The sequence below is a fragment of the Equus przewalskii genome, chromosome 16 (assembly GCF_037783145.1).
Source record: "Equus przewalskii isolate Varuska chromosome 16, EquPr2, whole genome shotgun sequence".
Classification (NCBI taxonomy): domain Eukaryota; kingdom Metazoa; phylum Chordata; class Mammalia; order Perissodactyla; family Equidae; genus Equus; species Equus przewalskii.
This window is the reverse complement of record NC_091846.1, coordinates 22,898,235-22,970,323: the sequence shown is the minus strand read 5'-3', so window position 1 is coordinate 22,970,323 and position 72,089 is coordinate 22,898,235. Positions and strand designations below refer to the sequence as shown.

General features: G+C 39.7%; 2 protein-coding genes and 1 long non-coding RNA gene across 5 annotated transcripts; 1 reads left to right on the top strand and 2 right to left on the bottom strand.

The window, feature by feature from the left end:
* Nucleotides 1–14,102: 14,102 nt before the first annotated feature.
* NUDT15 (nudix hydrolase 15) lies at nucleotides 14,103–26,892 on the top strand. The gene is made up of 3 exons (XM_008517769.2): nucleotides 14,103–14,323; nucleotides 18,094–18,290; nucleotides 22,960–26,892. The coding sequence occupies exons 1-3, from the start codon at nucleotides 14,166–14,168 to the stop codon at nucleotides 23,100–23,102; spliced, it is 498 nt and encodes a 165-aa protein (XP_008515991.1). The 5' UTR covers nucleotides 14,103–14,165; the 3' UTR covers nucleotides 23,103–26,892.
* Nucleotides 26,893–33,284: 6,392 nt separating this feature from the next.
* MED4 (mediator complex subunit 4) lies at nucleotides 33,285–52,835 on the bottom strand. Of its 2 annotated transcripts, none has more exons than XM_008517768.2 (7): nucleotides 52,619–52,835; nucleotides 46,744–46,810; nucleotides 41,618–41,788; nucleotides 39,076–39,133; nucleotides 37,464–37,550; nucleotides 35,843–35,974; nucleotides 33,285–33,988 (listed from the first exon to the last, which is right to left on the bottom strand). In XM_008517768.2, the coding sequence occupies exons 1-7, from the start codon at nucleotides 52,741–52,743 to the stop codon at nucleotides 33,816–33,818; spliced, it is 813 nt and encodes a 270-aa protein (XP_008515990.1). In that variant the 5' UTR covers nucleotides 52,744–52,835; the 3' UTR covers nucleotides 33,285–33,815. The 2 variants fall into 2 exon arrangements, with proteins under 2 accessions (XP_008515990.1, XP_070434376.1); XM_070578275.1 differs by having other exon boundaries at nucleotides 50,619–52,779.
* Nucleotides 52,836–53,052: 217 nt separating this feature from the next.
* Nucleotides 53,053–70,185, bottom strand: LOC139076342 (uncharacterized). 2 transcript variants are annotated; one of them, XR_011527844.1, is made up of 3 exons: nucleotides 70,050–70,185; nucleotides 68,225–68,293; nucleotides 53,053–53,218 (listed from the first exon to the last, which is right to left on the bottom strand). It is a non-coding gene; the product is annotated as an uncharacterized lncRNA (long non-coding RNA). The 2 variants fall into 2 exon arrangements; XR_011527845.1 differs by lacking the exon at nucleotides 53,053–53,218 and adding an exon at nucleotides 54,104–54,233.
* Between the last annotated feature and the right edge of the window lie 1,904 nt (nucleotides 70,186–72,089).

The following is a 72,089-nucleotide window of genomic DNA, read 5'->3' as shown; positions in this document are numbered from 1 at the left end:
TGTGACTTGCTGTAGCTGATGAGACATAACAAATACGGTAACAGAGACTTGAAAAGTGCTTGTGCATTGGGGCTTGCCCTTTTGCTGCTTTTGGAACCAAGCTGCCCTCAGAACAAGTCCAGGCTACCTTTCTGGATGATCAGTAACATGTGGCCCATTGTCTTTTTGTTCCAACCAACAGCCTGACAACCACCAGACGAGGCCATCCTAAATCATCCAGTCACTGGACAAACTGCCATCCGAAAACAGATACATGAGAGAGCCCAGCAAAGACCAGCTGAGATGGCCATCCAGCTGAGACTAAGAACCTTAAGCTAAACGAATAGATGCTATTTCAAGTTTTGGGGTGGTCTGTTATGCAGCAAAAGCTAAGTAATATGCAGAAAGAGAGGACCAGAAAGGAATTTGAATGCAAGCCTGTCTGTCTCCAAAGCCCTTTTTCTTCCTACTAAGCTATACTTTCTCTCTAGGATGGAAAAAGGACCTTGAAAATCATGTCCTCCATTCATTCATGCAACATGCATTTAACAAATATTTACTGAGTGACTAGCCTAGCATATCTCAGACACTATGCTATGTTTACCTTCACTGTATTGAACAAGAAGGAAATAGCCTCTGCCATCTAAGAGTTTACAGTATTATGGCTAGAGAGGAAGGAATATGTAATAAATGAACAAAGAATATATTATTTTTAATCGTGATCAGAGATATAAAGAAAACCAACATAATTATGTAGTAGAAATGTGTAGGATGAGAGGAAAAGAGGGGATTAGGGCAAGAGCCTAAGCTTATGTAGACTTGTTCAGGGGAGCAGGGAAGGCCTCTCTAAGGAGGTTGTGCTCATTAGGTTCCCCTGGAAGCAGATATTGAGATAGTTAGGAGTGCAAAAGGTTTATTGAAGAATAATGCTTATTAAGAAAAATTAAAGGAGAAATATTGGGCAGGAGGACCATCAAAATATAAGCTGACCAGAAAGAAACCACAAAGACTGATAGCCCAATAGGGAGCTCTGGAGCAAAGGTTGGCTGTTAGATGAAAATCGCTTGGGTGAAAATCGCTTGTACCACTGACTCTAACAATGACCACAGACATTGGCTGGGGAACGCCATGAAAAGGGTGTGATGTCAGTCCAAACACTGAGGGGACTAATAGGTAAACACACTCCTCACAACTGGGCAGTGAATCCTTTCTTTCTTTAATGTATTAAAATACATATATAACATTAAACAGCATTTTTTAGTGTACGGTTCAATGGCATTAAGTACATTCACACTGTTATTCAACTATCACCACCATCCATTTCTAGAATTTTTATCTCCTCCAACTTAAATTCTGTCCTTATTAAACGCTAACTTTGAAGTCTTCCCTCCTGTCAGCCCCTAAAACTACCATTCTATCTTCTGTTTCTATGAATTTGACTATTCTAGGTTTCTCATATGAGTGGAATCATGCAGTATCTGTCCTTTTGTGACTGGCTGATTTCACTTAGCATAATGACCTCAAGGTCCATCCATGTTGTAGCATGTGTCAAAATTTTATCCTTTTTAAGGTTGAACGGTATTCCACTGTATGTATATGCCATATTTTGTTTATCTATTCATCCATTCATGTGCAACCCACGGACACTTAGGTTGCTTCCACATTTTGGCTATTGTGAATAATGCTGTTATGAACGTGTGTGTACAACTACTTATATGAGTCCCTGTTTGTAAGTCTTTGTTTACACACCCAGAAGTGAAATTGCTGGATCATATGATAAGTCTTTGCTTAATTTTTTGAGGAACCACCATACTGTTTTCCATAGCAGCTGCACCATTTTACATTCCCAGCAACAGTGTACAACGGTTCCAATTTTTCCACATCCTCTCCAACACTTGTTATTTTCTGGTTTTGTTTTTTTATAATAGCCATCCTAATGAGTCTGAAGTGGTATCTCATTGTGGTTTTGATTTGTATTTCCATAATGATTAGCGATATTCACCATCTTTTTGTGTATTTATTGGGTATTTGCATATTTTCTTTGGAGAAATGTCTGATTCCTTTGCCTATTTTCTAATTAGTTTAGTTGTTATTTTTGTTGTTGAATTGTAGGAGTACTTTATATATATTGATTATTAATCCCTTATCAGATATATGATTTGCAAATATTTCTCACAGTCCGTGGGTCACCCTTTCACTCTGTTGATAGTGTCCTTTGAGGCACAAAAGATTTGCTTTTGATGAAATTCAATTTGTCTATGGTTTCTTTTGCTGCCTGTGCTTTTGGTGTCGTATCCAAAACATCACTGCCAAATCCAATGTGAGGAAGCTTTTCACCTATGTTTCCTTCTAAGAGTTTTATAGTTTTAGCTCTTATGTTTAGGCCTTTGATCCATTTTGAGTTATTTTTTGTGTATGGTATAATGGAACAGTCTAATTTCATTCTTTTGCATGTGGCTGTCCAGTTTTCCCAACACCATTTGTTGAAAAGACTGTTATTTCCCCTCATTGAAAGGTTTGCACCCTTGTTGAAAATCATTTGACTCTATATGCAAGGGTTTTTCTGGGTTCTCTATTCTATTCCATTGGTCTATAGGTCTGTTTTTATGCCAATACTGTACTATTTGGATAACTGTAGCTTTGTAGTTTTGAGATCAGGAAATGTAAGATCTCCAACTTTTGGTCTTCTTTTTCAAGATTGTTTTGGCTATTTGGGGTCCCTTGAGTTTCCATATGAATTTTAGCATAGATTTTTTAAAAACTTTTTAATTCTGTGAAAAACATCATTGGGATTTTGATAGAAATTATATTGAATCTGTAGATCACTTTGGATAATATTGACGTTTTAACAATATTAAGTCTTCAAAGCCATGAATATGAGATATGCCCCCATTTACTCGTGTCTTCTTTAATTTCCTTCAGCAGTATTTTGTAGTTTTGAGTGTACAAGTCTTTTGACTCCTTGGTTAAGTTTATTCCTAAGTATTTTATTCTTTTTGATGCTAATGTAAATGAAATTGTCTTCTTAATTTCCTTTTTAAATTGTTCATTTTTAGTGTATAGATATGCAACAGGTTTTTGCATGTTGATTTTGTACCTACAACTCTTTTGAATTCATTTATTTTTCTAATAGTTTTTTTATGAATCCTTAGAATTTTCTACATATAAGTTCACATTATCCATCAACAGAGGTAATTTTCCTTCTCCCTTCTAATTTGAAAGCCTCTTATTTCTTTTTTCTTGCCTTAATGTCCTGGCTAAGATGTCCAGTGTTCTGTTGAATAGAAGTGGCAAAAGCAGGAATCCTTGTAACGAATCCTTTCTTGAAGAGGATTTCCATCTTTACCATAGTCTACCTCCTTATTCTGTATGGATCCATTTCTCCATACAATTGTGGGAGCAGCTCGTCCAGGATTCTGGTGGGTCTCTCTCCCCACGGGAAAGCTTAAAAAAAGATGGTTAGTGTGATGAGCTTCAACCCCCATTAATGTCTTTGGTCTGAGGGCCACATCTGGTTCTCCTCCTCTCCCTTGCTCAGTATCCATTTCAAATTCCCTTTGCCTTCAGCCATCACCTGAAGTGCTCTTTGTGGCATATCTGGTAGTGTGAGCCAAATCCTCATTCTTCAAGGGTCTGAGCACCTGGTAACCATACCCATCTAAAGTTGAGGTTGCTGCACTTGCCCATTAACATCACAATTATGCAAAGGAGTAATAAGACACACACAAGTGGGTCATCTGTGTTCCACACATATTCCTCCCTGGCCACATTTTGTAACAGTAGCCTCACCTCCTTCTGTTAGAGAGGGTCAATCACCCCTGACAAGATGTTGTCTCATTTTCTTGCCTATTGGTCCCTGGACACAAGGACACCACAGATGGTAGCTGTAGTTCATTGCAACCCTTTCTGTGTCTCTAGGTGAGTGTATACCCCCTTTGGGATCAGGACCTCTAACCCTGCAGACCCAGAGTTTTAGGGACAGAAAGAACAGTCCCCAAGTAGGTCATTCGGAGTGACAGTGAGAGGAGCCCTTAGTTCCTGGATACATATATCCTTCCTACTGAAAACACAGCATCACATAAAGGTCTTTGACTGAATGAATATACTATGTCGTGGAGAATGCTGCCCTCATCCTTGTAAGGGTTGTGAGTGTCTCTGCCTTCAAGAAGCATGAGACACCCATGGAGAATTGTATCCCAACATACCTCAGATCTCCTTGTCTCCAACCTTCCTTTTTCCTTTTAGCATCCTAACCAGAGAGACAGGCTATTTACCACTACCCATAAGGCTTAAAATATATTCTAACTGTATCTTCTACCTTTACGTCACTTCTTCTACACAAAATGGATGACTGGGTAAACCATCCAAAACACTCTGCCCATTGAGAAGATTTCCCTAACCACTGTCCTTAAAGGCACTCCTGAGTAAGGCGGTATGCAGCCGCCATCCATTTTGGGCTTGTACTTTACCAACCTAAATCATTCATAACCCAAGACTGGGCTTTCTCCTCCTCCTTCATTTGGTCATTCAAGACCCCCATATGGCCATGGATGTGAGCTGATGGAGGGATACTGTATCACCTAGTGGTTTGAGCTATTTGCTCAAGTATTTTGCTCTTCAAAAGATACTACTAAGAAAATGAAAAGCAAACCATACACTGAAACAAAATATTTACAAAATAAATATCTGATAAAGAACTTGTGTCCAGAATATATAAAGAACTCCAAAAATAAGAAAAGTGACCTAATTTTAAAAATGGACAGAAGATTTGAAAATGTATTTCACCAAAGAGGTTGAGTGAATGGCAAATAAGAACACAAAAGAAATGATCAACATCATCAGTCATTAGGGAAATACAAGTTAAAATCACAACAAGCTGATTTTACACACCTGTTAGAATGACTAAAATTTAAAAGACTGATGATACCAAGTGTTGACAAGGAAGTAGAGCAAACTGGAGCTCTCATACATTGCTGATGGAAACTCAAAGTGATCCAGCCACTTTGGAAATGAGTATGGAAGTTTCTCATAAACTTAAAACATACTCACCATATGACCCAGCAATTCCACCCCTAGACACATACCCAAAAGAAGTGAAAACATATGAGTACCCAAAGACTTGTACATGAGTGTTCATAGTAGCTTTATTGCCACTGGAGACATCCCAAGTGTCCACCAGATGGTGAATGGATACACAAATTGTGACATATCCACAAAATGGGACATATTTTGATCATGATGTTGAGTGAGAGTAAGATCAGGAAGCCTTTGCAGGGGACATGCACCACAGCTGACTCTTGAGTGACACTCAAAGGAGCTAGAAGAGCATGTGATCTGAATAGAAACTAGTAGAGGTCTTGAGCAGATATATTAATGTCCATTTCTCATTCGTTAGCCCAGGCTTCATATATCTCAGCCCAACATTTTTTAATAACAGCTTCATTAAGATATAATTCACATATTATACAATGTATTTACTTTTAACAGTGCAATTTAATAGTGCTTAGTATATTCACAGAGTTGTGCAACAATCAATTTCAGAACATTTTCATGACCCCCAAAACCAGTCAGTACCCATTAGCAGTCACTCCCCAGTCCCCTGAAAGCTCCCCCAACCCTAGGTAACCAATACCTATTTTCTATTTCTAGGAACTTGCCTGTTATGGACATTGCATACAAATGGAGTCATACAATACGTGGCTTTTTTGCATCTAGCTTCTTTCACTTAGCATAATGTTTTCAAGGGTCATCCAATGTTGTAAACACAGCCTAACATTTAATAGTTGCTACAAACTGGTTTCATAATTTTTTTTTTGACTGAAGGATGAGAATGTCACGTTGCAGAAAGGTGGATGCTTAGGGTGTGGCCTCTTGCTGGGGGACACCCTGGCCCTGGCTTGGGCCAGCAGATGCAGAAGCAGAGAGTGTAGGGCCCAGCAGATGGGTGCATGGTCCAGGCAGCTCAGATGCAGGTAAGCATACATGTCATGATGGCTTATGATGCCATCTGAGTGCACAAAGCCAGGGTCAGCATCCAGGAAGTGGGCCCGTGAATGGCCAGCCAATGCTGCCTGTACCAATTGGCTCACCTGCTGGTTTTTCTCATTGGCCCCTTGGAAGCAAGTCCAACACCATGACCCAGACCTGGGGCTGCCGCTGGTTCATCAGTTGCACGATGGCCATGATGTCACCAGTCACCTGCTCTGCTGTGTGCCCATGGTTGTTGGCACTCACCCAGACCAACTGGTTTCATAATATTTTCTATTTCATTAATTAAATACATATATAGGTTAACATTTTGGGACAGTGAGATATTATTCTGTAATGGAATTGTACCTAATGTAATGTTATGCAACAAACCATCCCAAATCTTAGTGGTGTAAAACCACAACCATTTTATTATGCTAACAGTTTTGTGGGTCAGGCATTTGGACAAGGCACAGCAGGGACAATTCATCTCAATTTATAACGACTAAGGTGGCTCAAAAGGCTGGAGATTACTAGGATAGCTTCAAATAGGCCATATATCTGGAGTAGGCTCGGTGTTACAGGTGTGAGACCTATGCTGACTCAATAATAAAATGGCCCCATGGTTTAATTCTCTGTTGTCACCATCCTGAAGTTCTGAACGAGTTTTGAACAAAGGGCACCACATTTTCATTTAGCACTGTGTCCCTCAAATGATGTAGTCAGTCCCCCAGTTCTGGTTGTCAGCCGGCTTCTGCAATTCTTAACTCCTGTCTGCTTGGGCTGAAATGTCAAAGATGGCTTCTTCACTCAGATATTGGTTGCCTGTGTTGGGATGGCTGGAAAAGCTGGGGATGGCCAAGCATCGCTCTCCCTCTCTCTAAGTGGCCTCTCTATGTGGCTAGCTTGGCTTCCTCACAACACAGCAGTTGAGGGGAAATCAGAGAGTTCACACGGTGCCCGACTTCCTCTAGAGTGAGTAGTCTAAGAGCCTGGGGAGAAAAAAGCAAGGATTCTTATGACCTAACTGGGAAATCACAAAACTTCATTTCTATTACATTCTATTGCTAAACAAAGTTACTAAGGCCAGCCCAGATTGAAAGGAAGGGAAATTAATCTCCACTTCTCATTGGAGAGAGGAGTAAAGAATTTGGCTAACATTATCTTTAATATACAGCAGGCTAATATCTGTCTGATACATTCATTTTCAGGGGACAAAATTAGCATTTGTTATAGAAAGAATGCAAAGAGATAGGCCAATGTAATATACAGTTTTTAACATTCAAAATAGGATTATGAAGTAGGGCAATATGCTTGCAAGTCAGACCTTTATGTCTTCCTGAAGAATATGAAGGAGTCGGGCTAGAGCATAAATTATAGACTTTGAAGAATGGAGGGTGGCAAGCTTCCTCCTTCTGTCCCCCAGGGATAGTTGTAAATAGAGAGGAAAGAAGTGAGTGAAATGTGAGTTTCTCTTCTCTCTGATCTTCAGTCTGGAGGAGGAAGGTTCCGTAGACAAGTGAGGGCAATGCGGAAGGCACAGGAGGGTTCTTCGTCCTCCCCCAGCCTTGTCACACTTTCCACCGGAGGTTCTGAGAGGAGGTTCCTTCAAGAGTCCCCTGAACCAAACACACTTGGTAACATGGTATGGTCAGGCAGAGGGGGGAGCGTAGCGACCCTTGGTTTCTGTGTGGACTCCAGATCTCTTGCCTGCCTGATCCTTGAGCACCACGTTGAGTCCATATGGATTCAAGGAAAATGTCTTCCAAAAGTGTTACAATATGGCACAAGCCACACACATCAACCTCATACATCTGGACATCTTAAGTAAAACTAAGGAGGAGAAAGCTGACTGAGAGGCCAGCTGTTTAAACCAAGACAGACTGAACGTGATTTAAAGAGACTGATTAAATTATTAGACTGGACTGTTTTGAGTCAGATTGAACATTTAATGAACTCTACATAGACTCATATCCTAACTAGTGACAAAGAGTTGGGGGTAAAGGGGAGGAGGGAAGGGAGGGAGGGAAGGAGGGAAAGAAAGTCATTATTTTGGTACATCTGAATTGCAGTGTGAGTTACATTTGGGATTCTGCTACATTACATACCATACCACATAAAACCACAAGGTGGGTTCTTGAGTCATATACAGCTTCAAATACCAAACACAGGGACAGGCTGGGAGGAAAGAGGAAAAAGAGACTGAGTTCAAGCCAGAGGCTTGGGTGTGGGATAAGAAGTAAGCACCTCCAATCGGCATGGAGCTGCCCAGAGCAGGTGGGGGTGAAGGAATGGATCCAGCTATAGTGATCTCTCTCTTCCAAATCAGCCTCTTGAGAAGGAGTTATGGGTGAAGGAAAGAGGAACTTGACAGCATTATCTTAACTCCATCATTCCATCTTATAACCTGACTGTATTAGTTAGATAATTTTTAGGAAAATAAAGAAGAGCCTACTTGACAATTCATTCCTGGGAATATTCTCAGCTTTAGTGTAAATTGTGAAATAAGGTCAGATAACCTTCTGGCAAAAAGCTGACTCAATTATAATAAATAAATAGAAGAGATATGGAAATTAAATTAAACAGGCTGTCATTAAAATAAAGATGTATTGGAGCTGGACAAAACAGCCAGTTTGGAGGGAATTCCAACATCCCCCAGGCTGAGTGTGCAGTATTTCTGCGTGGATGGGAAGGAGGAGAAAGGTGGTCTCCTGGTAAAGTCCTCGAATTGGGCAGAAGAGGGGCCCCGGTGCCCAGGTACCCTATTGCTCAGCTGGGAATCACTAAACTAGGAAGGAGATGTGGCAATAAGAAGCTCTTTCAGGTTCTAAAGCTACAGTAACTACGGGTGCGCCCTGTTCAACTAGTTGGGAACCCTGCAGAAGGGAATTTTGATATGTGGATTCTCTAAATTAGAGTAAGTGACATCTAAGTGGGTTGATTTAAACTTGTCTTGTAGGATTCATAAACATCAGCTGGGTGCCTTTTTCCTTTCATAATAATTTGTATTTCATGTGATTTGTATTATCATGCCATCTTTTTACATATAGCATACTCAGGGGAAAATTGTTTTCTAGTTTGCTTAAATATATTGAAACTGTTTTGATACACTGATATGGAGGAGAAAAACCTTTCATTCAAGTATTCATTTATAGGGCACTTAAATGTAAGTCACTGTTCTGAGTATAGTGGACACTGAGATCAAAGACATCCTCCTGGACCTCAATGCTTCTCCAGGCCAATGTTTTTCTCTTTTCCTGCCTTTATGCAAGGGTAGACACAAGCCCATTCCAATTCTTCAAAGCAAGTTAAGACCAGGCTGTAACATATAATCAGACTTTATTAAAGGCTTCAGGATAGTAAAATGGAATTATAATTCAATAAAGGAAAACTTTAAACTGGCTACTAAATGTGACTGTCTCCTGAATGTCACAGGAGACAGTACTCTTACCTACCCACTCTTTTTAGCCCCTGACTTCCCACTACATCTTAGGAGGAGCTTACTCTCCTTAACAGGAATACCTGAGACCAAGAACATCATCTCCCAGAGCTCAGGCTCCCTGAATCCTCCCAGGCCCGGTGAGAAGAGGAACCGGCCTCCCCCTAGCTCCAGCCTCAGGTTAGCTTCCCAGGAAACATCATAATCTACAGAGAAACAACTCCACCCACAAGGGTGACAACTTCTGGTATTGTTAAGCAGGGCAATTTAGCTCTGCACTGTCTTGAACCTCTCCACTGCTGAACTGCATCTTGACTTCCTTTCTGCAAATCCACATGGCATTTTTCTTTTTTGGCTTTTTATTTTTAGTCATACTTACGGAGGTTTTATAGACATAGAGTAAAATTCACTCATTTTAATGTACAGTTCGATGAGTTTTGACAAACACATAGTCATGTTGCCACCACCACAATCAAGAGGCAGAGTAGTTTCCTCACCCCATCCCCCCGTCCTTTTGGAGTCACCCTCCTCACACACTCAGCCCCAGGCAAAGACTGAGCGGTTTTCTGAGTCCACAGTTTTGCCTGTTCCAGAATGCCATATAAATGGAATCATAGAGCACATAGCCTTTAATATCTGATTTCTGTCACTTGGCGTAATGCAGTTGAGAGTCACCCATGTTGTTGAGCGCATCAGAAGTTTGTCTTGTTATTATTGCTGAGTAGTTTTCTACTGTATGAATGTACTACAGTTGATTTATCCACCCACCAGTTGAAGCATTTTTTCCCAGTTTTTGACGATTATGAACAAAGCCACTATAACATGTGCATACAGCTCTTTAAATGAACGTAAGTTTTCATCTATCTTGGGTAAATATCTAAGAATAGGATTGCTGAGTTGCATAAGCGAACGCTTAACATTATACGCAACAATAAATTATCTTCCAGAGTGGTTGTACCATTTTGCATTCCTACCAACAATGTATGAGAGTTCTAACTGGTCTAAATGGTCACCAGCACTACTTGCAATGCCAATTTTTGTGAGGTTTTTAAGATCTTATTCATTCTAATAGATGTATAGATGCACCCATGTGTGGTTTAAATTTTCATTTTCCTAATGACTCATCCTGTTGAGTGTCTTTCATGTGCTTATTTGCCATCCATATCTTTTTGGTGAAATGTCTCTTCAATTCTTTTGCCCATTTATTTATTGAGTTGTTTGCTTTATTACTGGATTTTGAGGATTCTTTGCATATTCTAGATCCAAGTCCTTTATCAGAAATGTGTTTTGCAAATATTTTCTCCCAAGTCTGTACTTTGTCTTTTCATTTTCTTAAATAGTTTCTGTCTTAGCCAGTTCTGGCTGCTGTACAAAATACCATAGACTGGGTGGCTTCAGCAACAGACATTTATTGCTCACAGGTCTGGAGGCTGCAAGTCCAAATCAGGGCGCCGGCAGATTCGGCTCCTGGTGAGAGCCTCCTCCTGGCATGCAGAGGGCCGCCTTCTCACGACGTCCTCGCATGTTGGGGAGAGAGGCAGATCCCACTCTCTGGTTTCTTCTAATAAAGGCACTAATCCCACCATGAGGATCCCACATCATGACCTCCCTAAATCTAATTACCTCTTAAAGGCCCACCTTCAAACACACTGGGGGTTAGGGCTTAGACATGTGCGTTTTGGAGGGGATACCGTTCACTCCATAGCACTATCTGTCAAAGAGAGTAAGTTCTTAATTTTGGTGAAGTCCAAATTATCAGTTTTTCCTTTATGGACCATACCTTTGGTGTCATATCTAAGAATCTATTCCTAACTCAAGATCACAAAGATTTTCTCTGTTTTCTTCTAGACAATTTATAATTTTAGGTGTTTTTATTTGGGTCTACAATCCATTTTGAGTTGTTATATATGGTGCTAGGTAGAGATCAAGCCTCTTTTTCATATATATATATTATATATATGTATGTCAAATTGTTCCAGCACCATTTGTTAAAAAAACTCTCTCTTGGGGCTGGCCCCGTGGCTGAGTGGTTAAGTTCACGCGCTGCGCTGCAGGCGGCCCAGTGTTTCATTGGTTCGGGTCCTGGGCGCAGACATGGCACTGCTCATCAAACCACGCTGGGGCGGCGTCCCACATGCCACAACTAGAAGGACCCACAACGAAGAATATACAACTGTGTACCAGGGGGCTTTGGGGAGAAAAAGGAAAAAATAAAAATCTTTTAAAAAATTTAAAAAAAAAACTCTCTCTTCTCCATTGAATTACCTTTGTAAATTTTCAAAAATTAATCACAAATGTGTAGGTCTATTTCTGGCTGCTCTAGCCTGTTTCAGTGATCTATGTGTATACGCTTTTAACAATATCACACTCTTTTGATTACAGTGGCTTTATCCTAAACCCTGAAATCAAGTGGTATGAATCCTCCAAATTTTCTTTTAAATTGTTTTGATTATTCTAGTCCTTTGCATTTCCAGATAAATTTTAGAATTAGCCTGTCAATTTCTACTTTTAAAAAAGGCTTCTGGCATTTTGATGGGGATTTCATTAAATTTATATAAATCAATTTGAAGAGAATTGACATCTTAACAATATGAAATCTTCTGATCCATGATCATGGTATTTCTCTCCCTTTATTTAAATCTTCTTTAACTTCCCTCAGTAACATTTAATAGTTTTCAGTGTACAGATCTTACACATCTTTTGCTAATTTTTTTTTTAAAGATTTTATTTTTTCCTTTTTCTCCCCAAAGCTCCCCAGTACATAGTTGTGTATTCTTCGTTGTGGGTTCTTCTAGTTGTGGCATGTGGGACGCTGCCTCGGCGTGGTCTGATGAGCAGTGCCATGTCCGCGCCCAGGATTCAAACTAGCGAAACACTGGGCCGCCTGCAGCGGAGCGCGTGAACTTAACCACTCGGCCACGGGGCCAGCCCCCATCTTTTGCTAATTTTATCCTTAAGTATTTTATATACCCTAAAATTCAATTTCTGATTGTTCATTACTAGTATATAACTGATTTTTTATATTGACCTTGAATCCTATGAACTTGCTAAACTCACTTATCTGTTCTAATAGTTTTTTTGTGGATTCGTTAGGATTGTCTGTGCATAAAGACTGTTACTTCTTCCTTTCCAATTTAACATTTATTGATTTTTCTTGATTTTATTGGTTGCATTAGATAGAAGCTCCAGCAATACGATGACTAAAGGTGCTGAGAGTGGGTATCCTTGCTTCTCTCAAATTTTAGTCTTTCACCACTGTATTAGTTTGCTCGGGCTGCCATAACAAAGTGCCACAGACTAGGCAGCTTAAACAACAGAAATTTATTTCCTCACAATGCTGGTGTCTAGAAGTCTAGGATCAAGATTTCAGTGACTGGTTTTTTCTGAGGCCTCCCTTCTTGGCTTGCAGATGGCTGCCTTTTCCCAGTGTCTGCACATGGTCTTCCCTCTGTGTCTGTGTCCTAATGCCCCGTCTTTCAGGATATCACTCTAATGACCTCATTTTAACTTAATTACTTCTTTGTAGACTGTATCCTCAAATACAGTCACATTCTGAGGTGTTCAGGGTTAGGACTTGGACATATGAATTTTCTGAGGAGGGTGAGGGGACACGATTCAGCCCATAACAATTAAACATGATGTCAGCTGTAGGTCTCTGTAGATGCCCCATGTCAGGCTGTTAAAATTCTTTTATTTCTGCTGTGCTTAAACTTTTTTTTAATGGATGAGTGCTAAATTTTGCCGAATTTTATCTGCATCTATTAAGATGATTATCTGCTTCCTTTTCCATCTGTTAATATGATGAATTACACTGATTGTTTCAAATTTTAAGCCAATCCTGTATTTCTGGGACTAACACATTCAATCATGATACAGTATCCTTTTTACATGTTGCCAATTTTTACTTGGGAAAATATTACAGAATATCTTTGTGGTGCACAATGCACTGAAGGATTTGTTTGTGGGTGGAAGAGATGCTATAACAAAGCTTAATCAATCTTCATTTACTATAACATACACAACAAGCATATTACTTCCAAATATGTAGACAAGTAGACAGAAGAGTTCAAACAATTAAAAGTGATTGGAAGCAGGACTAGAGGGCACGGCTGTTCCTGTTGCAGTTTTTGTACCACCTGACTTTTCAAATTCGTTCGTTTTTAGTTTAATTCCAACTCTGATTCAGGTGGGATTTTCTGTTGGCGCGTGGTGTGCAAAACAACTGGAACAGTGTGTTTTTCCTCGGAATCGGTAACTAACTCCCACCAGAATTCATTGATCAGTCCTTATTCTTTCCCCATGACTTGTGAACACTTGTTATTTATTCTAGAATATTTCTACACTATCTGTCCTGGCCCTGGTACCACACCGATTTGAGCTACAGTGAGAATGAGTTTACAGTGGTGGAGAAGCTCATTCAAAGAAAAAAGAATAGGATGTGCAAAGGCAGAGAGGCTTATAAAAGCTTATAAAAGCAAGTGGCTGGTAAATGCACGGCTGGGAGGAATCTGAGAGTAGATGATAACGACTGCTAGAAGCGCTACAGTAAGTGTCATTAGTTAAAAGAAACCCCATGACTCGCCCTCCTTCGGGAGGAAACATGACGCTTCCCAAGCTGAACCCCCCGGGGAGGCAGAGGCAGCACGCGCGGAGCTTCATTCGAGACCAAGCGGCTCCCCCTTTGATTTCGGGCGCCCGCGCCGGCGCAGCCGGAGATTGGCGGGGGCCCGGGGCGGGGCGAACGCCACTTCCGGCTGCGGCCGCCGGGTCCTGGCGCGCGATGACGGCCAGCGCGGCAGCGCGGGGGCGGCGGCCTGGCGTCGGGGTGGGAGTGGTGGTGACTAGCAGCAGCCATCCTCGTTGTGTCCTCCTGGGCAAGAGGAAAGGGTCGTTTGGAGCCGGCACTTTCCAGCTTCCTGGGGGTCATTTGGAGTTCGGGTGAGCAGCCGCCCGGGACAGCAGCGCACGCACGGACGGAGCTGCGCCGTGCATGCGTGCGTCCGTGCGTGCGTGCGCGGCGACGCTGCGTCGTTTCTTGCGCGCGCCTATGTTCTCCGCTTGGGCGCCTGCGCGGGGAGGGGCGCTGAGCTAGGTGAGGGTGGAAGGTGGAAGTTCCCCGTTGTCTGGGGCTGCTTTAGCTCGGGCCCGTCAGCTCTGCTCCTGCTTGGCCGCGGCTGGGCGTTGGTTTCTGAGATGTTTTTTACTTGGTATTTATGCATAAGAGATGTTAAGCGGGTGTTTATAATCCTCCAGCAGTCCAGTTTTGTCAGTTAAGACGTTTGCACGGTTTGCCTGTGGTTTAAACGTACACATAGGTTTGCTGTTTCCAGCCTGCGTAGGTGTGGTTGCACGTGAAACTCTTTAGGCCTCAGTTTCCCCATATTTAAAACGAGGAGGTTGGACGAAGTAGTGTGTAAGGTCCCTCTCTGCTTTGGCGTCTGTGATTTGGTGATGTATCAGACCGGCAGAGAAGGTTGCAGGGTGGAGCCACTTGTACACAAGGGATGAAGAAAGCCTGGGGCTGTGCATTCTGAAGTGAGAAGGTTAAAGTCAACAGCGGATAAAGGGCATCTAGAGCGTTCAGACACTGCACATGTGTTTGCTTAAGTATAAAAAGTTTCAAACATACGTAAAAGTAGAGAAAATGGCCATTGAATCCTCATGTACCCGTCACTTAGCTTGTTCTCCGTTCTTTACTGCTCCTCTCCCCACAACAGACGTATATACACACAGCTCTTGTTTTCTAGACTATTTGAAAGGAAAATTCAGATATCCTATTATACCACCCCTAAATAGTTAAGTATGTATCTTTAGTAGGCATTAGAAAACATCCACAATACTATTTTCACACGGTAACAAAATTTTTTTTTTTTTTTTTTTTTGCTGAGGACGATTTGTCCTGAGCTAACGTCTATTGCCAATCATACTATTTTTTTAATGTTAAATAATTTATTATGTATCATAGGGTCTTCTAACTGAATAAAAATATATATTATAGAACTGCTTCCTGGATGATATAATTACACAAATTATTCTTCAGATCATTTGGATAATTTCCAAATAATTCATTGATTTTAGAGGGGTTCCCCCATGATTATTTGTTTCTTGTGACTGTTTCTAGGTGCATGATGCTCTGTTTCTTCCATAGTTTAACATAGGGAACAGCAACAACTTTGCCAACAAACTTCCTATTAAATTGGTAGTCATTAGGTTGCTTGTGAACTAATCACTATGGATTTTATCTTGACATAATCAATACTGGTTTGGGGGCTTTTTTTCAATCTTACTCTTTTTTTGCTTTAGGAAGATTGGCCCTGAGCTAACATATGTGCCAGTCTTCCTCTATTTTGTATGTGGGTCACTGCCACAGCATGGCTGATGAGTGGTGTAGGTCCTCACCTGGAATCCAAACTTGCCAACCCTAGGCACCGAACCTAACTGCTATGCCATGGGGCCAGCCCCCAAAATAATTCTTTAACAACATCTGACACTCAGTTTGTACTGTTTTCCCAATTGTCTTGAAAATGTCTTTTTACTGTTTATGAACCAATCGAGATCAAAGGAAGGGCACATATTGCCTGTGGTTGATAAATTTTTTCTAGTCTCGATCTAACAGTAACCCCCTCCTCTTTTTTCCTGTGCTGTGTTGAAGAATAGGGGTCATTTGAAGGATATCTTATGTTTTGACTATATTCTTCTAATCCACTCATTTCTTATTAAGTGCTAGTTAGAAGTAGAGGCTTGATCCTAGTGCCTTTTAATCAGACTTTATAAAATATAGAATTCTTATGATCTTTTAGCACATGGAATTTTTTTAATGGTCTTCAGAATTTTAAAAGGCATCAATAAATTTATCATTTTTAGATAATTAAGATAAGCCATCAGTTAATAAACAATAAAATTTCTAGATTAAGAATCCAATTGCCCAGACCGGCTCACCATATTATACTTTTTCAGTTATTGGTGGGCATTAGCCAAACTTATCACAAACTAAGCACTATTTAGAAAGTACAATTACTAGAGCAATAGCTAGAGACAGCTGTCTTAACAATTAACACGAGAAGGTATTGGAGTTTTGACTCAGATATAGAATAATAGCCAAAATTGAACTTGAATGAGCTTTTTCCTACGTGCTGGAGATTATGCTAAGCTCTTCACGGGTGTGCTTTCATTTTTTGTACCTGGTGTGCTGAGCAGGCTGCATTTGACGGGAAACAAACAGGAAATGGCTTTATAGGCTCCTTCCATTGTCTTCAAACAGGATTTGTCTTTCCCTTCTCTGTTGCCCCATGACATTTCCTGCAAATTCTGTTGTTTCCGTGTCACGTGATTATAAAAATAAATCACATTTGGGTCATTATGATCCACTTCCAAGCATTTCCCTCTCGCCTGTAGTGGGGAAAGGAGGTGTGGGCCATTGAATTGCTCTTTCTCCACCTCCTCCTCTTCTCACTGTTTCTGCTCTCCTTCCTTCCCCAATGTGCTTTTCCATGACTAGTGCTGCTGTGACCCATCCATTGGTGCCCTCTGGGTGCGGGGTTCATCTGTGTGCTCTCTTTCTCAGGGTATGTTTGTCGGTTGTTTGGAAGACCTGCAAGGCTTTCTGCACTGCACAGTTCCATTACAAAGACGGCTGACCTCCCTCCCCTAGCTCTTGCGTTTAGCATAGCATCCTACTTCTTTTTTTCTGTAGGGTCCCCAGCAATCTCTTGTAGCATCTGCTTGGCCCAAAGGAAATTCACAATGGGAATATTGCTTTCGCTGCTGCCCTTTTTCCTTGCACAGCCATCGTGGCTGCTCTAGCCAATCTCCTGTCTTCCAAATTCCCAAAGTGGGAATAAGCATCAGTCTCTGTATTCACATGCGTCCCTAAACACCAAGCGACGCGTTTCAGACTTACCAAGAGCTCTCACCCTCCTACCAGCTCTGCTCTGATGCATCAGGGTAGACCTGTGAGTTTCCGCTCAGGGTGTCTTTAGCAGAAGAGTGACACATCAGTATCTCCTTCTTGGGGGTCACACCCCATCTCTATGACTAATTCCCTTGCAGGACTCCTTACTTGGTTTGGGGGCAGAGTTGGCCCCTCATCAGGAGGAAGGGAGTCATGTCTACTAGACTAAAAACTGACAACTTACCCTCCCTAACAAAGATCTCCTGTCTTTCTTATGAAGACTGGGGAGGGGAGGCTCAAAAGTCCACTTTGGCTTTCCTTAGCTGACCCTTGAGTTTAGATGGCATCTGTTTGCTCTCTTGCTATACTCTTTAGAATTCAGAGGCACTTATTGCCTATTGTCCTCAATTTTGAGGCTTAAACTAAACTTCTGAGACTACAGGAAAAGACATCATCCGTTTCTTGATAGACTTGGAACTCAAACCTAGGTCGAGTTGACACCCAAGCCTGTGCTCTTAACTGATACGCTAAACTGCCTCCTGGTTGCATTGTGCTCCCAGGCCTGTGAACTAGTGCAGAATTGGCCAAATGTTCATTTTTTTTGTTCAATCTGAAGTCCTTTTGGTCTTCAGATAACTAGGTACAGGATAAACAGAGTGTTGAAGACAGGGTTGTTGATTTATTGTTTTAAAACATGAGCCAATTACAGTTCTTTTTGTGTTATACTAGAAATTTCTAGCCAAGAAGTTCGTGGCCCAAAAAAAAAAAAAGTTTACCTAAATAGAATTGAATATAATGATGTGTTTCTGTTTTCCAGTGAAAGCTGGGAGGAATGTGCTCAAAGGGAAACCTGGGAAGAAGCAGCTCTTCATCTGAAAAATGTTCGCTTTGCCTCGGTTGTGAATTCTTTCGTTGAGGAAGAGAATTACCATTATGTCACTATACTAATGAAAGGAGAGGTGGATGTGACTCAGGATTCAGAACCAAAAAATGTAGAGCCTGAGAAAAATGAAAGTAAGGGAATTATATATAATATGCATTTTCTCTGAGGGGAGCATATCGTCTGAAGCAGTATTACATTATGTCACCACATGAAGAGAATTAGATTCTCTTCCTATAGAAATGTACATATACTTAAATCCTGGAGACAAAGGACACAGCAGAAAGAGAACTGGCTGTGGGGCCAGACCACCTGGCTTACGTCCTGGTGCTTCCACTTAGAGGTCTGTAACCCTGGGCAAGTTATTTACCATCTCTGGGCCTCTTTCCATCTGTGGTAATAGTAACCACCTCAGATGGGTTGATATAAGGATAAAATGGGTTAACCCACATAAACAACCTAGTGAACACAGTAAGTACTCAGTGTAAATATTAGTTTTATTTTTAGTGTTTAATTTTGTTTCACACTTGGTTTTTAAAGAAAACATTTAATGAGCCTTCCTCAGTTTTCTCACCTGTACAAGAGAGGCAATAAATTCCTTTTTTAGAGAATGACTAATCTAACAAAACAGTGACCTGTTACCTTCCAGGTTGAATTGAGTGCTCCGAAAGCTTTAATGGCAGCAACTGCTATCATCTACTGCATGCTAAGCATTGTTTTAAGGGCTTTGCATGTATCATCTCTCTTCAAATGTCATAAAACTCCGTGAGAAAAGGAACTAAAGAGAAAAATATCAAACTTGCTGAGTATATTATTTGCTATATGAGGGCTTATCCCAGTGATCTCGTGTGCTGGCCCTTCCCTCTCAACATTTAATTTCTCCTCCAATATGGAAGAATCTTTTCATTTAACAAATACTTCTTGAGTACTGTGTGTCAGACACTGTTCCAGGCACTAAAGAATCAGTGGTGTATGGAACAAAGTCCCTGCCCTCCTGGACTTTACATTTTATTGGGGAGAAAGGCAACAAATTAGCAAATATTTTATGATAGCAATGGTAAGGAATAAGAATAAAAATAAGCTGTGTAAGGATAGTGGTACATGGGTGCTGTGGTCAGGGCAGGTTTCTGACAAGGGGACATATATGCAGAGGCCTGGAGGAAGTGATATTTCTAGAATGAATAAATCACATCTAAAGTGTTTTACAGATTGATTTGCTTGAATGAACAGAAGGGCATGTTGCACCTGAAGGCCTGTTGAGTCATAAGAGGTTTTTTATAAAATAAGTAACTACTTGGAAACATCTAAAATGAGCTAGTAAAATGTGAGCTGTTTTTACTCACAACACTCTGACACAAATGTGTGGGTTTTCTGCTCACACCAAATAGTTCTCCAACTCCCCAGACAGCAGCAGTGCCCTACAATCAGTTCAGTCCTTCTGGAGGTAGCGTCAGATTCCAACACTTCAAGAGCTCAGTCCCACAAGACTGCCCCCACTTCAAACGCCAGTCTCAAGTCCTGGCCTCCTGTACTTCTGACCGCCAGGCTATCGGGGGTCCCCACAATCCCCTCCTCAGGTTCATCCATTTGCTAGAATGGCCCAGAGAACTCAGAAAAATACTATGTTACCAGTTTATTAGAAAGGATACAACTCAGGAGCAGCCAGTGGAAGAGATGCACAGGGCAAGGTATGGGGAAGGGGTATGGAGCTATCTCACTCTCTCCAGTCTGCCACCCTCCCAGCGCCTCGCTGTGTTCAACTCCAAAGTTCTCCGAACCCAGTTGTGTAGGGTTTTTATGGAGCTTCCTGTGTAATGGAGGTTCCCGTGATTGATTAAATCATTGTCCGCTGGCGATTAAGTCAATCTCCAGCCCCTCTCCCCTCCCCTAAGGTGGGGAGGTGGGGCTGAAAGTGCCAACCCTAAAAGTTCCAAGTTAGTGTTTCTGGTGACCCTGCCCCATCCTGAAGCTATCTAGGGGTCCCCCAGCCACCTGTTGTCATATTAGCATAAACTCAGGTGTGGTTAAAGAGGGCTTATTCTGGATAATAAAAGATGCTTCTCTCAGTCCTATCACTGGGGAAATTACCAAAGTTTTAGGAACTCTGCTGGGAAAGCAAGACAAAGACCAAATATATACGTCTTAGTTCACAATATCACAGAAAGAAACACCCAAAAATTATCCAAAGGCCTTCAGTTGTCCTAGGGTACAAATAAAATTATTCAGGCCTCAAGAAGTGGAAGGCAGAAGAGGTAGATAAGAACTGTGCCAGGTTCATTGGGGGAATTTTCTACAAGTCTGTCCTGTCTCTCTCATCCCTAATTATCCAGAAAAAATGAGGACTAGGAGAGAGGAGAGCCCAGGACAATAACAATGGAAAAATCAATAGTTTTGACATTCCGAAGCTGGGGGGAGGAGCAGCTGATTGCTTGGCATTTTAATATTAAATTGAAGTTTAGATATGCATATTTCCATTTCAATACTTTTTGTAGGACTCAATTTACTTTTTTCTTTCCGAAGCAAAATATATTACATATAACTGAATTTTTTTAAATTTAGTTTTGAGATGTAATTTATTCTGGTAATAAGAACAGATTGTTGTTATTTTAAAATAGAGCCCTAAACTTGAAAGGAATGAACACACCCTTATTTTTATCTTTTCTTCGGGCAAAAAAAATCTGAGACTAGGTAAGACAAATATGATGAAATAGTTAAGTTTTTTGTACTTAGTCCCCTTCACAAGAAGCAAGGAATAGAGAAGGTGCTGAGGAGAAAACAACAGAGTCACTGACTGGACCATGGGCTGTCACAGTCTCGCTCGCCGAGCGGGCTCTTTGTTTCTTCAGAGCTCCTGCCCTGCCTGGTCTCTGGAGGGATTTGAGCTGGTGAACTCTGGTGCACATCACAACTTCTCATCTTGCTCTTCTGAGCTGCAGGCCTGTGTTTCTAGTTATCCCGTAATATTCACAAGGCACCTCACATTCAGCTCAGCAATTCAGCTTCAGACCATACTTACTATTTTCCTTTACTGAACTTTGAATACATAAGGAGCAGAAATTTTGGCTCCTTCATCTTTGACTCGCCCCTGCCTGACACTGTGCCTGGCTCGTAATCAGTGTTCGGAAGATGTTGAAGGAAGGACGCTTCCAGGGAATGAATATACTAGCAAACCTCTTGCTGTGAGCTTCTTAAATGTGGTACCTACATTGGCCTGCTTTTCAGTAACTTCTAAAAGGTCCTTATTCAGCTTTCTGAAGTTCTTCTAAAAGGTTATTACCCTACTTTATGAAGTTCTTTATTAGAGTTTTTGTTACTATATTATTGTATATATTGTTTTTACCTCCTGGAATATAGTAGTTTTGAGTAGTTTTTACATGCTTTGTGATTTTTTAATTCATTAATGTAACTTTTTTTGTTTGCCTACCTTGGCTCTGTTGACCCTCTGACATTGCTAGTCATCTCACATCAAGCAGTGTGATTTTACAAAGCCCAAGGTTAAAGCCCCAAGTCAGATTTGATCAGAAACACTTGTTCCTCTCTATCTCTTAGAAACAGTGTAGCAGGAATTATTTTCACTTTTTTCCCAGTTGGAGCCCTTGCTGGTAACCAGCTGCAGCCTGGCCAAGGTGCAACGGCTCGGTGGGGCTTTGTTTTACTTATAATATAGAGATGCCGTCTCTGTCCCATGTTCATCAGGTCCTGCATCTGGATAGCCTGCTTCAGTTTACTAGTTACTGCATCTTTCCTCCCACCATCTGATTATAATGAGGGGGATCATCCGGATGCTTCATATTCTAGGAGACGGGGAATAAACTTTACAGACAGCTCTTGAGATTCAGTTAATTCAGCATCTTGCAGCACACTGTTGGGCAATCTGTCTCTGTCTCTCTCTCTCTTTCTCACTCTCTCACTCTGTTAGCACATGGCAATAGTTGCTGATCACCCCTTCCTGAACTTGTTCCAATTTCATGGATTCTTTGTCCCCCGCCTTCCCAGAATGAAACTACATGCCTGTATTTTATAGGCAGAGAAATAATGGAAGAAACAGTCCTCACACATAGGTATTGATTATGTGTAATCATAAAGAAACATTTAGAACATGGAGTATAGTCTTAATATAGTATTTATATGTTCACCTGTCATGAGCATCTCAGCTTTCGTGTTGTTTACATTTAGATCATCCAAAAAAATACTATTGCCTAGAATATTTTTCTAGGATTTCATGTGTTTTACAACTAACAGGCTGTTAAATCTTTCTTGTGTCAGTGGATTTTGTTTACATCAGTTCCTCCATATTTGTCATTCTATCTAAAATATGCCACAGCACAAAGAATATTTTTTATTCTCTGCACAGCTTCCATTACTTTTTTAAGAGATAGAGGTTAGCTTAGAAATTTTATAACCTACCTAGTTTTATAGGTGAGGAAACTGGTTTATTTTACTGTAGTGTAACCTGCTGTATATAAAGTTCTGTGTGTTTTGTTTAGCCAAATATTTAAATCAAAATTTAATGGTACTAAATCTGGGTTTTGCCACAAGGTTGCTGCTGTAAACTTGGCTTCATGTTCAAACAACAGCATGCGTTAAACCATCACTGTTCTCTTCTTAAGATCATTATTCTAAACGGTAATTCTGTTTATGTAGCTGAGCTAATGCATAGCATCACTGTTGTGCTTTATTTTATTAACAGCAAATCATTTTTAAATTTATTTCATTTTTTTTAAGTATAGGTTAACTTGCCAAAATAAATATCCTTTGTTTCCTTTCAGCTAAATAAATGGACTTGGTGTCTTTCTGTTCTAGGTTGGGAGTGGGTTCCTTGGGAGGAATTTCCTCCCCTGGACCAACTTTTCTGGGCACTGCGTTGTTTAAAGGAACAAGGCTACGATCCATTTAAAGAAGACTTGAATCATCTGGTAGGATACAAAGGAAATCATCTCTGGTGAACAAGAGAATTCCCTGATTTCCCTAAAAAAAAAACAAAATAAGGTCTGGTTAGAGAATGAAAAATATTTACATTTCGGAACAACTCCACTTTATCTGAAAAGTTCCGTATGACTGCCAGTGTGTTTGCACTCTCTTAATATATCCACCACCTTTTCAGCTCGTACTTGTGAAAAATTTTCTGGGATTTTGTCATGAATTGTACTTCAGACTGAGAAAATGTGATAAATGGTGATACTGTGGTAATTCCGCTTTCTGTATTTCTCTGTGATATTGACTGCAGTTTGTCATTGGCAGCGTGCATGGAGTCGGGTGCAATAGACTGCCTTTGTGTTTCAGTTGAAACAAAGATCCTGACTGAAATGCTAACGCCTGTTGCCTGTTGCAGAATTTATCATGTTTGTTGGTTTTCCTCTTCTGTTTTATTTAAAACAAAAATTTTTCGGTAATATATTGTGACAGTCCTTGCAACTAGAGCGAACAGGACAGATCATTAGGGTATATTTTCCAGATTTCTGATCGAGAACCTAAACCAAGAAAAGTGAGACACACAGTCTCGGATCTGTATCTCATCCTTAAGAGGCCATGTTGGGTTTCTTACCTAATCTCTATCAGATCCAGCTTCCTTATATGTAAAATGAGATTAGACTAGGGCACTGGTTCTCAAAGTGTGGTCTGAGGTTTTTTGTTATGGGTTTTTGTTATTTGTAAATGAGTTAATAAAAGAGTTCTTGAAATTTCTCAATTTTAATTCCTAGAGTCTGAAATGGAAACAGAGGAGTTGCCCTGGCTAAAGATGGGCACAAAGTCCAAGACTAGGAGGGAAGCTGAAAACTCCAAATGCCAGTTTACTAGTGGTGAGGAATAACAAGGAAGGCAAGTTATTGTATTGTAGGGAGAAATCACTACATAACATGTATGTGAAATGTACCTTAAAATGCGTTCTGTATTTTAAAAGATATATAATTATGTGGTTGTGCACATTTGAGAATACTTTTTTTAGTTGTATTACTCTTACTTATTTTTTTATTGAGGTACAACTCACGTATAATATTATATTAATTTCAGGTGTGCAACATAATGATTTGATATTTGTATATATTGCAAAATGACCGCCACAGTAAGTCTACTTAACATCCATCACTTTTACAAGTATTCACAAAAGAATACTTTTAAGTTATGTTTTGTTGTTGAGAATAAAGTGTATCAAATCAGTAGAATTAGAAAAACTCAACTCACACAGTAAGAAGTTTCAATCAACAAGACATTGGGATGCAGAGAAAGAGGCTGTTTAGATAAGATATTCTTCCAACACCAAGAGAGGTAAGCCAGGAGCACAGCTGGAAGTCCAGCGAGTGGGAGCCATGGTCTGGCGAGGCCTGCCCTGGGGGAGCAGCTGGGGGGACTTTGGGAGGCACTTGATCAGAGGAAAATGATGAAGATTATGAGGAAGGGCTTGAACCATCCACAGAAAGGGATGCCTGAAGGCTCCAAGTTTCAGAACTGCTGGGCACACACATACCTGCCTTTTGTTTCTCCCTCTGCTGTGGGTGCCACCAGTGAACACAGACCAAGCGCTCTTGACCGCACATTGCTGCATGCGTCTGTCTTATCATCATTGCTACATAGAAGGAATCCTGGGCTGGGAGAGTTTTCATTTTCTTAATGGCTTTTGAATAGGCTGGGTTTATAAGTACTTATGGCAGCCCGCTGCCTTAAGAGTTGAATTCAAATGGAAGAGAAAGAATAGGTGGTCAACAGGCTCACTAATGAAGGATGCCACATTGGGCAAGGGGCAAGGAAATGGTCAGAATAGAGGAGTGTCATAAGGTCCTGAGTGGTCATCCCCACACCCCAGCTACTACTGTGCCTGGCTTTGCTTCCATGGGCCATCCCAGGTGAAGTGTGTGGGAGTCTGGCTGACTGACCCAAAGGGCTGGAAGTGTGGCAGCCAGGAGCCATAGTTTAAGAACTGGTGGTGAGAACTGTGATAGAAACACGAGTAGCTTGGTAGCTAATTCTACCCACTAAGAGCTTGTCCTACTTGGCATCTAGCAAAACAGGCAAGCAATGAAGCCTATAAGTATTTATTAAGCAATCTGCTGTGCTAAATAAAAAAGGCTTTTTGAGTATCCTTAATGCCTAGCATAGCACATGGCATATTAGTAAGGGTCCATTAATATTTGAATCAATTTGAAAGATAAAATTAGGGAAACGAGATGATAGCAAATTAAAGTGATAGCATGTTTTTTAAAATGTTTTACATTTGACATATAGTATTTATATAGGATCTCAATAAATTATTACAAAATGAACACACCTATGTAACCACCACCTAGATCAAGAAAGAACATTTGACAGCACTTGAAAAGTGCCCCCTCCCAAAGGTACACTATGACCACCATCTCATCATAGATGAGTTTATTTTGGAGTTAGCTACGTAGAAGAATCATACAGTATGCATTTTTGTGACTGGCATCTTTCAATTAACATAATTTTTGAGCTATTTATCCATGTTGTGTAGCTGTGGTTTATGAGTTTTCATTGTGTATAGTAGTCCATTGGTTAAATGTACCAAAATTTGTCTAGTCTAATGTTGATGGTCGTTTGGGTTGTTTCCAGTGTGGAGTTATTCCAGATAAAGCTGCTGTGAGCTTGTGCGCATGCTTTTTCTTTGCACGTGTGTCCTTATTTCTGTTGGATATAAACCTAGGAGTGAAAAGGCCGGGTCACAGAGTATATATATCTTTGCTAAGAAATTTAATGTGCTTAATTTACAAGGTGACTCTTCAGACTTTGCTGGGGGTATTATATAACATATGATATATAAATCTATTAAGTTTCTAGAGTATTAAAAAATATCCTAATCCTGAAATACGTTTATACCCAGGGGTTTGGGATGAGGGGTCGTAGAGCTATGTATATAAATGCATGGTGAACATGTACACAGCAATTTGATTCCTTTGAGGTACATGTGAAATTTCTATTTGTTTTTCCAATGTATTGCCCTATCACTGCCCATAAGAAAGAATCTATCTATTCATTAGTCCTATCTGTTTTTCTGCTTGGCTTTATTTGTTGTTATGTTCTTTGTCTCTGTTGGTTTATAAGTGAAAAGCCGTGGAGGGAAGAGGTGCTAAAATTCTTGGGTGGTGAATAGCAGTGACTCAGAAGGGTCCTTAAAAGCTTTAGGGCCCTGGTGCTCAAACTTGGATGTGTGGGCCTCACATAGGTTCCTGTTCAGCTGGTAAGGAGCAGGTTCTTGAATCTGCCTCCCAGCAGCTACCCCAGTGATTCTGATACACACATAGCTTGTGGCCACACTTTGAGAAATGCCATTTTCAAGACAGTTTGAAGTGTAACTGATATGGCCATTGTACTTGGCACAAGTCTAACATCCTTAATATGGGGGATGCTTTTCCTAGAGGCAACTGTAGGCTACTGAAGCACCTTATTTTAGACTTTAGACACTTTGAATGGAATCCTATTGTAATAAATTTGACAAAATATCAACATTACTATTTACATTTCATCAAAATGAAACCCTATTGTTACACAGTAGAGAGAGGCACAGTACTGTCTTTGTGTACAGAAAGCCTACCCAGGTTAGGAAAAAAATGAGCAGAGGGGATTTTGAAAAAGCCCATTCTTATATTGATGCCTAAAGATGTTTTTGTACCAAACCTGCAGCTACTGTGTTTTTGATGACAGAGAAATGAGTAATGTTGGGTCAGTGACTTTATGGATAATTTGGTTGTGAGAAAATAAAGGCCCTTTGTCTGTGAACCATAATATTGGACCCATTTTCTTTTTTTCTTTCAGATAGCCTTTCTGTTCTCAGACTTGCACACAATGGCATCAAAGACAGGTCAGGCGAGCTCATTTTAATAAATGTACAGTGTAAGTGAGTCTCAGGCTTTTCCTTTCAGTTACTCCAGGATCAAAGAACAAACTTTCCACTTTGGGAAAAACAGCAGTCCAAAAGCATGACATTTCTTGTTTTTGTTGAAAATGTATGCAAACTTTGGCTTACACTTCATGAGAGACCCATGTGTTTGACTATAACTTTTTTGTTGTAATATCTTGGATTAATCCTAATATCTTTAACCCTCCTATGTGTGTCTGTTTGTCTGAATACCCTCCGGTCCCTGCCACAACTCTAGGGAGCTGTTTTTTACCTTCTCTGGAGAAGGAAGGGTCTTGCAGTAAGTTTTGAATTTGGAGCTCGGTTCCTTATGCTTTATTTCTTTATCCTTACCACTATCTGGATTTGTCTTATTCATTTGCTTATGTGCTTATTATCTGTCTCTCCCCTGCCCCTCTGCCTCAAAGTCCAGGAAGGCACGCTCTCCCTGTCTTATTCATTGCTGGATCCTCAGCACCTAGAAGGTGCTCAAACCTAGGAGAAAGGAAAGGAAAGAAAAGGACAGGAGAGAAGGGAGAAGGGGAGGGGAGAGAGCTATGGGGGGTCTAGACCACATTGGGAATGGCAAATATTCCTTCTCTCTGACTCCAGATCAGCCCAGGAAGCTTTCTCAATACAGCAACCAGCACCAGTCAATGGGAGATGATGTGTAATTGAAACCCATTTGTTACTGAACCAGGTTCATTTTTGCCCGCCTCCCAGAAAGCCAAACACTGAGACGATGAGATTGCAGCAGAGACAGAGTTTACTCACAAGGCAGCCATGCGAGGAAGTGAGAGCATGAGCCTCAAATCCGCTTCCCTGAAAATAGGGACTCAGGGATATTTATGGGGTAGGGGGCAAGGTGGTCTGAAATGTGGAGAGAGGTGATTGGAGGTGAGGAGAGGTGAGGTAATTGACGATCTGCGCAAGCGTATTCAGACTTCATTCCTCTTCATAGGATGCATGTTCACAAAATGGTGGTGTTACCATGATCTGAGGGTGGAGTTTTTAGCCTCTTGAGGTCAAAAGGTCACCTATCGGACATCTGTGTGGGCCCAGTTGATGAGTTGGTGGTCTCAACCTGCCTGAAGTGGACAAGGAGTTCTAATTCCTGAAGAACAGCTTACACACCCATTACCATGGTGACCCAGGCTCCAGGGAGATGTTATCCTGTAGGAGCCTAGTGGGAGTCAGATGGCATATTGCCTAAACAGCACAGTTAACAATGGGCGGGTTAAACAGCTAAAAGCTATACGCAGTAATTGCAAAAAGGAAAAACTTTAGTACCTAGCTACTTAATCATCAATGGCTGTTTGCTGGTTTCACATTCCATATGACCTCTAATGCTAATATTCCTTGATTCTACCTATCAAAGGGAAGGCAGCTAAGACATTTAAAAGGGAAGTTTCAGCAAAAGATTTAGGGGACGGTATACCTTACGTAAGGAAAAGAAGTACCCACTTTGTGGCAACGAAATTCCTTTAAATTGCCATAAATTCAGTTGCTACAAAGAAAATAATTTTCCCATACAAACATTATGATTAGGGAAATACATAATGACCAAAGATTTGGTCTCATAAAAATTGCTGAAAAAACTGTTAAAATGAACATACAATAAAAATACTGGTTAATTGAAACATTGATTAACCAAGTTTAGTAAAATGGTCTTAAGTGTATTATATGTATTAGTTATACAAGGGACCTTAATATGCAAATGTATATACCAAATTCAATCTAAAATAAAAAACAAATATCTCACTAGGATAAACATTCATTAAACATTTAGTTAATAGAGTTTATACAGACTTTTGGCTAATGTTATAGGCTGAGTTGTGTCCCCCTGCAATATTGTGACTTATAAGAAATATGTATTTGGTCATTCAGATGACCAAAATATATTTCTCATATATGTTAGTTCTTTGTCCACAGTTCCTGGCTCACAGGTCCCAAAACCCTTGGAATTTCCTAAGAGTTGAAAGTGATAAACGTGTCTTTTGTTAAGTTAATGGGGTGGCTTTTGGGAAATCTCCTAAGGATGGGGGCTGGTTGCCAATGGAGCCAACCTTGTGTTTAGAGGGTTGGAACTTTCAGCCCCACCCCCAATCTCTGGGGAGGGGAGAAGTGTTCGAGGTTGAATCAATCACCAATAGCCAGTGATTTAACAATCAGCCTATGTAATGAAGCCTCTATGAAAACCCAAAAGGATGGGGTTCAGACAGCTTACGTGTTGGTCAACAAGTGGAGATTTGGGGAGAGTGGTGAGTCTGGAGAGGGCATGGAAGCTCCACACCCTTTTTCCATACCTTTCCCTATGTATCTCTTAGGATCTGGATGTTCCTGAGCTGTATCTTTTTATAATAGATTGGTAATCTAGTGACTAAACAGTTTCCTGAGTTCTTTGAGCCCTTCTAGCAAATTAATTGAAACCATGGAGAGTGTTGTGGGAAGCTCTGATTTATAGCCAGTCAGTCAGAGGTACAGGTGACAACCTGGACGTGCGATTGACATCGTGAGTTGGAGAGGGGATTTGGAACCTCCAATCTATAGCTGTTCGGTCAGAAGCACAGGTAATAACCTGGTCTTGTGATGGGCAGCTGATGTGGAAGGCGGTCTTGTGGGACTGAGCCCTTTACCTGTGGAATCTGATTCTGTCTCAGAGTGGATAGTGTTAGAATTGAGTTGAAGTCTTGGACACCCTTCTGGCATCCAAGAACTGCTTGTTGGTTGGGGTAACTACCATCCACATTGGAACTGGAATCAGTTTAACCCCAACAAAATTCATACGTTGAAGCCCTAAACCCTCAGTACCTCAGAGTGTGACTATAAAAGGCCTTTAAAGGGATGATTAAGTTAAAGTGAGGCCGTTAAGGTGAGCCCTATCCAAACTGACTGGTGTCCTTTTGAGAAGAGGAAATTTGGACACAGAGACATCAGGGCTGTGAGCAAAGAGAAAAGGCCATGTGAGGACACAGCGAGAAGGCAAGCCAAGACGACCTGCCAAACCTCCTGACACCTTGATCTTGGACATCTAGCCTCCATAAATATGTGAAAATAAATTTCTGTTGTTTGAGCCACAAGCGTATTATTTTGTTATGGTGGCCCCAGCAAACTAACAAATCTTACAGCTAAATCTCACAGCTTGAAGAACCGATGTTTGCTATCATGGGTTCCCACACATTCTTTCCATGCCGCCATCTTTGGATTGGAGCTTTGGCAACGTGAAAACCATCTTTAGTCCAAACTTTCCATTCCTTGGCATTTTAAAACAGGGTATAAGGGGACACTTTAATGTTGAAAAGAAAATAATTTTTTTTAACTCGAAAATTTTCAAACACACCAGAAGTAGAAAATAGTACAATGAACTTCCATATACCTACACCCAGATTCAACAAATACCAAGATTTTGCCTTATTTGCTTCAGCTATCTCCTTTCCAGCCCCTTCCTTTTCCTTGGCTGTAGTATCTATTTTTTTTTTATTAGTCAGCCAATATTTTCTTATATTGACTGTGTAATACCTACTGTGGAATGACTTTATGTATATCAGCATACCATTAAAGTTAATTCACATTGATTAATACAAAAGTAAAGAAATTGAACTGAAATAAAATATTTATACTTTTAGAATTCCAAACTAGGATAGACCTTGCATGCCGTGTATTATTCAAGATACCAATCTAAAAAACAATTTTGTTCCTGGGAAATTGCAAAAGTTGGAAAACAAATGTTTTTCTACAGGGATCATGTTTCATTTAAATAATCAAAAAGTTGGAAAAATTGCAGTCAGTTCACTGAAAGGATTTGGAGATTACTAACAATTTAAAAATACAGCATGCAACAAAAAGAATAAATCATGTAGGAATAAACTTAACCAAAGAGGTGAAAGATCTGTACACTGAAAACTATAAAATATTGTTGAAATTGAAGACACAAAGAAATGGAAAGATATTCTGTGCTCTTGGATTGCAAGAATTAACATAGTTAAAATGTCCATACGTCCTAAAGCAATCTACAGATTCAGTGCAGTCCCTATCAAAGTTGCAACATTTTTCACAGAAATAGAACAAAGAATCCTAAAATTTATATGGAACAACAAAAGACCCTGAATAGCCAAAGTAATCCTGAGAGAAAAGAATAAAGCTGGAGGTATCACACTCCCTGATTTCAAAATATACTACAAAGCTATAGTAACCAAAGCAGCGTGGTACTGGCACAAAAACAGACACACAGATCAATGGAACACAATCAAGAGCCAAGAAATAAACCCACACATATATGGACAGCTAATTTTCAAGAAGGGAGCCAAGAACATACAATAGAGAAAGGAGAGTCTCTTCAAGAAATGCTATTGAGAAAACTGGACAGCCATATGCAACAGAATGAAACTGGACCACTATCTTACACCATACACAAAAATTAACTCAAAATAGATTAAAGACTTGAATGTAAGACCTGGAACCGTTAAGCTTCTAGAAGACAACATAGGCAGTATGCTCTTTGACATCAGTCTTAGCATATTTTCAAGTACCATGTCTGAGTGAGCAAGGGAGACAATAGAAAAAATAAACAAATGAGACTACACCAAACTAAAAAGCTTCTGCACAGCAAAGGAAACCATCAACAAGACAAAAAGACAACCTAACAACTGAGAGAAGATATTTGCAAACCATGTATCTGATAAGGGGTTCATATCCAAAATATATAAAGAACTCACACATCTCAACAACAAAAAAACCAACAACCCAATTAAAAAATGGGCAAGAAATCTGAACAGACTTTTTCCCAAAGAAGATATACAGATGGGCAACAGGCACATGAAGAGTTGTTCAACATCACTATCAGGGAAATGCAGATAAAAACTACAATGAGATATCACCTCACGCCCATTAGAATGGCTATAATTAACAGGACAGGAAACAAGTGTTGGAGAGGATGCGGAGAGAAGGGAACCCTTGTACACGGCTGGTGGGAGTGCAAACTGGTGCAGCCACTGTGGAAAACAGTATGGAGGTTCCTCAAAAAATTAAAACTAGATCTACCACATGATCCAGCTATTCCACTGCTGGGTGTTTATCCAAAGAACCTGAAAACACAAATGCATAAAGATATATGCACCCCTATGGTCACCACAGCACTATTCACAATAGCCAAGACTTGGAGGCAACCTAGGTGCCCATCAAGGGACGAGTGGATAAAGATGTGGTACATGTACACAATGGACTACTACTCCGCCATAAGAAATGATGAAATCCGGACATTTGAGACAACCTGGATGGACCTTGAGGGTATTATGCTAAGTGAAATAAGTCAGAGGAAGAAAGTCAAATACCGTATGATCTCACTCCTAAATACAAGATAAAAATGACAAACACATAGAGATTGGATATTATCAGAGGGTAAGGGAGGAAGGTGAAAGGGGTGATTAGGCACACATGTGTGGTGACGGATTGTAATTACTCTTTGAGTGGTCAACAGGATGTAATCTACACAGAAATCAAAATACATAACAATGTACACCTGGAATTTAAATGTTATAAACCACTGTTACAGCAATTCAAAAAAAAAAAGATGTTCAGATGATGACTCCTGACCGGGATCAGACACATTAAATCACATCCAAAAAAATACAGCAGCATCTCAGGAAATACACATTTTCTCCTTTTTTTTAACATATATATGTGGATTTTTTAAAAAGATGAATCTACACCAAAATGTTAATTAATATGATCTCTGGGTAGAATGCTAATTTTATTTTCTCCTTTGTGCTTTACTATATTTGCTAACATTCCACAATAGATGCTGTATTACTTTTGCAATCAGAAAAAAAAAAATGTAAAAGGTACAACATTGTCTAAAACTGATAAATCAAAATGTAGCTGTATAAGCATATTATGTAAATGTGGAGGTTAACCACCAGAAGCTCAAAGTGGTTAAAAGTGATTCCTTCTGAGAACTGCAGGAAGAGGGATGGTGAAGGTAAGAGACAGTGTTTTCCATTCTAAAAGCTTTCATACAGTTTTCCTTAAGATCAGACACTACTATGGTAAGTTTTTTCAATTTTTTTAAAAAACTACTTCATTTTATTTCTCCTAAGAAGAATGGTAGTTTGGGTCTTTGAGAAACCTGCCAGTTGTGATTACTAATTCAGATGTGTGCATTACACCACGTTCATTCACACTCCAGAATTCTACCTAAGTACATGTAAAATGCAACTGGATTACAGAAATTTCCTGCCAACACTGAAGGTATATTTAAACAAAAAAATAAAGGCACAGAGAGTACAAACAAAAGTGACTTTATTTACAAAAATTACAATAATTACAAATAGTACAAATTGAGACAATTTCTCCTGTTTCTATGACAGAAGTTAACAGCCTTCACTTTCAAATGAGGGTTTTTGTTATTTTGAGATATGACGTACATTCAGTGAGCCGCTGCCTTTTTGTAATGCTTTTCTAAATAATTCCAGGAGGCCTATTAGTGATATGTACATGGTCATTTCCCTCCAATCTTACTTCCAGAACTACGTACAAATCCAACACAACTGGACAAGAACAGGGTGAGATGGCACCAAACTGAATAATCTTTTTTTCCAACAGTAAATTTTGATTTTTCTTTACATATTCACCTAGTGGTTTAGAACTGAAACCATGATTTTTGGCTTTAAAAAGAAAGTCCACTGTGATTTTAATGGGCTGCACAATTCCACTATAGCCAATATTACCTGGCTATTTTCAGAGGTTTGCCATCGTTTAAGAAACAGAATTCTACAGTACTCAATTCTGTATGCTTTTTATCTTATATGTTTTTTTAATCAGAGTCACTGCTACTGCTCGAGGAGTCTGTTGACATAACCTCTACGTCATCTTCATTTTCTTTATTGTGCCCTGGAGGTTCCAACAGAAAGTCATTACTGTGATTGGGTGGTAACATGTTCATCGACATCTCATTTGACTGCCATGGATACTGTGGAGCAAGGACATCTGGAGAAAGGAAAGAAGCACATATAAGAACTGTTCTACTAGTAATTCATTTACTTCTTAAGTACTCTTCCCTTCATGCAAATAATCTGAAGTAAATATTGTTTTAAGGCTAGAAATCAAAATACACATTTGGCCAAAGTGAAGAAGATCAAATTTATTAAGGACAAGCATGATGTTTTAGTAACTAGAACCTGTGTTTCATTTTTTAAAAAACACACTTTCCTGTAAGTAACTATTCATATAGTCAGTTGATGCAATATTTCTTTTGCAAAACATTTAGTTACAAATCAGATGTTTCCTCTCTCTATATATATTACGTGTACATATAATATAACTAGGTCATATTACTCTGTATATTATAAACAGCTAATATATGGTATACTCAGTATTACAAGATTGAAGCCTCTTAAGCTTCAAATCCACCCTTCCTTGGACCCTGAAAACCTTATCTTTGCCAGCAGCCATACTGTTAAGCTTTGTCAGTAGAGGGCACTGGAGGGACTCCACAGCAGGAACAGGCTTCTCTTCCTGGAGGCAGTGTTTTCCTTCTGACTGCTGTGGTGCCTGGCTGGTGTGCAGGATTTCAAGCAGTGCTCATCCCCTGGCAAGTTTCAGGGGCATCCCAGAGGGTGGTTTCCCAGTAAGTTGCACCATTACCCCAAAGGTGCCTTCCCAGCAAATCTCCCCGGGACCCTAGTGGATAATTTCCTGCTTGCCAGCTCTGGCCTGTCACACCTCATCTAACATCTCTCCCACACAATGGGCCACAGCTACTCCCTCTCCACCAAGGGCACCATGCTATGAACATCGGCCTTGGGATGGGGGTGGGGGGAGCCTCTTCTCAGGCGATCCCTTCCCTGGGTACTCTGCCTTGGTCACAGATGCAGTAGCTGCTCCCCATATCTGTTATTACTGTATTTAAAAAAAAACCAGTTCTCTTTAGTAGTTAGTATCTTGTTACTAGTTAATAATTCCTTCAGTTTTCCTTGTTCATATTGCTGGTGTGGTTTCTGCCTCCTGACTGGACCATGACTGGCATATGACAGGGCACAATCACAATGAGAAAAATGAGGAGATATCCAGGGAAACCAATACACAGCGAGTTCCCAGTTTGTACTTTAGACAGTTACAAAAATGATGCTTACAAAGCATTTTTAATAACACAGGAACATCCTTACAATAAAATGTTAAGGAAAAAAGATTACCTAGAGCATGTTTTTAACAATGTAAAACAAATAGGGGAAAAAATGAAATAGGTAAAATATTGTGATTGCTCAAAAAAGGGTAATGTTTTTCCTTTTTTATGCCTTTTTTTACTTTTTAAATGTTCTACCAAATCAAAACAAGTCACCTACAAAAGATAAAAGATGGGGAACATAAATAAATGTAAGAATGGCAAAAACCTACATGTAAATCTTGAGGGGGCTGGAGCTCAAAATTAACTGGGCTTCACAGGGCTGTTTTATTTAGTTATTAAAAAGCCCATAAACAGCTTTCTTATTTATTTTGTTAATCTGGGGGTTTTCCAGGAGTGTGTACTTCGTATTTTTTAAAAGTGATGTTTTTCTTATTCTGCCTATACACACTATGTTTCACAATTTTAAAAAAGTTATGTTGAGAGCTTAATAATAAGAGAGGCCTAATAATGCCCGAAAATGGCATGTTAACAAATAAGAGAGAGAAGTCAGTTTATTCTAATTTCATAACCTCCGTCTAGAACAGTCTTTAAACTAGAGTAAGTAGGGAGCAGAGAACCTGGCTTACTTAAATTAGTTGGGTCTAGACCCTCAAAATTCCATCATCACGTCCAAAACAGCTTGGTCTACTGGAAAGCATCCTTCTAATGAACATTACCTGGCAATCTGCCTGCTGCAAGAGCGTCCCCTGGTAAATGACCATTCACACCATTAGTGGAAGGATTGTTCATTTGACCCAATAATCCACTTCTCATCTCTAAATCAGTTGGGTATGGTCTCCTTGGGTCCCCTAAAATATAAAGACTGCTTTTAATTCAATCATATACAAAATGAACATTAATACCTTCTCTGAAGTATTGATTTTCCTTGTTTCACTTTGAAAAACTCAAGCTACATTTTCACTTTTGGAATATGAAGGTCATCTTATCAACTGTTATTCAGAGCATAATATATTAAATTTTAAAATAGAGGCATTTGGGGCCAGCCCCGTGGCCGAGTGGTTAAGTTCACATGCTCCGCTTCGGCGGCCCAGGGTTCGGATCCTGGGCGTGGACATGGCACCACTCATTAGGCCATGTTGAGGTGGCGTCCCACATGCCACAACTGGAAGGACCCACAACTAAAAAATATACAACTATGTACTGGGGGGATTGAGGGAGGAAAAAAAATACAGGCATTTTTATTTCTTCTCTGAATCTTCACAATAATAGACTATTCTCGTAAGAAAACAAATGAGAGAAGTCTGCCATCTTAGCAAACTTTCCAAATGACAAATTAAGAAAATTCTAACAATCTTGATTCTTCTAACTTACCTGTATTTTCTAGTAAGAAAATAACAATGATATATACTCTGAGGGAGAATACATACTCTGAGGGAGAAGAGATCATACATACTTTTTTATAAAACAGACAAGACTAGAATGCTTATTGGAAAGATTGTCTAAATTAAAAGCTTTTTCTAACCAACCTCTTTGATCTTGTCATTTAAAGACCAATTCCTGTAACTCTCCAGTGGAGTTTTCAGGAGCCAATAATGTTCATTTCCAATCATGAAAGCATACTATTTAGTTTTGGGTTGATGAAAACTTGGCCAGGTCTGGACCAACTTTTTGGTAATATTTCTTACCAACTCCAGGTTACTTACTCCCAAAACTGTAGTTACCCTTAGTGTTTTCAGTATGATCAAAGACCACCATCAGGAGTCACTGAAGTTGAGATAACTGTCTCCCACTGCTCCCAGATTGCTGCTCTTGCTCAGGTCTCTGTCTTACAAATGCTTTACGCACTATCAACATATGCTGCAGCTTGTTACTCTTTCTGCTGTTTAATTACTCCAGATCTTTCCAGTCCTGTGTGTTTGCTGCTGGGTGGTCAGTGCTTCATCTTTATCGCCTAATGGTTGGGATTGTCTGTTTCCCAGGCTGGAACCCTTGGGGAAATCCTAATGGGGCTAAAAAGTTGACTTCTGGCCAGCCTGGGTTTTACAGGCATATAAATCTACAGCTTTAGAATCATCACATATTATTTTGTACTTTTAAAATTATTATTTTTTAAAAAGGAAAGAAACACAGTCTTTAGTGGCAGCAGCTTTGTAGAAAATCAAAGTGATAAAACCCATGGCCTATATTATTATTTATAGGACATTAAAGATATGAAATATGTAGCAGATGTTTCTAAGGATAAATACATTCTCTATTTAAATCGTTTTTTCTATTTTTGTGTACAGTCACCTAAGAATTTTCAAAACCACATATATGTAAAAAGAGAAGTATTTTTACCTGGAACCCACGTCAGTGGGGCACACACAGCATTACTTGCGCTAATCCTATGTGCATACTTAATAATTTCTTCAGAGGAGATAGCACCTGAGAGTCAAGAGGAGAGTGTAACATTTTAGTCTAATAAACATTTAAGTTTATAAAGGCATACATCATACTTAACTTAAAATTATCTGAAATTAAGATAATCTGAGTTACCTGCCTTCCCTAATATACCCAATAATATGTATATGGTCAAACTTAAATCACATATATTTCCAAACCAAAGAACAAGACATTCAGAAAAATCAGCTGTCACAGTTAAGGTATCAAATTTGGGACACTAATGTGATAATGTTCAATAATCTCAGTTATTAACTACCATTAAATACTCTTCCTGAAAGCAACAGTGAACACAAATAGAACAGAACAGATTGCTTCATCTCCCAATGACATCAAGCTATTAAATCCGAGCAGTGGTTCACACGACACCATTCAACTGTTCACTCAATGTGACCCCAAGGCTATAAGTAGCCCTAAGGAGAAAGATGTCCACAATATATTCATTAGGTGAAAAAAAGTAAGCTGCTAAACAATATGTATAACATGACCTGGTTTTTATTTATTTATTTATTTATTTATTTTTGAGGAAGATAAGCCCTGAGCTAACTACTGCCAGTCCTCCTCTTTTTTTGCTGAGGAAGACTGGCCCTGAGCTAACATCTGTGCCCATCTTCCTCTACTTTATACATGGGATGCCTACCACAGCATGGCGTGCCAAGCAGTGCCATGTCTGCACCTGGGATCTGAACTGGCGAAACCCGGGCCACCGAGAAGTGGAATGTGCGAACTTAACTGCTGTGCCACCAGGCCGGCCCCTGGTTTTTATTTTAGAAGACATATACATATATGTATTTGTATTGTTCTTGTTATATATGTACTACAGAGCTAAAAAAAATCTGGAAGGACACCCACCAAACAAACATTAACAGTAGTTATCTGAAACAGGAAAAGAAGAGGAAAATTAGACAAGTCAGAGATGACTGAATGTAAACCATATCTACAAATCGTTAAAAGCAAGTAAACAAAGTTTTTGTTATAATTCTGAGTTTAGTTTTAGTATGCAAACTAAAAGGTCCAAAATGGAAGCCTTTTAAAGAGAGAAGCAGGATGGGCCAAGAAGGTGTGCCGGGCTTCTGCACCACTAAAGGGGCATATGTCCCAAAGCCACAGCTAGTTCTGACCTCACATTCTAGTCCCTTTCCAGCTGTTCAATGGACCTTCTCTTTGATTCTGTCCTATTTTTCAAGATCCAACTCAAATCCCACTTGCTTCCAGCCTATAGTTCTCTTCCCTTCTCCCAACAATTTTATAAACTCACTGTCTTAATGGCACATTCGAGTACAAGCGCTGTAACTTGCTTCATATTATTACTTCTCATGACCTGAAGAAGGATGTGATACCTCCCTAACAATACCCAGCACAGTGCTAGAACACAGCAGGCACTTCACAATGAAAATGTGTTACAACCTTCCCAACAGCAGCAAATGGTTACCAATAACACTCTCACCAGTTTCTTGAAACCAAAACTTTGATTTTTCAGACAGTCATTCAGTATTCCCACAGTACTAACCTTTTCTTGCTTTTTCTATCGATTTGAGTTTTTCTTTTGCTTGGTAAACAGCTGTTGCCTAATTTAAACAACATTAAAAAAAAGAAATAGGGTTTATTCTTAACTATAACAAGCACAGATTTGGGCTTAATTCACAAAACCATTTATCCCATAGGAACAATATGCAAAATTTGGAAATCCCCACAATTTATTTATCATGTTCTGAAACACCCCTTGGGTGTCACTTACATCAGTCATAGTTAATGAAAGAAAGAAATATTATATTCATGAATCAGTCTCCATTCACAAATTAGTTAGAAACAAAGTATAAATTCAATTCTTTACTAAGACTTTTTCTTTATGTCTTCTATAATAAACATGCAGAAGAGATCCAGACCACGGACCACTCCCAAAGCATCCTATTCCTGCATCTAGTGAAGGATAAAATCTTTTTCTACTTTACAAGATAGATTCTGGGTTGACAGTCTTCTTCATTTATACATGACCATTACTCCATGCCCAGTGACTGTTGTAATGACTGCTATAACTGCCCCCATCCCCCTGCAAAGGAACACTGAAGGGGAAAATGAAGTTAACCCAGTATACGCAGCCTCAACTATAAAACAGTGGTTAAGAGTATGGAGCCAGAGAAATCTAGGTTTAAATTCCATCTATCTACTTTTTACCCTCCTTGGGCAAGGTAGTTCTTCATTTAAAATCTTGGCTTCTTCATCTGTGAAATGGAATAATGGTATTGACCTCATACGATTGTTAAGAAGATTGGGATAATACATGTAAAGTGCAGAACACAGGGGCTGGTGCACAAGTGCTCAATAAATGTTAGTTGCTATTATGTAAAACATAAATTTCAGTCTTTTTATAGTCCTGTGGTCACTGTTTTTAACTCAATGATTACATTTTTGGAAATCTAAAGAATAAAATCCAAAATGCAGAAGAAAAAAAGCTTTTGTGCAAGGATATTCATCAAAACATTATTTATAATAGAAAGCTGGAAAACTAAACAAAGATGATATAATTATAGGAAAAACGCTTAAGTTTTAATAAATAGTAACAAAGTTAGTTAGTGTCCTGCTAATTACAACAAAGTAAAAAATGAATACATCTAAGACTGAAAGGAAATACACCAAAGCATAAATAGCGACAATCTTTGAGCAGTGGGACTAAGGACAATTTTTCCCTCTTCTTTCTACTTTTCTGTATTTTCTGAATATCTTTTGATAAGCAAGTATTATTTTACTAATAGAAAATATATTTTATTATATATTTTTGAAAAGCTTTTACTTGGGGTCATTTCTTCAGTCGGAGTGGTTAAGTTACCCTGAACCACTCAGGCTTCTAGTTAATGGAGCCCATGTGGACACATTTCTGAAGAGATTCATTAGGGATAAGGATGCCAGCAATGTCTGGTCCATATGACAATCAAACTCCGTTGTTTCTGCAATGCCACCATATAACAATTACATTAGTTACTGTTCAGTGAAATAACTGGGCAAATAATAGCCAATAAATTGCCTCTTTGAAACAGCAGCCAAGAACAAGAAAGGAATAACTAGAGTCCTTGCCATATATCACAATCTCACTTAGTTTAGGATGGAAGGCTGAACAAAATAATGTAAATTTTAATCAATTTATAAAATTGGTACATATTTGTATTGATTCAAAAATATTTTTTAAATTGAAGTAAAGATTTAGACTATTAATAACTGAAAACTTATATCAGGACAGGAAAAAGGTAAAACTTCCTATTTCTATTAATTCAATCCTGTGAAATCTTTAAATTAATAAAAATATGGTTCAAAAGTAAAGCAGACTGTTTGAAAACCGTAACTAAAAAAGGGAAGGACAATGGCTTTTCATTTAACCAAAATGACAAGTTGTCCCTTTTAGATTTGGAAAGTTTTCTGCCACTTCAAAATAGACTGTCCCCAGTTTACAATGCTTTGACTTATGATTTTTCGACTTAACAATGGTGGGAAAGCAATATACACTCAGTAAAAACTGAAATTCAAAATCTGAATTTTGCTCTTTCCCGAGGCTAGCAATAGGTGGTGGTACAACCCTCTCTCGTGATGCTGAGCAGTGGAGGGGGCTGCAGCTCCCGGCCAGCCACAAGCTCATGAGGGTACACAGTTGATACGCTTACAACTGTTCTGCACCCATTCAACCATTCTGTTTTTCCTTTTCAGTACAGTATTCAATAAATTACATGAGATACTCCATACTTTATGATAAAATAGGCTTTGTGTTATGACTTTGCCCAAGTGTAGCCTAGTGTAAGTGTTCTGAGCATGTTTAAGGTAGGCGAGGCTAAGCTATGAGGTTTGGCAGGTTAGGTGCATTAAACACATTTTCAACTTAATATTTTCAACTTATGATGGGTTTACCAGGATGTAATCCCGTCATTTTTTTCCAACTTCTGCTAGGTTTGTTGGGAGGTAACCCCATCATAAGTGGAGGAAGATCTGTACTGATAATAGATTTAATTTTCAGAAACAGATTAAACAATATTCTTTTTACCTTAAGAACCAGCCTGTTAACTTACCAGTATTTGTTCTGCTTCCTTTAGCTGTTTTTGTAGTTGCTGAATATCACTGTCTCTTTTCTCTACTTCTTTTTCTAAAACTTGCATTTCATGATGGATTTTTCCCTGATTAAGTGCCAATTTCATTAGTTCTTGAAATTCTCCATCTCTGTGAATTAACAACTCCAGGACCTGTCAGATAATAGTCGAATAAAGCAGATAATAACAGCATATTGAAAAGCTACATTCCAATGAAACAAAGAATCCACATGTCAATTGGCTAAGCTACAAAATTTTAACACATTTAAAGTATTATTTCCAATCACTGTTAAGAATAAATATAGCCTATGATTATTTTGGAAAACAGAATACTATCAAGATTTTCTACTTTTTCTACTTATAGGCTGTTCTTTCATACAAAACAAAACAAGTCTTTCAGAACTAGCAATATGCCAAAATGTGTAGGTTCATTCATTTCCCAGGGAAGATAAAATTTTAAAGTTTATCTTTAAAAATATAATGTAATAGAGGTTCCCCCACAACTTGGTAATTGAGATGACTTTAGTTGGCACCAAGAACTTAAAAAAACTTTTACAAAACAATCCAACTTAAAAATGAGCAGAGGAAAGACATTTTTCCAAAGACATATAAATGGTCAAAGGTACATGAGAAAATGCTCAACACCACTAATCATCAGGGAAATGCAAATCAAAACCACCATTGGATACCACCTCACACCTGTTAGAATGGCTATCAAAAAGACAAGAGAGAACAATGTCAGTGAGGATGTGGAGAAAAGGTAACCCTTGTGCACTGTTGGTGGGAATATAAATTGGTGCAACCACCTCTGGAAGACAGTATGGAGGTTACTTTAAAAATTAAAAATAGAACTACCATATGATCCAGCAATTCCACTTCTGGGTATTTATCTGAAGGAAATAAAATCACTATCTCAAAAAGACATCTAGACCCCCATGTTCATTGCAGCGTTACTGCCAATAGCCAAGACATGGAAGCAACCTAAGTGTCTATCAATGGCTGAATGGGTAAAGAAAATATGTTTGACATACATATTACATACATGTACATATATAAGTATACATACATACATGCAATGGAATATTATTCAGCCATAAAAGAGAAGGAAATCTTGCCATTTGTGACAATATGGATGAACCCTGAGGGCATTATTCTAAGTGAAATAAGTCAGTCAGAGAAAGACAAATACTGCATGATCTCACTTATATGTGAAATCTAAAAAAGCCAAACTCATAGAAAAAGAGATCAAGTTGGTGGCTGCCAGAGGTGGAGGGTGAGAGGAGTAGGGGGTGGAGTGGGGTGGGCAAAATGGGTGAAAGTGACCGAAAGATACAAACTCCTAGTTCTAAGACAAATAAGTTCTGAGGATGTAATGTACAGCATGGTGACTATAGTTAACCATGCTGTATTGCATATTTGAAAGTTGCTAAGAGAATAAATCTTAGCAACTTAAAAAAGTCCTTAAAATATGTGCAGAGGAACTGAATAGACATTTTCCAATGACACACAAATTGTCAACAGGTACATGAAAAGGTGCTACTTTCCTTGCCATTATCTTAAAAGTTCTTAACACAAGAAAAAGAAATTTGTAACTTTGTGAGCTGATGGATGCTAACTAAACTTACTGTGGTAATCGTTTCACAATATACACGTATATCAAATCATTATGTTGTACATCTTAAACTAATACAATGTTATGTGTCAATTATATCTCAATTACACCAGAAAAAAATTAAAACAAAAAAAAAAACCCTAAAGCACTACACAGCATGCAACGACATTTTATTATAACAAAATGCAGTTTTTTCAAAAGCCACAAAATTGTATGTAACCAACTATGATAGCAAATAAATGAATAAAATAAAACTATAATGTAAGGAAACTTGATAAATACAATTACAGTAAATGCTTCATTACGTGTCTCAGAACTGAACTGATCTAAGAAATACTATCTTTTATGATAAATATTTATACAAATGCTTAAAAAAACTTTTACACATTTGTGCTAATATGTTTTAGAAAAAATATAACTCACATTAAACCTGTGATTTCATGCACAATATTGCTTTAGGATGAAGATGGTTTAAAAAGGAGCAACTTCAAAAAATAGTAAATAAATTGGTGGTATGCTAATGTGGCAAAAACTGTGAAGGTTAAAAAGCATAAAATAGAAAGTCTGGGTTCAAATCTCTAGTCCTTCACTTACTAGGGATATAATAACAGCACCTTATCACATAAGGCTGTTGTGAGGATTTATGATATAATACACAGTAAGTACAGACAGGAAGAGCTCAATAAAGGCTGGTTGTTGTCACCACCTCACTGCACAATTAAGATGCAATCTTACCTAAATACCCTTACTGGAATGTGCTAAGTAGGGAATACTACTTCAGAAAGAAAATGGCATCAAAATTCAAAATCAATTTTAAAACTATTAATAAAAATTTGTTTAAAAGTATAGACATGCCTCTTCAAGTTCCTTTGATCTTGAGTTCCTCTGATTTTTACACAACTTCTCCTGATTCAATAGACAAAAGACAGCTGCATCTTCCATCCAGGTACTAAGAGTATTTGTTTTAAATAACAGAAAGCTTTTTCTGTAAAAGTATATTCTATTTAAAGGACCTGTAATTCCCATTCTTCTCAAGTCACAGGAGGAGAAGGTTACTTTTCCATTTTTATAAAAGCTATATTTAAAAAGTTATTAACCAAAGTGAGTAGAGTACACATTAGTGCCATGACTTTTTTTTTTAAAGATTGGCATGTGAGCTAACATCTGTTCCCAATCTTTTTTTTCCCTTTCTTCTTCTTCTCTCCATAGCCCCCCAGTACATAGCTGTATATTCTAGTTGTAAGTCCCCCCGGTTGTGCTATGTGGGATGCTGCCTCAAATGGCCTGATGAGTGGTGCCATGTCCGTGTCCAGGATCTGAACTGGTGAAACCCTGGGCCGCCGAAGTGGAGCGTGCGAACTTAACCACTCGGCCACGGGGCTGGCCCCTCCATGACAGCTTTTAAGAAGTTTACACAGTTTGACCTATTCTGTATAGTACCAGAGAGTAGTAACGATTCTTTTTAGGTTTTATTGTTGAGTAGAGAAAAAGTATTCAACTGCAGTCTCGGTTCTAGTTCCACTCATCCAGTAACCTCTAGCTCACTTATCCACCCTGGAGCTCAATCTCACAGGAGGTTACATGGAAGACCATTAAGGTCCCTTCTAACTCCAAAGTTCTACATACACGAAAATATGAATATTCAAACAAAATGGTGGCTAGAAAACTTTCAAATGGGCATATCCCACTAATATTTAAGTTTCCATGAAAATTATACAGAAATTCACACACTAAGTACAAGGTGTAAATCTAGTGGGGTGGCGACGACGATAACTAGCCTTTATCGAGCTCTTCCTGTGTGTACTTAACTGCATTATATCATAAATCCTCACAACAACCTTATGTGATAAAATACTGTTATTTTAAAGACAGAATTGCTAGTGCTGAAAAAGTATAAGAAAGGTTAGTGCTGATTACGCAGGTCTTAGTTATGGCCTACTGAATAATCTGTGTGCCTGGCTCATAGCAAGCAGTTAGTAAGTGTCTAGGCAATAAAGTCAAACCTTGCATTTCACGTTTTGCTCATTTGTTAAACATTCCTATTTAATTAGGTAGATATTTATTTATTTAGATTGGCCCTGAGCTAACATCTGTTGCCAATCTTTTTTTTTTCCCTTCTTCTCCCCAAAGCTCCCCAGTACATAGTTGTATATTCTCGTTGTGAGTGCCTCTGTTGTGCTATGTGGGACGCCGCCTCAGCGTGGCCTGATGAGCGGTGCCATGTCCACGCCCAGGATCTGAACCGGGGAAACCCTGGGCCACCAAAGCGGAGTGCATGAACCCAACCACTTAGCCACGGGGCTGGCCCCCTACAGGTATTTATTAATAAAATATCTGAGGCTGGGATTCTTCTATTAACACATTTCTCTGTAGGCTCTTTCTTTTTCTAAAAACAAAATAAACAAAAAACAACCCTAATATCTCCAAAATTAGCATTTTTTTCAACTTGTAGCCTTATCTGATTCCCTCTCTCCTGAGCAGATTAATCCCTGAAGAAAATAAGTTCTTTGTCACTTCTCTATTGTGAGTTCATCAAATTTCTCTGCCCTCAAAACACATATTAGATAAACTTAGCTACAGACGGGGTGGAGGGAGAAGAGGTCTATTAAGACTGTCTCCTCTTCTGTCTCACATCGTTAAAAAGGTTAATCCTTCCCATCTGCTTTCTCTTCTAAAAAAATGTTTTTAATTGTGGTAAAAAAAAAACCCACATAATATAAAATTTACCCTCTTAACCTCTTTAAAAACTTTTTCAGAAAAAGAAAAATCTGTCCCCTGTAGAAAATCAGAAAGCACAGAAAGGCATAAAGAAAAGAAAAACAACTTGTAAACTCAAACCCACAAAACAACCTCTATTAACATTGTACGCTCTTTTATGTCCACTCATTTCTTTTTTTTTTAACTTTTTATTGAGATTATGATAGTTTACAACCTTGTGAGATTTCAGTTGTACATTACTGTTTGTCAGTCATGTTGTAGGTAAACCCCTTCCTCCTTTGTGCCCACCCCCTACCCCCTCTTTCCCCTGGTAACCACTAATCTGTTCTCTTTGTCTACATGTTTAACTTCCACATATGAGTGGAGTCATAGAGAGATTGTCTTTCACTATCCGGCTTATTTCATGTCCACTCATTTTTAAGTTGAATTAGGGGAACCAAGCCCACAATAAAGGGCTAGTTTATGACAGCACTGACTTTTCTGATTCCAAATAATGTTCTAATCTCCATTTAACAAGACTTTGTTGGTTAATTCAAAAGACAAAAATAAATAAATGTGTAACTAGAACTATAAGAGAAAATAATAAAATACTGCTAAAATAAAAATACTGTATTATTATCTTATGTAAATGATGGAAAGAAAATATCAATTTAAAAGTTGCAATTAATAATTTAATAGGATTCGATCTTCCTGTTCTCACACAAAGTAAATATATTAAGAGGAAAATTACAGAAATGATGGGGGTTTTTCGTTTTTAATTAAAAAAGAAACCAGTTACCTGGTTTTCCTCTCCAGCCTGTAACAACTTTTGGTTCCTTGAAATTGCCAGCATTTCTATAAGTTCTCTAAAAAAGAAAAACAAAAAATTAAAAACCTTTGCAAAATAAATACAATTGAGGCTTTCTTAACTGATCTCTCATTGACTGGCCGGCTGGATTCAGACACCCACAGCACACCGAGGACTCACAGCTCCGGTCCCCAGCCCACCATGACCCTGGACTTCAGCTCTCACTGGCTGCACTGCACTCTCTCTAGGCCTCAGCTGTGCTTGTTATCAGACCCACTAGGGAAGTTTTACTTACTACTATAATTATAGAAATTAATATCCATTACATAAATACCAATGAAATATCATGAATAGAAAGAGGTGTTTCTGTAAAACCTAAGCTGAATAATTGGAAAGACTCAACAGACAACTGTGAAAAACCCAGGGAAAGTCATAAAAACCCAGCAAGAGTCTGCCCCCACTGCTTGAGCAGCATCTAAGTTTTCATTTTACTTTAAAGAAACCAAACTGTAGACAACGCATTATAGGTAGTTTACGCAAGAAAAACTCCTACATTTGGGGTCTGCAGGCCAAATAAAGCACATCTGCGGTTTTTGTAAATAAGGTTTTCTTGGAAGATAGCTTCGTCCCTTCATTTACATACTGTCTTTCCCCCCACAACAGCAGAGCTGAGTAGATGCAGCAGGGAACTTAGGGACTGCAAAAACTAAAAATAATTACCATCTGGCCCTTTACAGAAAAAGTTCCCTGACACCCATCTTATAGGAAAAGATTAGTGAAAATCTAAGTTTGTATGTCTTAAGGTAGAATAAAACAATTAAGGAATGGAAGAATGATTTTCTACTTTAATTGAATTTTTAAATTAACCAAACAGGTGTCAATTAAGAGGGATTCTTAGGCATAATAAAATTCTATCTTTCTAGAATGCTCATTTACTAGATATGCCAATTTTCCTATAAGAAAATTGGCATAAATATCAGGAAAAAATGTATAGCAGGTAATAGGTATATATTAGTTTCCAACTTGTTGATAGATGGGACTTTCCAGAAATTATGCAGGAGGGGACGGCCCCACAATTAGCTACCTGACACTACTAGTTAGCCCCAGTGTTTGCACCTTCTCCCTGGCTGCCAGGCTATTTCTACCTTCATTTTTCCACCTTCCTCCCTGCTAGCTTCATACTATTTTTCTGGATGGCGCCAAGTGGACCCAACCTTCCTCACTACTACTTCCCCATACCATTATGTATGAATTAGCTAATTAATGAAAAAAGTGGATATGGGAATGGAAAGTCTTCATTCCCTCATTCATCAAGTATTTTCTGAGTGCCTATTATAAGTGAGGCACTTTCTAGATTCTGGGGCTGTAAAAATGAACAATGGCACTTAAATTCTAATAGAGGAGACAAGAATAACCAAGAAAATACATAAATAAAACCAGAGTGATAAGGGTTAGAAAGAAAATAAAGCAGAGTGTTATATTAGAGAGTGTCAGTGAGGCAGTCAGGGAAGGCCTCTCTAAGGGAGTATCTTTGAGGTAGGACATGAATTAAATGAGAGAAGCTAGCCAAGGGATCTGGGAAGAACACTCAGTAAAAAAATAGAGCTAGTTCAGGGGCCCAAGGATGGGTTTGAGGAAGTGTGGCCAGAAAGCAGCAGGCACTGGGGAGCAGGACACAAAGTGAGGACAAGGGGAGGGAAGGGAGGCCAGATGGCATAGGGCCTTGCAGGTCACGATAAAGGATTAGTATTTCATTCGAAGTGCAATGAGAAGCCTCTGGACCACTTTACACAGGGAAGTGACATGACCTGGTTTATGTTCTTAAATAACTGCTGAGCGATCTGGAGGACAGACTGTTAGAGGGCTAGAAGGAGGATCAAGTCAGGTGGTTTCCACAGCGTTCCAGGCAAAAGATGACGCTGCTCTGACTAGCTCCTAGCCACTAGGATTGAGCCATGGAAATGGGAGAAACATGGAAAGATTTAGGATCTACTTTGGCAGTAGCGCTGACAGGACTTGCTGATGGATTAGACATTTTATGAAAATAGCATGTTATATCAACCTTTTTCAGTACCCCAGAGATGAGCTATAGACAGTTGAGAATCTCTGGTCTAAATAAAAGCTGGTTTCTGCGGGGAAGGGATGGTAGTGAGGGACTGGGAGTATGGAGGGAGATGTGAAATGAGCATTTTTCTGCCTTTCTTGCAAATCTGGGACTATAAATCCACAGGAAACCTTACAAAGGCTTGCCTTAGGCACCAGAGAACAGGGAGGGAGCAGTCTGTGAGACTCAGTGCTGTCCTGTAACAGTCTAGGACAGAGTGAAAACCCTGACAGAACCCCAGCGCCCACTCTCTGGTTACGGGTGTGGGAGAGAGAGCCCTGTCATGCCACAGAAGCAGCAGCTGTATTCCTGGCACAGCAAATTAGAGTCCATCTACATTCCCCCATAGAAATATAACTTACATAGGGGTTAATCCTATGTTATTAGTGGTACTACACTTCAGGTAAATGATAGGCAAACAGAATTAACAGGCTGGTGTGGAAGCCTCCAGACCCCTATCAACATCGCTTCTGTAGAACAATGAGTTCTGTAGAGTACAATCTATCTGTATGTTTCTATTTTTAAAATTCCTCCAAAGACTACCTCATTCTATCACATTTTACAAAGTAATAAATACACTGAAAGGCCATACACTCAGGTAACAGTAAAAAATACATCCCAAATTGCAAACCCACTATTTTCTAAAGTCAAGAGATTACATTAGTGAGGAGTTTTTCTTTTCATTGTTCATACAAAATGCAAACAAGAGAAAAATTCCATTTAGAGGATAACACCAAACTTCACAGATCCCAGAACCAGTATATGTAGCCATGTTTGGGCACAAAAGGGGACTTTTGTGAAAGCCACTCACTGGAGCAGCCTCATTTTGTGGAAAAGTTCCAATGAGTCTTAAGTGACAAACCACAAAGTGACACCTCTTCCACTACCACCAACTATCCCCAGGATGGTAACAGAGATAAATTTCACTTACCTACTGTCATATAGTCTTTAGAGATGAACAAATAAAATAAATAAAATGTGGCAGATAAGTCATGAGAAAACCAGAGAAAAAGAAAAATGAACTTCTAAGACAAGGGCTGTTACCACACGCTGCAGAGTACCTCAAGAAGGAAGCAGCCTATCACCAATTTGTCAACAGATTTAGTGAGGGGGACTACAAATTAATGAGAAATCAGTCTTTTTGGAACTCTCGGAGAGAGGGCAACAGAAGAACCGTGCTTGTTTTAGAGGAAGTAAAAGAGAACTCAGTACCTCAACTGATCGCGTACAACTGGAAGGCTGAAGGAGAGAGTTTCAGAACCATTGAGGTTCTCGAGGAAAATTTAAATGATTCACCACTACTTTAGTAGGTAAATACATTTCATCAGACAGAAAATGCTATACTTGGTAATCAAGGAAAGAATCAAATATGGAGAGGCATAAATTGGTCAAATGTAGATACAAGAGAATTTCAATTTAGTTTCAAATTTAACATAACTGCTGAGATTACTTAATTATGCTATCTCAAGTGAACAGTACATGGATAGCAAGTGTATGTACTCCTACAGGTACCAACAGCATCAGGAAAACACAGCTCAGACACACAATCCAGGAGCCAAAAGATCCAGAGGCAAGATCTCAAGATGGATGGCTGCACTAATGTCAAAAGAAATTCTCAAAGACCATTACCCTGGATGAGTAGGCTCAGAAACACAACTCCTGAACTTGGTGATATGAAAGATATACTAGGGTTACTCAGCAAAAACAGACAAACCAAAAATGTTACAGCTTTGTTAACAGCTAACAAAGAATAAGAACTCACCGTGAACTAAATGAAGCTTCAATTAGCCGTCCCAAAGAGTCATGTCACACAGAGCAGAGACACGAATAATTTAGCTGCAAAATTCATACCACGAACACTGTCTTGCTGGGGTCTTTTTACTAAAAAATCATGCTGGTATTCATTGGATAGGATTAATTAAAGATACAGACAAGTTCTCCACCACAAACTACAAAGCCAACAAAGACAAAGAAGGAAACAAAGCACCACTTGCATTAACCTGCGTAAACATGTACACAGCGGCAACACACAAAGACAGGCACCTTGTGCCTTTGAGTGTTGGCTGCTGGCTGGCTGAAAATTCCATGGGCCCTATTTATTGTCAGGCAGTATTTGAGACTAATACCATCTAAACAGTGGTTTACACACATAAAACTACTTACCTTCTGCTGTCCGTGCGTTTTTAGGTTTTTATTATGTCATTTACTATTGTGCTAACGTAGTAATCTGGTAAGTAATGCCTGCTATAGCAAGGACTAAATTCACAGCAAAGATAAATAAATGGTAATAAATTATTAGAAGGTCAGGGAATACAATATGTAACATTTATTCTAAAGCTGTCAAAGAATGTGGCTACAGAACAGGTAACATTTGAGCTGGATACTGAAGGATGAATGAATGATTCATCAAGTTGAAGGTGGAGTGGAAATGGCACTGAAGATGAGGAAGTACAGCTGGCTTTAGAATGAGGAGCATTCACACAGGCTGGCAGGAAGGGTCTGGGAGGGAGGAGGGGTGTGGCAGCAAATGGGGATAATAGGATGGATTAAGAGGAGATGCAGAAAGGCCTTATCGCACACTAAGCTAAAGAGTTTGGACTTAATTTCATTGAGTAATGGGAACCTACCAAAGATTTTAAAGCAGAAAAGTGACACAAGATGCCTTTTAAAAAGATGGCTCTGGGGTTGCCCCATGGCATACTGGTTACGTTCGGAGGGGTGGCCAGGGTTCACAGGTTAGGATCCCTGGCGAACATACACCACTGTCAGCCATGCTGTGGCAGTGACCCACAAATAAAGTGGAGGAAGACTGGCACAAATGTTAGCTCAGGGCTAATCTTCCTCAGCAAAAGCAAAAAGAAAAAAGATAGCTCTGCTCTTGGACAATATGGAAGTATAAAGTGCAGAAGCATTAGTGCTAGTAAAACTGTTGAGGCTGCATTAATAAAAGTTATGAGAATGCAGATGGGAACGAGAGGTCAAATATGAGCAACATTTTAAAAGAAGCAAAGCAATTTTAACATCCAACTGAATGTGAAGGCGTTAAGGGAAGGCTCCAACTTGACAGACTGCCATGAAAGATGACAGAATAAGGAGAATGACATGTACCCCTGCCACACACGCCTCACTCCAGCCATCCCAAACTTGCAATTCCACCACCCAGCAGTGGGTGCTCATGTTTCCAGGCCCTTGCACATGCTGTTCCAACCACCTGCCGCCTAGGGAGTCTGATGAACTCATTCCTCCCGTGCAGTCCTTCCTCCAGGAAGCCCGCCCCAAGTACAACCGGGACAGGCGCCTGGTCCCCGGGCTCCCGGAGCCCGCAGCGCACGCCTCTGATAAAAACAGGCTCCGCGCCGCAGCCACTGTTGACACCTCTGTCTCTCCCCCCTGCACCGGCTCCTCCAAGTCGGCATCCAGTCCCCCTCACTACCGACCGTCTCCCAGCGCTCGGCCCCCAGGGGGTGTTCCTTAAATGTCTGGCGAGTGTCGTGGACGAAAAGACTCACACCAGGCAACCTCTAAGATCCGCTCCGGTTCTGACAGTCTTGAAGTTCCGGCGTCACTGTCATTACTGAAACGTCCTCGAAGGAGAAAAACGCCATCTCGGAGTCCCGGAAGGTCGCAGACCCTCGGGCACTGTCTTTGGGACCGAACGCCACCGTCTCCCGAGCGCGGCCGTCCCCACCGGACCAGCGCCAACGCAGGGCCGGCGGTCCCAGGTCAGTCCTCCCGGCCCAGCCCCCGGGCCGACAGCATTACCTCGACAAGACCTCCAGATCTTCCAGCGCGGATAGCAGCCGCTCTCGCGTGCTGTTCCCGCCCGCCGCAGCCGAGCCGCCTCCCGGCCGCTCCTTTTCCTTCTCGCCACTCGAAGACGCCGCCATGCTTCCTACCGGCTGGCAGCCGGCGCCAGCGCAGCTGCGCGCTGGCGAGGAGAGGCGGGTTTGGGAGGCGGAAGGAGGGGCCACCGAGGCAGGGGAGGAGAGGCCGGGCCAGAGCGCCCCCCGTGCGCCTGGAGGTGCACTGCGGGAGCGGGCGCCATCTGCTGGCCCAGCGAGGGCTTGTCGGGTCCAAGCCTGAAGCCAGAGCCAAACCTGGGTCAGGTTCTCCTGCGCCTTCGGGTCTTCAAGCAGGAATGGGAGGCTTCTGCTCCATGGAATTTAAACATTTGAGGGAATTACATAATGACCTACCTCTCATGGCAGTTTCTTCGTGAAATGGGCCGGAGTCTTCTCAGTATTGACCTCTCTTTAGTCTGCATTCCCATAACGCTATTCCCACCCTCCTGTTTGGCCTCTTCTAGAGGGTGTAAGCACCTTAGGACTGAAACCATGATCCATCTTTTGTTCTTCAGTTTTCCTTTATTGTGGTAAAATACACATAACATAAATTTACCTTGTTAACCACGTTTAAATATATAGTTCGGTGTCAGTACTTTTATATTATTAAGCTACCATCACCATCCATCTTCATAACTCTTTTCATCTTGCAAAACTGAAACTGTACCATTAAACAACTCCCCATTCCCGCCTCCCCCAACCCTTGGCAACCACCATTCTACTTTCTGTCTGTATGAGTTTGACTACTTTAGGCACCTCATAAAAATGGAATCATACGGTATCTGTCTTTTTGTGACTGGCTTATTTCACTTAGCACAATTCCTCAAGGCTGACCCATGTTTTAGCATGTGTCAGAATTTTCTTCCTTTTTAAAGCTGAATAATATTGCATTGTATGTGTAGACCACATTTTGCTTATCCATTCATCTGTTGGTGGACCCTTGGGTCGCTTCCTCATTTTCATAATCCATCTTTATAATCCTATATCTCCCAATGAAATGTGTTTTCCAGTGCTCAACATGACTGCCGAATTGGATGAATCAATTTGGAATGTAAGTGGTAGTTAATGAAATTGATGTAGCACACATTCCAAATCAGAACTCAGTGTCAAAGCCAAAAATGCACCTTAGCCTACTTTTCCTGGGGAGAACAATATAGTAGGGGACTTTCCTTACTAGGAAAACCCAAAGTTACAGCAGTATTGGGAATGGCGGATTCTATGTTGGGCCAAGTTGGGCTACAAAAGATGAGTCGAAGAGATGTCACCTACAGACAACAGCTAGGAGTGGGGCAGAAGTACTTGTGGTCCCCTCATTCCAGCGTCCTGTGCCTCAGGTCCGTCCTTCTGCTGGGCACCTAGTGTTGAGGATTCCGTCGGGAATGCATGCTGAATAAATTCATTCACAGCAACTGCTGCATAATCCAGAATGCTGATTTATTCACTTACAGTGAAAAATAATAGTGCCAAGCACAATTTTACTCATAGACAAACCTACACAAGAAGCCAAATTATCACCAGAATGTTGTTTGGTAAACCTGGATCAGAACAAACGAAGATAATAAAAAATTAATTAATGCAATCATGAGGATTTGTATCTCCATAATGTAGTGATATTTGTGTTATAGAGATTGGAATATTTGTGTTCACAGATCAGGGTACCTTCTCCCCTAGAGAGTGCAAAGACACACAGACACCTTTTATTTTCTAACCATCCCCCACTTCTGCTCCTGACCAACCCTTTCTATTAATACAGTCAATTCTCAGGCAACGGAATAAATTAGATGTAAGTTTTCTTAACTACAATTGCATTCTAAGCATGCCTCCCAGGAGCAATAGTCAATAATCTCTTATATTAAGTTTCCAAGGGAAAAAACTCTTACACTTTGTGTGGGTTTTTTTCCCTCAGCTCTCACAGGTTCATCTTGGGATGTGATTCTGGTGGGGGGAGGGGGGAGATCATATTAGTGTAGCTTCCACACAAATATTCTGGCAGGATTCTAATCAATTTAAGACGACCAATTATCGGTCCTAGTTTACAGACGTTGAGGGTCAATGTGTGGGCACTATATGTGTGCTGCGAACTCCAGAACTCCTCAAATTTATTGCAAATCCATATGCACATCGAACATTGTCTATGGACTGAGCATTATCCGCAGATATACTCTTTTGCTAACTGTGCAGATCCAGGCGTGATAAACAAAATATGAACTATTTTATAATATATGTTAAAATTAAATTGGAATATTTTATATATATTTTATAGTTATTATAATAACTGAATTCATGGTAACTTTGAGTGTAAAGTATTTTCTCAATCTACAGATTCAAAAAGGATAAGTACCACCTTCTTGTGAAATTTTATGTATTTAACTTGCTAGGTACTGTTCTTTAAAAAAATGAAAACTCATTTAATTTTCGTAACAGTCCCAGAAGTAAATACTGTTATTATGGCTACATTACAGATAATGAAGTTGGGAGGCAAAGAAGTTCAGAGACTTGCCTGAAGTTGTACAGCTGGTAAAGAGGCAAAGCTGGGATCTGAACCCAGAGTCTGGCTCCAAGGTCCATGTTCTTAACCCCTGGTTATCTCGCCTCTCTTTTCAAAGAAAGAGGTGCCTTTGTGGACTGAAAAAGGGTTGGTTAGGGCTAGTCAAAAATACAAATAGTGTCAAATGCACAGTTTGGAATTCTGAGTAAAAAGCAACTATAAACCTTTGGGGTGGTGGTGTGGGCATCCCGCAAGAAACTCAGCCAGGCCAGTCCCTAAGAGTCCGCAGACTAGGTGGCCACATACACTATGTGCGGTTTTTTAAAATTATTTTTTATTTTTGTCAAGCAATGTATATACATGGTTAAAAAGTCAAATAGTGCTCAAAAGCTAACAAAAACAAAAAAAGTTCTGTCACCACCTCCCCAACCCCCACATCCCGCCATATCCCTCTCCCTAGCAGCAGCCACTCTCAATATTTCTAACTGTTTCTTCTATGCGTTGCTTCCATGTTTTTAAATAATATGCATATACTCTATGTCTCTGTTCAACTTTTGAGAAATTTATTGCTTTCCTATTCTAATGAATGAGGATTTTCTCTCTCTTACATGTAGACTCCAATTTTATTTAAGTCATTCCTCAGCGCTTACGTTACTACACTATTATTTGCACGTAACTATGTAATTATTATTCGTTTGAGATGCCTTACAGAGATCTCTGCAGAGATTTTTAAAAAACAGAATAGAGCCGAAAATTTCTAAACCATCAAAGTGCATTGCACTGCTTTGTGGAAACTGTTTTCAGTTACGTATTTATGTATGTGTGTACTGGGTCAAAGACAGCGTATGTTTTTTACTGTGGATCAAAAATGTTTGCAAGCATTGGAGAGTAAGGAGTAGAAAAACAACACGTGCTGCCTGAAGGGCCCTGAAGGGAGAGTCTGTATACCTTTTGCATTCCAGGGGCAGAAAATTACAGCAAACGTATACAAATAAAGTGGCCTGTTGACATGATTACCTGGGGTGAATAGCACAGAGGGAGGGTGTTATGGGCTAAACCATATACACTCAAAATTCATATGTTGAAGCCCTAACCCCCAATACCTCCGTGTGTGACTGTATTTAGAGACAGGACTTTTAAAGAAGTGATTAAGTTAAAATGAGGCCGTTAGACTCGACCTAATCAAATCTGACTGGTATTCTTATAAGAAGTGGAAATTTGAACACGCTGAGACGTGTGTATGCAGAGAAAAGACCATATGAGGACACAGTGAGAAGGTGGCCATCTGGAGGCCAAGGAGATAAACCTCAGAGGAAACCAAACCAACAGCTCGATCTTGAACTCTAGAACTGTGAGAAAACAAATACCTGTTGTTTAAGCCATCCAGTCTGTGGTATTCTGTTATGGCAGCCCCAGAAAACTAATACAGAGGGCTTGCAAGCCAATGCGTATTTGGAGATTTCTAAATACTGACTTGCATAGACCTTGGACTTCCCTGCCCCTGTCTTGACTTGTCTTACTCCCTTGGCAAGACCACACACTGGGCTAAATGCAGCTGTGCCTACTGCATGCCCTCACCGATGCAGCTGAAGTGGCTGGAGAAAAATACACAAGCTAGTCAACTGGTTGTACTTGAAATTCATGATGCCAAACCCCAAACTTCCAGTGGGCCCTTGACACTACTGGGCAATCAGAACAGGGACTGTGCATCCCTATTCATACTTTCTCCACTGTTCTCAACATAATTTCACACCATTTCCTCGCTCTCCAAACCTCCAATAACTCCTTCTCCCCCTTCCCACTCTCAGCTTAAGACTTTGCTTTCTAATTCACTGAGAAAAGAGGAGAAGTCAGAAGAGAGGACTTCCATACATTGCTGGCACCGCGTCTGCCCACCCGTTGGCATTGCACCCACAGATCCACCAGCTACTGCACATGAACTGTGTCTGCTCCTGGACAGAATACATTCTCCCACCAGCTCTATTCCCTTCCAAGGGCATTGAACCAGCAGTTCACCCATCTCCCACTTTGTCAATTTTTCGTGCTCTACTTATCATCATATCTGCTGCTATTTCTCCTATTTTAAAATCTTCTCTCGACCCTAGTTTCCTCACTAGTGACTGCTCCACTTCTTTGCTCCCCTAAGCAGCAAAGCGCTTCCAAAGAATGGGATCTAAATATTTTGTTTCTAATTCCATTCCTTCCTCATGCTGATTTCAACTGGTTTTTCACCCTCACTTCCCCACCCAAGCTCAGCTTGCAAAGGTCATCGAAGGCCTCCACGCTCTAGATGCGACGGTCAGCGCTCACTATGTTTGCTCTCTCAGCAGCCCTAGAGACGTCAATCACCCCCTTCTCCTTGATAACTTTCTTCACTTGGTTTCTAGGATGCCAGATTCTCTTCCTTTATCTCTTTCCTCACTAGTCCCTCCTCTCAGTCTCTCTGGTTGCTTCCTCCTCTCAACCCTGATCTCTAAACAAGAGAGTGTTTTAGGGCCACTTCTTAGTCTTCATTTCTGTCTACACTCACTTTGGGTCATCTCACCAAGTTTAGGGGCTTTAAATACTATCTATAAACTGACTCCCAAATTTATGTTTCCTACCCAGACCTGCCCTCTGAATTCAAACTTGTAAACCAACTCCTGCTAGATACTTCTGCTTGAGTGTCTAAAAGATAGAAGTAAAACCAAATTCCTCATCGACACCTCCCACCCACCCACAGCACACTGCCTGCAGCCTCCCTCAACTCAGTTGACGGCAACTTCTTCATTTCCATTCTTGAAGCAAAAAATATGGGGTTATCCTTGACTTTTCTGCTTGTTTCTCATACACCACGTCCAACCCATCAGGAAATCAAGATAGTTCTGCCTTCAGACATGCCCAGAATTTGTCCACTCCTCACTTTTCCGCATCTAATTGCAGATTCACATCTCCATCATCTCTCACCTGCATTTACTGAAACTGCCTTCTAACTGTTTTCTCTGCTTCTCCCCTGACATCTGCAGAGTATTCCCAACACGGTGGTCAGTGATCCTCTTTAAAACTCAAGTTAGATCGTGTTATTCCTCTGCTCAAAGCACTGCAGAGGCTCCCCATTCCACTCAGAGTAAAAACCAAATGTCATGAGCTATGAGGCCTGACGTAATCTGGTCTAGCATGACTTCTCTGACCTTTCTTTCTTCACCTCCCTTGGTTCCCACCATTCTGGTCCTCAGGCACACCAGAACACTCCTGTCTTAAGGCCCTCGTTGCACTGCCCATTCTCCCTGCCTTCATCCATTGGCCCCTGACAGTCACATAGCTAACCTCTCTCACTTCCTGCACAAATCTCCCTTTCTCAAGGAGGCCCACCCCAGCCACCCTATTTACTGCTGCAACCTGACCCCCACTTTCCATCACCTTTACGCTGCTCTACTTTTTTCCATAGCACTTACCATTTTCTAACATTCTATATAATTTAGTGGATGTGCTAATTGTCTCTCCCACTAGAATGTAAGCTCCATGAAGGCAGAATTTCTTGTCTCTTCTGCTTGATGATATGGCTTCATTGCCAGAACACTCTCTGACACAGAGTGGGCACCAGGAACTATGATTAGATTTGCTGTTGACTGAGGTGCTCAAATCACCAAAAACACTGAAGACAAACTGTACTTTATAGTTTTGCCTGTAAAAGGTAAAACTACATTATCAATATTTTCTGTCCATATTCTCCTTGAGGATTCTCAAAAGCAGCTCTAAATATCTATAACATCCTCAAATAAAAGTGGAATATTCTGCAGTGTGGTGGTGCATACTGTCCCGGGTACTTTGCAACTCAAGAAACACTAGTTCATCCAGGCCTCTTCTGTACTGAAGCTCTTTTCCCCAGCCAGTTCACAAAGTAAGTCTGAAGGCTCGTGTTCCACGTTAAACTCACCAAGGGTGGAGTGGAAAGTCAGACTCAGGCATTTCTCTCCCAGAAGTCAGGCAGTGAGAGAAGGCGAACAGGCTCACTACACTCATTAACTCTTCCCCAAGAAGCAAAATCCTTGAGACGTATCTCAAAGCATGGGCCTCAGAGACTCTAATCCCGGGTAAAAAATAACACTCAATTCAGGATCAAGCTCTGACGTCAAATGTCACACCGTTTATGGTTTCTGAAACCATGCCTCACCTCTCAAAAAGCTACTGAGGGGGAAAGGTAGGTTCCCAACAAGTGGCTGAGCTTTCAGGCAGCAACTTCAATTTTTAAATCAATTACAAAGCCTCAAAATGTGCCATTTTAACCACTTTTAATAAGCCAAGTTATCTCTGGTAAACACAGCTGGGGCTTCCCTCAGGAAGACAAGTTTCCTAGTCTGAACAACGCCCCTTATCTGCTTCACTCTCCTGCCCCAGTTACACTGTGACGCCTCCGTCAGAAGAAACCTATTCTCCTCATTTCAAAAACACAACACACACACACAAAACCTCCCACTGTCCAGAACTGCTCAATGTTAATTAAAGTGGAAAGTGTGGCATTTGTCTTTAACGCCCTACATTCTTGTGCCTTAAGAATGAAAAACTGTCTAGGTTAAACGTCTCATTCTCTTTAAATATCTGTGCTGTGGTTTCAATAGAAAGGTTTTCTAGAATTAACATACTTTCTAAAACTAACGTCTCATCTTCTCCCTGAAGTTCTCATGGAAAACTGACCACTTCTCAGTAACTCAAAAGAAAGGTGGGCATTATCATTGGCCTCCTCTGATAGGTTCATTTATTCTTTCTTTTTTTTTGGTTTAATCTACTCAACAGGCTTTTTAAAATTTTTTATTTTATTCTATTTTTTAAAGTTATTTTATTGGGGTCATATTGGTTTATAACATTGTGAAATTTCTGGTGTACATTATTATATATCAGTTTCTGTATAAACTGCACCTTGCTCACTCTCAATAGTCTAGTTTTTATGTGTCACCATACATATGTGCTCCTTTACCCCTTCCCCCCCCCCGCCCTGCCATCCCCTTCCCTTCTGGTAACCACCAATCTGTTCTCCTTATCCATGTGTTTATCTTCCACATATGACTGAAATCATATGGTGTTTATCTTTCTCTGTTTGACTTATTTTGCTCAACATAATACCCTGAAGCTCCATCCATGTTTTTGCAAATGGGATGATTTTGTCTTTTTTACAGCTGAGTAGTATTCCATTGTGTGTGTGTATATATATATAAAAATCACATCTTCTTCATCCATTCGTCAGTCGATGGACACTTGTGTTGCTTCCATGTCTTGGCTATTGTGAATAGTGCTGCAATGAACATAGGGGTGCATAAGTCTCTTTGAATTGTTGACTTCAAGTTCTTTGGATAAATACCCAGTAGTGGGTTAGCTGGATGGTATGGTATTTCTATTTTTAATGTTTTGAGAAATCTTCTTGCTGCTTTCCATTGTGGCTGTGCCAGTTTGTATTCCCACCAGCAGTGTACGAGGGTTCCCTTTCTCCACGTCCTCTCCAACATTTGTTATTTCTTGTCTTGTTAATTATAGCCATTCCGACAGGTGTAAGGTGATATCTCATTGTACTTTTGATTTGCATTTCCCTAAGTTGGTGATATCGAACATCTTTTCATATGCCTGTTGGCCATCTGTATATCTTCTTTGGAAAAATCTCTGTTCATATCCTCTGCCCTTTATTTATTTATTTATTTATTTATTTATTTATTTTGGTGAGAAAGATTCGCTCTGAGCTAACATCTGTTGCCAATCTCCCTCTTTTTTTGCTTGAGGAAAATTAGTCCTTAGCTAATATCTGTGCCAATCTTCCTCTATTTTGTACATAGGTCACCACCACAGCATGGCTTGATGAGTGATGTAGGTCCTCACCTGGGATCTGAACCTGTGAACTTGGGCCACCAAAGTGGAGCATGCCGTGATTAACTACTATGCCACAGGGCTGGCCAGCTCTGCCCATTTTTTGATCAGGTTCTTTGTTTTTTTGTTGTTGAGTTGTTTGAGTTCTTTATATATTTTGGAAATTAATCTCTTGTCAGATGTATGATTTACAAAAATTTTCTCCCAGTTGGTGGGTTGTTTTTTTTTGTATTTCTCATAGCTTCCTTTGCCTTGCAGAAGCTTTTTAGTCTGATGTAGTTCCATTTGTTTATTTTTTCTTTTGTTTCTCTTTCCCGAGTAGACATGGTATTCAAAAAGATACTGCTGGGGCCAACTCCATGACGTAGTGGTTAAGTTCGGCATGCTCTGCTTCAGGAACCAGTTTTGCAGGTTCTGATCCCAGGCATGGATCTACACCACTCAACAGCCATTCTGTGGCAGTGACCCACATATAAAGTGGAGGAAAATTGGCACAGATATTGGTTCAGGGCTAGTCTTCCTCAGAAACAAACAAACAAACAAACAAACAAACAGATACTGCTAAGACCAATGTCAGAGTGCACTGCCTATATTTTCTTCTAGGAGTTTTATGGTTTCAGGTCTTATATTCAATCCTTTAATCCATTCTGAGTATGGTGTAAGATAATGGTCTACCTTCATTCTTTTGCATGTGGCTGTCCAGTTGTCCCTATACCATTTCTTGAAGACACTGTCTCTCCTTTGTCAAAGATTAGCTGTCCATACATGTGTGGTTTTATTTCTGGGCTTTCAATTCTTTTGTTTTTTAATTAATTAATTTGTTTGGTTTTTGAGGAAGATTAGCCCTGAGCTAACATCTGCTGCCAATCCTCCTCTTTTTGCTGAGGAAGACTGGCCCTGAACTAACATCCATGCCCATCTTCCTCCACTTTATATGTGGGACACCTGCCACAGCATGGCTTGACAAGCGGTGTGTAGGTCCATACCTGGGATGTGAACCAGCGAACGCTGGGCCGCCAAAGCCGAATGTGCAAACTTAACTGCTGCACCACCGGGCTGGCCCCTGGGCTTTCAATTCTGTTCCACTGATCTCTGTGTCTGTTTTTCTGCCAGTACCATGCCGTTTTGATCACTATGGCTTTGTAGTATATTTTGAAGTCAGGGATTGTGATGCCTCCAGCTTTGTTCTTTTTTCTCAAGATTGCTTCAGCTATTCGGGTTCTTTTGTTGTTTCATATAAATTTTAGAATTCTTTGTCCTATTTCCACAAAGAAGGTCATCGAGATTCTGATCAGGATTGCACTGAATCTGTAGATTGCTTTGGGTAATATGGACATTTTCACTACGCTTATTCTTCCAATCCATGAGCATGGAATGTCTTTCCATTTCTTTATATCTTCTTCAACTTCTTTCAACAATAGTTGATAATTCAACAATAATCATAGTTTTCAGTATAGGTCTATAGTTATAGTATAGGTTTTTCACCTCCTTGGTTAAATTTATTCCTAAATATTTTATTCTTTTTGTTGGGATTGTATTCTTGAGCTCTCTTTCTGCTAGTTCATTATTAATGTATAGAAATGCAACTGATTTTTGTAAGTTGATTTTGTACCCTGTAACTTTGCTGTAGTTCATGATTATTTCTAATAGTTTTCTTGTAGATTCTTTAGGGTTTTCTATATATAGAATCATGTCATTTGCAGACAGTGAGAGTTTTACTTCTTCTTTTCCAATTTGGATTCCTTTTAATTCTTTTTCTTGCCTAATTGCTCTGGCCAAAACCTCCGGTACCATGTTGAATATGAGTGGTGAAAGTGTGCACTTTTGTCTTGTTCCTGTTCTCAGAGGGATGGCTTTCAGTTTTTCACCATTAAGTATGGGGTTGGCTGTGGGTTTGTCATATATGGCTTTTAGTATATTGAGGCACTTTCCTTCTATACCCATTTTATTGAGAGTTTTTATCATAAATGGATGTTGGACCTTGTCAAATGCTTTCTCTGCATCCATTGACATGATCATGGGATTTTTTATTCCTTATTTTGCTAATGTGGTGTATCAGATTGATTGATTTGCAGATGTTGAACCATCTCTGGTATAAATCCCACTTTATCACGGTGTATGATCATTTTAATGAAATGCTATATTCGATTTGCTAATATTTTTTCAACAAACACTTATTAAGCTCTTTTTATGTAGCAGAGACCACACTAAATGCCAGGCCTATGGGGTGAACAAGACAACAGCAATCATGGAAGACTTCCTAGAGGAGGTGAAAGCAGAAACTCTTAAGAAGGTAGGAGTTGGCTGGACTAAGTGTTGGAGATGGAGCAGGAAGATTGGCAGGGATAGAAGCAGGAAGAACTAGAATAAGGAATTAATGTCAAAAGGACAATGATTAAAATATCTCACCAACTATTGGTGGACCTCCAAAAAGATATGTCTATATCCCAAAACCTGTAAATGTGACCTTATTTGGAGAAAGAGTTTTTGGAGAATTAACTAAGGATCTTGAGATGAGATGACTCTGGATTATCCAAGTGGGCCCTAAATCCAATGACAAATGTCTTTGTATGAGACACATAGAAGAGAGACACACTAAGAAGAGGAGAAGGCCACATGAAGACAGAGACACAGATTGGAGTTATACAGCCACAAAGAATGCCTACAGTCACCAGAAGCTGGGAGAGCCAAAGAAGGATTCTTCCCTAGGGCCTTCAAGGGAGCTTGGCCAACACCTTGATTTTGGCCTTCTGGCCTCCAGAACTATGAGAGAATAAGTTGTTTTTAGCCACCCAGTCTGTGCTAATTTATTACAGCAGCCCTATGAAACTAATACAAGATGGAAGAAGTCTAGTCTGCAGAAGTAAAAATTCTAAATTCAATTCTAAAGAAATACAGGTTCACTTCTTCTCAGTACATAAAACAAATTGCTAAGTGTTTCTTAGGTGGCTGAATAGATTAATAAACTAAATGCACTTATATTGACATAAATTTGTACATCATGAGCTAAAGCAATTAAAAACACTCTGAGCTCATAACTAGAAGCCCTGGTTATAGAATAAAAGTTGAAAGAGATTTCAGAGGTCAACTGGTCTATCCTGACCCCAGCCTATGATTAAGCTCTTTCTGGTAGAGGGAAGTTGGCCGCCTCACACATTAGCCAATTCCATTTATATTGAGCCCAAATGTGCCTGTAGCTAATTTTCACACATTGGGCCCAAACTCTATCATAAGCAAAACATTTAATCTGTCTTTCACAGAGCAGACTATCAAGTTCTTCTTTCTTTCTTTTTTTTTCTTTGTGCTCAATGTGAACTGTATTTATAGAATTCACAAGGAAAATAACAGTTATATTTTCAAACATACATTTCAAATCTCAGTCTTAGATTTCAAAATAAAACCTGAACAATTATTTTTTTGAAAAGGGCCTAAATGTTGTGCTGGATATTTATATATAGCTTTTTTTCCTGTTTTATTGTGATATATTTGACATACAACATTGTATATGTTCAAGGTGTATAAATATTTGATACATGTATATATTATGAAATGATTACCACAGTAAATTTAGTTAACATCCATCACTCAAGTTTTACTTTTAACTATGATTTATTAAAATGTTCTTTCTTATTATAAAAGTAATTATAAAAAAATACATAAAACAAAAAAAGAAACATATATTCATCTTTAAAAATCTAAAAAGTGCAAAGAAGAAAAGTAAATCACAAAAGACCATGAATAGCCAAAGCAATCTGGAGAAAAAGAAAAAGGCTGGAAGCATCACATTTCCTGATTTCAAACCATATTACAAAGCTGTAGTCACCAAAACAGTATGATGTTGGCATAAAAACAGATACATAGATGAATGGAACAGAATAGAGAGCCCAGAAACAAACCCACATCTTTAAGGTTAATTAATTTATGACAAAGGAGCCAAAAATAAACAATGGGGAAAGGACAATCTCTTCAATAAATGGTCTTGGGAAAACAGAACAGCCACATGCGTAAGAATGAAACTCGACCACTATCTTATACCATACACAAAAATTAACTCAAAATGGATTAAAGACTTGAATGTAAGACTTGAAACCATAAAACTCCTAGAAGGAAACATAAGTGGTAAGCTCTTTGACAATGGTCTTGGCAATTAGTTTTTGAACCTGACTCCAAAAGTAAAGCCAACAAGAGCAAAAATAACCAGGTGAGACTACATCGAACTAAAAAGCTTCTACATGGCAAAGGAAATCATCAACAAAACAAAAAGGCAACCTACTGAATGGGAGAAAATATTTGCAAATCATGTACTATCTGAGAAGGGGTCGATATCCAAAGTATGTAAAGAACTCATACAACTCAATAGCAAAAAACACAAAGAATCCAATTAAAAAATGGTGAAGGATCTGAATAGCCTTTTTTCCAAAGAAGACATACAGACAACCAACAGGTACATGAAAAGATGCTCAACATCACGAATCATCAAGGAAATACAAATCAAACTACAATGAGATAGCACCTCACACCGGTTAGAATGGCTATTATCACAAAGACAAGAGATAACAAGTGTTGGTGAAGATGTGGAGAAAAGGGAACCCTTGTGTACTGTTGGTGGGAATGTAAACTGCTGTTGCCACTATGGAAAACAGTATGGAGACTCCTCAAAAAATTGAAAGTAGAACTACCATACAACCCAGCTATTCCACTGCTGGATATTTATCCAGAGAAAATGAAAACACTAATTTGAAAAGATGTATGCATCCTCATGTTCACTGCAGCATTATTTTCAATAGCCAAGATATAGAAACACCATGAAGTGTCCATCAGTGGACGAATGGATAAAGAAGATGTGGTATATATATACAATAGAATATTATTCAGCCATAAAAAAGAATGAAATCTTGCCATTTGAGAAAACATGAAAGGACCTCGGGGACAATATGAAATACATGGAATGAAAGGGCTTTAAGTGAAATAAGTCAAACAGAAAAAGACAAATACCATATGATCTCAGTTACATGTGGAATTAAAAAACAAGAACAACAAATCAAGCTCATGGCTACAGAGAACAGATTGGTGTTTGCCGGGGGCAGGGGGTAGAAGAAATGGGTGAAGGTAGTCAAAAGGTACAAACTTCCAGAAATAAAGCAGTTAAGTTGGGGATATAATGTACAGCCTGGTGACTACAGTTAATACTACTGTATTGCATATTTGAAAGTTGCTAAGAGAGTAGATCTTAAAAGTCCTCATCACAAGAAAATAAAATTTTTATGTAACTATGTATGGTGACAGATGTTAACTAGACCTATTGTGATGATCATCTTGCAATATATACAAATATTGAATCATTATGTTGTACGGCAGAAATTAGTATAATGTTATATGTCAATTACACCTCATAACCAAAAGCAAAAACAGCAAAAAGAAATATATGTTCATCTTTTAAAATCTAAAAAATATAAAGAAGAAAAGAAAATTACGTGTCATCCCACCGTTGAGATACACGTTGTTAACATTTTGCTATATTTCCTTCCCAACTTTTTTTTTAAACCAACCATCCCTAGCTCCTTTAGTAGCCCCTCTTTTAAAAGGTTTTCCAGATCTTTCACCACTCTGATTGTCATCTATTTCGCTCTTTCTAGTTGGTCCTTCATAAAAAGTGACAACTCAAAGTGAAGATGATGTTCCAGATGCAATTTGTCTAGGGCTGAATAAAAGGGAACTTCTCTCGTGCTCCTGAGAATCACCATAGTAAAGTTAAAAGATCAGGGCCTTTGTACTATGATAGGCCTGGGTTCAAGTCCTGATCCCATTGATTTATGGTTTCTGCATTTCAGGGTCTCCATCTATAAAATGGGGATAGTCATACTTCTTTGAAAGTTTCTTGGAAGGCATAAAAGAATGTCTACAAAGTGCTTGCAATATTATATGTAAAATATTATAATAAATTATAATAACAGCTAATGTCTATTGAGCCAGGTGCTGCTTGATACTTTATAGATACATTTACTATTCCTGTTTACAAACAAAGACACTGGGGCCCAGGAAGTCTGGGTAACCTAGCCCTGCTCACACATCCTGGGAGGTCGCAGCACCCAGGTGGTCTGAATTCCGAGCCTGTGTTCTTCACTACACCATGTTGTACAACTAACATTATAATTGCCCTACTGCTGTTAAGCCATGCAATGACAAGGAAGAATCTTAAATGCATACTGCTAAGTGAAAAAAGCTAGTCTGAAAAAACTAAATGCTGTATGATTCCATTTTATATTACATTCTGAAAAAGGCAAAATTATAGAGAAGGTAAACAGATCTGTGATTGCCAGGGGCTCAGGAAGAGGGGACGCTTGAAAAGATGAAGTACAGAGGAGTTTTTTAGGCTGGTGAAACTATTCGGTATGATATTTTAACGGTAGATACATGACACAATGCATTTGTAAAAACTCATAGAACTTTACAGTACAATCAGTGAATCTGAATATATGCAAATTTTAAAACTCATTTAGGAGGTTGGGAGATCCCAGGATGAAATGTAGAATGTGGCAAAAGAATCTAACTATATTATAAAACAACCTCACTGAAGGAAGTGAGTATAAAATGTGCTGACCTCAGTAATTTCCAACTGTAAGACTAAAGGCAAAATAAATGGTACATAAACACTGTAGTCTAGTTGGTAAAGTTGTTTCTCGAGGGAGTACAGGTTAGCGATTCTGAAACCACTCTACACATGTATTGGAATTGAACAATGAAGTAAATAGATGGCAGATGTGGGAGTCAGGTTTCTCACTGTTGGAGTAGGAGGTTACAGAGAAGCAAGATGAGAAGGCTAGAATGATCCTTGTGGTAACAGATTAGAGTTGGATACATCAGTATGAACCCATGTTTACTCAACAGAGATACAGATGGTTAAAATAGAAATATTTATGTGAGTGTGTGTATACACTAGTTAGTATACACACATATCTTTCCTTGGTCTGTCAGCTAAGAAGGCCTAGAAGCAATGGCCCCTGCCCTCTGATAGCAACAAGCACACTAGGGTCTAGATCGTGGTTTTTAGTTTCCAATACCATTCTTCATTAAAAGAAACTAGGGCTCCTTGGAGAAATGGCTGCATCTAGCACTGGGACAGGAAATATGCAAGATGAGCCTGGAGCCTCTTAGAGTGCCAGAGAGCAAGGAAGTGCTGAAAAAGAAAAGAGAAGAAAAACTTACAATGAGGTGGGTATGTTGAAGAGTCGCGGGAGCCAACTGAAAGAGTCCCACGGTGAGAGCTGGGACAATCTGAGTAACAAGATAAGTAAGATAGTATTGGGTTATAGCCTAAAATATAAAATAAATATCCATTAGTCCATAATGATGTAAATAAATGATTGGATAAGTAAACAAATTGGGGAGAATAGACAAATCTCCCAAGCAGAATTCCAAGTAATTTATGCAGATATTCCACCCTCAAGGAGGTAGGGTGTAACTCCCCACTCCTTAAGTATATGCTGCTCATAGAAATTTGCTTTCAAAGAGTACAGGATGGAAAGGGGTAGGGGGAGTAACCTTACAGTGGAGAAACCTGACAAACACAACCTCAGCCAGGTGACCAAGGTCAACATCATCAGTGATAAGTCCTGTTGATAGCAAGAACCCTTGATAGAATGTGATAAGAATGGCACTTTACCTCTGTGATCTTCCTACAAACCCAAAACGTCATCAGACAAATCCCAACTGAGGGACATTCTACAAAATGGCTGACTCCTCAAAAATGTCAAGATCATCTAAGCCAAGAAAAGTCTGAGAAAATGTCACAGTCAAGAGGAGCCTGAGGAGGCATGACAACTAAATATAAGGTGGTATCCTTGATGGATTCTGGAACAGAAAAAGAACGCTAGGCAAAAACTAAGGAACTCTGAATAAAATATGGGCTTTAGTTAATAATAACATATCAAAATTTGTTTATTGATTGTGACAAATGTGCCTTACTGATATAAGATAATAATAGAGGAAACTGACGTGGAGTGGATCAGAATTCTCTCTACTATTTCCACAATTTTTCCTGTAAATCCAAAACAATTCTAAAATAAAAGTTTATTTTTAAAATTCTTGATGTTTTTCAGGTGGAGAAGGCCATTTTATGAGAGGCTAATTTAATGCGACCCAGAAGCCACCATAAGACCATATATCCGGACTTCTGATGATCTGACCTCATTTAAGGATAGAGTTTAAGGTAGCTGGAAGAGGGAATGAATTGCAAACACTCTGAATGTCCTTTCCTGCTTTTCTTATCTGGTGTTTGCTGAATGAATTTCACGTAATTCTTTTTTTTTTTAAAGTTTGGCACCTGGACTACCATCTGTTGCCAATCTTTTTTTTTTTTTTTTTTCCTTCTTCTCTCCAAAGCCCCCCAGTACATAGTTGTAAATTCTAGTTGTAGGTCTTTCTGGTTCTGCTATGTGGGACGCTGCCTCAGCATGACTTGAGCAGTGCTAGGTCCACGCCCAGGATCTGAACAGACGAAATTCTGGGTCTCCGAAGCGGGAGGCAGTGAAATTAACCACTTGGCCACCAGGTGGCCCCAAAATTGATGTAATTCTAATCCGAAGCAAAGATATGTGACATTTCAGTTAGCCCCAATAGTCTTGACGCTTTCAAGAACCTCCTGGGATGCAGCAGACATCAATCAATAAATAAATGCTGCTGGGGTACGGCCAATTAACCAAATACAAATCCACCTAATTATCCCATCACGCAGTCTACACTTCCTCATTTGATGCACAAGGAATCCATGATGGACTTTGTCAAATTGATGAACTTCAGATACAATAATTTTTTTATTCTTCTCCATATAACATCCCTAAACAGCAACAACAACAAGAAAAGTTTTGAGGACAAAGGAACATTTTTTTACACAGTATAATGTTCATTTTGCACAGAATAATATACGTTTAAATTTGTCCTCAAGATGTCAGCTGTATCTTTTTAATTTCATATAACCATATAACACAACATAGTAAGTGTTCAGTATTTTTATTGAAGTTGTTTGACTTACCTAACATCTTAATGTGAAGATCAGTTTTACATTCATTTTAATTTTCGCTTTCTCCCACATCAAAATATTTGTCTTGGCTATTTAGAGGGAGATTTCCCAGAAAAAGTTTCCTTTTTGGCTGTTAGTTTACTTCCTGTCTCTAAGTCTGCAGAGACAATCCAGAAAAGATTAGCTATAATCTTCACGCTGCCAGTTTGTTTTTCATTTCCTCGCGTTTCAAATTCTGTTCATTTTCGTGCGTTAGCCTCTCGTCTGATAGACAGATGCTTGACAAATGTTTACTGATTTGACTTAATTTAGAGAAACACCTTATGAGCTAAACAATATAGTTCAGTTGGCAAAATTGACCTCAGCTTGCCTTAGCTCTGAGTGCTTATCACAATCAGAAAGAACTGCACGACCCTGCATGCACATGAGTCACCGTATCCCCCAAAGGCACAGAGATAAACATCCAAGTGCCAGGAAATGAAGAACTGAATCCACCTCAAAACCACCAAAGTCCCAGCCCATTTAGCCTTCTTGATAGAACTACATCATCATTATTTTCCATTTTTCCCATTTACTTTCAAATACATCCAAACTCATGTTATCTGATTCTGATCCTGGATAGAAGATTTCTACCCTTAGAAGCACAAGGATGCGTTTACTGCTAAATGTTTGAGGGAGAGCAATGAGGTTAAAGGAGGTTTCTTGGCGCTCGCCAGGGCAGAACACTGGCTTCTTTGTCTTCTCAGATTCTCTGGGGCTCAGCCATTGCCTCTTCTTGGATAACTCGGTGCTCTTCCACATGCTGGGCGGCGGCCAGGTCGGGTCCTCAAACCTCCCCACAAGTTATTCCCTTCGGGCAGCCCCAAGCCAGCTGTGAGCACAGTGACTCCCTGTCCTCAGCAGTCAGGCTTCCAGAAAGTGGCCTGCTCATTTTGTGAATCTAACACCTGATATAAAATTTCTCATTACAGACACGAAATTCTCTCTCCTAGGAGATCTGAAACTGCAAGCTGCTCTGTGTTAAAGATCTTTTCTTTTCATTGGAAAGCCCTTGCCAAACGTTGGCCACATTTCACTCCATCTGACCCATGTTTTTTTATCTCTTCTCAACCAGACAAATGCATAATGCCTCATTTGTTGGATGACCAGGCAATCCATTTCCAAGATCGACGTGTACACAATGCTCCTGCCGGGCCAATGTGCTGTGCAAAGTGCCCCAAAGGTATTTCTCAGGTTCTGGCAGGACTGCCCGAAGTTCCTCAACAAAAGCCTCAAAGGCGGTTTAGAGTTAGATCATTCAATTTTAGCAGCATCAGTGGTTCTCTGAGTCTTCAGACACCAAACGCACAGTGCGTTTAACTCTGGATTTAGATGTGAAGTGGTGGAATTAAGGAAGACAAACGTCGCTTGGCAAGTGACCATTCTGGCAGATGCATATTTAAATCTCTTTGCAAAACTGTGCCTTTTTGGCTTGTTTGTGTCCTAAGGTGTTAGTCAGTCAACTTTACGTCCCCAGCACGAGTGAAGAGCCTGGCCTGTGTCTGTGCATCAAGGACAGCGAGGTGGGGAGAAGTCCAGGGATTGTAAAGCTCTAATTAGGTCTCTTCCTTATTCCAAATAATATTGATATACATGCAGTCTCTGTTTGGAATGCACCCCAGGGACCTGGGTTGGCTCGGGATAGTCCCAGGCAACAGGGAAGAAGAAAGGCCTCTGAGGTCCAGACAGCCCTGGGCTGTCAGGATAAGGGGTCAAGGTCAGCAACCAATGGTGGTGGGGGGGGGATGAGGGATCTTGGAGGAGTCTGCACAACAGGAACGGACAACAACAGAGGCCTGTGTCAGGGATAGTTGTCATACATTTGGCTAGACTGTCTTCTTTTTGTACTTCTCTCAGAAAACAGTATAGCAGTAAAAAACTGAAGAGGGGTCAGAGAGAAAAAAGTCTTATGCCAACTCTGGGCACAGCCTTCCTGTTCATTCATTCATTCACCAAATTATTGAGCAACTATGATCCCAAGTACTGTTCTAGATTCTGATGATACAGCAGAGG

What these genes read in the sequence shown, in the direction of transcription:
- NUDT15 (XM_008517769.2), top strand. Translation starts at nt 14,166, where the DNA reads ATGACGGCCAGCGCGGCAGCGCGGGGGCGGCGGCCTGGCGTCGGGGTG. An exon ending in GGGGGTCATTTGGAGTTCGG is followed by an intron (nt 14,324 to 18,093) that starts GTGAGCAGCCGC and finishes TCTGTTTTCCAG; the next exon opens with TGAAAGCTGGGAGGAATGTG. An exon ending in AGAGCCTGAGAAAAATGAAA is followed by an intron (nt 18,291 to 22,959) that starts GTAAGGGAATTA and finishes TTTCTGTTCTAG; the next exon opens with GTTGGGAGTGGGTTCCTTGG.
- MED4 (XM_008517768.2), bottom strand. Translation starts at nt 52,743, where the DNA reads ATGGCGGCGTCTTCGAGTGGCGAGAAGGAAAAGGAGCGGCCGGGAGGC. An exon ending in GATAGAAAAAGCAAGAAAAG is followed by an intron (nt 37,551 to 39,075) that starts GTTAGTACTGTG and finishes CTTGACTCTCAG; the next exon opens with GTGCTATCTCCTCTGAAGAA. An exon ending in CCCACTGACGTGGGTTCCAG is followed by an intron (nt 35,975 to 37,463) that starts GTAAAAATACTT and finishes TTTATATTTTAG; the next exon opens with GGGACCCAAGGAGACCATAC.